This window comes from Xenopus laevis, chromosome 1L (genome assembly GCF_017654675.1).
Source record: "Xenopus laevis strain J_2021 chromosome 1L, Xenopus_laevis_v10.1, whole genome shotgun sequence".
NCBI lineage: Eukaryota > Metazoa > Chordata > Amphibia > Anura > Pipidae > Xenopus > Xenopus laevis.
Genome location: NC_054371.1, coordinates 62,751,823 through 62,823,911, shown reverse-complemented (window position 1 = coordinate 62,823,911; position 72,089 = coordinate 62,751,823). Strand labels below are relative to the sequence as shown.

Sequence of the window (72,089 nt, the reverse complement as noted above, 5' to 3'; positions counted from 1 at the left end):
GATTTCTTATGGTACAAACAAAGGAAAGAATTATACTGAGGAAGAGGATCGTTTTCTCATTTGCATGTTACATAAGTTGGGCTTTGATAAGGAAAATGTGTACGATGAGCTGCGCCAGTGTATACGGAACTCTCCCCAGTTTAGATTTGACTGGTTCTTAAAATCAAGAACTGCAATGGTGAGTTTTGTATTTTCTGAAGAAATTTGGGTCCAGTCTGTATTTTGAAAGTTAAATTTATACTTCCACTATTTTCCGTTTTTCTTAGTCCTAACTGCTTTTTTGGGTGTCTCTAAGGGGCACATTTACTTAGGGTCGAATATCGAGGGTTAATTAACCCTCAATATTCGACCATCAAAGTAAAATCCTTCGAATATCTAAGTCGAAGGATTTACCACATTTCCTGCGATCGAAGGAAAAATCAGATTTTAATCCATCAATCAAACGTTTTTCCTTCGATCAGAAATTTGACCTTCCCCATAGGCTAACATTGATGCTCGGTAAGTTTTAGGTGGCGAAGTAGGGGGTCGAAGTGTTTTTTTTTAAAGAGACAGTAATTCGACTATCGAATGGTCGAATAGTCAAACGATTTTTAGTTCGAATAGTTCGATTCGTAGTTAAAGGTCGAAGTAGCCAATTCGATGATTGAAGTAGCAAAAAAAACATTCGAAATTCGAAGTATTTTTTCTTCTATTCCTTCACTCGACCTAAGTAAATGTGCCCCTAAGTGTCCTCCTTCTGTTACACTAATGAGGTTCTCATTTGCCTGCCTCGCAGCTGGTTGTTACAGCTCTAGCAAAATCCTGTCTGGGTGTGAATCCGGAAGTGACAACATTGTTTCTGTAATTCTGTGACAAATGTTGCCCTTTAAAGTGCTGTTATCAATTTGCAGTTTAGTTAGAAGTTTGCTAAGAATAGGACATTCTGTAACTTAATAAAAGTTTCTAAGGGTCTTCAGACTTTCACGATCTGTGTGCATAAACCATTGTAAAGCTGCAGACTGAAGTTTAGCCATTGCTAAAATGTGATAGGAGTAGAATTGCCTTGACAAATATAATTTGTTTAATAGGAGCTCCAAAGAAGATGCAATACCTTGATCACTTTAATTGAAAGAGAGAACCTTGAACTTGAGGAAAAGGAGAAAGCTGAGAAGAAGAAACGTGGACCAAGGCCTTCATCGGTACGTGTGTTTCTCAAGTTGCTGTTGGCAAATATGTTTTCGTAGGACAGACGTTTGTTAGTACATTTAATAACTGTGTAATTCAAAGTTTGACTTCCGCATTAGAAAGAGAGAACTTTTAAAAGCTCATAATCATAGATGTTTAGGTAATGTACAATTTCAGCTGACTCAGGACAGTTAAGGACTTAACTATGGTCTTAATATTGCAGGCTCAAAAACGAAAGGTGGATGGAACACCTGATGGAAGAGGAAGAAAGAAGAAACTAAAGCTTTGAGACAACCTTCTATATTGTAATCACTAAATTTCGGAATTCTTTTTTTTTTTTTTTTTACGGGTCTTCATAAGATGTACTGTACACTTATCTACTAATTCAGAGACATTGGGTTCATCTATAATAGGAACATAGTACTTAGTTACCCTTTTTAAATAAAACAGCTGTGCTGGGGTTTTTTCTTAAAGCCATTAATAGTTGAAGTAATAAATAGGCTCAGCTAATTAATGTGCTTTTTCTTAATGTGTTTTTCCCCTTCCTTTGAACAGCTTTTTGAAACTTGTGTATATTTTTGTAAAGTATTATTTTTGTATCTTTGGATTAATATCAACATGCACGCTGTTCAGAAGAATACAACATTCTTGTCTTAGTAAAATCCCAAACGTTACCTTCGTTTTTTTGGGTTTTTTTCTCTTCATTTGATTGCAGATAAAGTACAAATGCATGTTTTATGGAGTATAGTATCTATCAGTAGGGGGGCAGGACACGAAGTACAGTGACAAGAGGGCCCTCCCTCCTTCTGCAATACCACCCCTCTTGGCTGTAGGTGGAAGTTAGTTTTTCTAGTGTTCTTCAAGGAGACAGGACCTGTATATACTCACACTGGAATTATACTCCTAATTTTACCAGGGGCTGTCCTTGAGAGCTCCGTACAGGAGTACTTTGGTTAGGCTCCTCCCTACATGGAACTGCCGTGCTGTTAAGGCTCCCTTGGAGCAGGCCATTCAGATACTGGGGTATTATCTAAAGTAGGGTTCCCAAAGGTAGATCGGGATCCAGGACCGCCATCAGAAATCACAGGGCCCCATACGACAAAATTTCCTGGGTCCCCTGGGCTGCGCCCACTGCAAGCCCCACCTACAGGTCCGCCCACCCCACAGGTCCGCCCCCCACCACACAGTAAAAAAAACAAAAAAAATATTGGTGGATTGGGTTCCCACATGTTAATAAAAAATAGCATTTGGTGGTCAGGGCCCCCCATAAAAAAACATTTGTGGCCAGAGCCCCCCCATTAAAAAATATTGGGGGCTAGGACCCCACATGAGAAAAAAAAATTGGTGGCTAGGGCCAGGGCCCCTTAAACGTCCATGCCTTCCTGAAGTCAGGAGCTCTCAGAAAGATGGGGGGCCCGGCTAATCAAGTAAGTGTGGCGTGGCCAGGCCCCCCTTACCCTCGGGCCCCTGCAGATCTCCCCCCTGTCCCCCCCCACCTGATGGCTGCCCTGTCGGGATCTACCAGTAGACCTTTAGCTGGCGATCAGTAGATCTCAAGACTCTGTCAACAAACAGCTTGTCTTCATCACCCTCCTATTTCATGCTTTTTATTCAGATATTTATTATAAGGTTACATAAGAAATAGTTTTGTTAAATATTCATTTTCTCGTAAACCATTTATATCAAAGGTATAGATCAATATTTAAGTACTATTTTAAATATAACAGAATGCTAGCAATGCTTTTATGGATGTAGATCATAATGGGACAACATCACTAAAAGTAAACCTTGCATTAATAAACTATGGGCACTCCTGCACTTGGGGATAAGGTTCACTATATTAAGTACTGATAAAAAATGGTAAGCAGCCATATTTTCTGGGCCTTACAATCAAAACTAAGTTCAACAATTCATGGACAGATAAATGTATAGGGTATAGACTCCGATAGCAACACCAGGGCACATTTATCAAATGGGCAAATTTGCACCGGGATAGTAACCCCTAACAACCAGTGATTATCAGTGATTAGTTTTATTTAGGAAGCTGCAGGTAGAACAATGAGCAAACATCTAATTGGTTGCTATTTTTTTAAAAAAATATATATTTTCACTAATTTCTGAAAACCACTCCGACCTAATCCGCAAGGACTTTTCCCTGCTATTTATCAATACATTTTAGGATGGATAAAGAATTGTAAAGGTTCCCATAGACACACATTTTTTTTTTATTTGACGAATGACCGATTTTAGTGCAATCCAAGCAATCTGTCAAATTATCGTGAGGTTAGTGGGAATCAATTGTGCATTTTGTCCAACATCGATCAGAAAATTGATTGGCCAGGTTAGAAAATTTTCATTGGTCACACTGAAATCTATCGTCCAATTGTTTGCAGGGCCAAGCAGGCAGCTATCCTGGCAGTTTTCCTGGCTACAACTAGACAAAATCGCTTGAAATGGTCTTTTTAGTTGATGGACAAATCGTACATGTAAACAATCGGTTCAAGATAAGCTTGGTCTAACGATAACGAAAAGATCTTAAAAATTGTTACATCTATGGCCAGCTTTAGAGTGAAGTTGTCCACTGAGAGGTCATCCAGAGATAATCAATGAGCAGTGGAGTGAAATATTGATCTGAAAATGTAGTGGCAGGATGATATGGGAATTTGACATATTGTGAGTGACGCGTTAGGGTCTGTACCTAACTAAGTATTCTACACCCTGGATTTACTGCTACATTGAGGGGACCTTTAGCTCCAGTGTTCCCCTGCACCAATGAACATCAGACAGACTGGAGCAAATACTTGGAAGTTAAAGAGCATGTTTGGACACAAGTACCTGTAAAAAAGTATAAATACAACAATTGCATTGATTTAAGTGCGACTGCACATGCAGCTACATTTGTAAATAAGCCCACACTGCCCTCCACTATCATAGACAAAAAAAAAACACAATTTCATTTCCAGTGATTCAAGGCTGAAAAGAAACTCAATTAGCTAGTTTGCAAAAAGGATTTCAAACCAAGCAATTGCCACCATCTCTCAATTCTCTTCAGCTTGGCTTTACACCACACGCATTTAGTCACAGCCACTTTCAAGTGCAGGTGCCCATGTCCCCGTGTCTCATCTGTATATATTTCAGATCACTTAACCTCATCTCGCTTGTACTAGGGTTGCCATCTTTTCAGTGGCTAAAACCGAACAAAGGGTGCGGGGTTGATGCCATCAGGGGGGGGGGACAGTTATGATGGAGGTGGGCATGATGATATCAGGGACAGTCACAATAATAGTTGGTGGGGTTATGACACCAGGGTTATTACATTACTTAGATGCAATTGAATAGATTTCTGTCTGGTTTTCTAAATGTTTTAAATCGGACAGAAAGTTTCATCAAGCCCATCATGGGTCTATAAGCTAAACAGGGAAGTTTAGCCTCAGATTTTCCAGAATGGGAGACAGGATTGGTCTCCCACTACTGCAGCCTCCATGTGGTAATGCCAATAGATTGGTTGTAATGTGTTATGTATGGACATGGTGTGCATAATTTGTTCTAATGAGGTGCACAGGGGAACGGGATTGGTAAGGGCAAATGGTGATATAATGGGTTTTGTGAAGGGGGTTATTGACACTGCACAAGTCATGGCACATATGAATGGGGACAGGAGAAAATGGCACTAACAAAAGGGGAAATAAGATAGTGGTAAAATGGGTTACATAGAAAGTTTAAAAAGGGTACTGTATATGGGGAAAGCAGAAGAGAATGGTATATTAGAAGGCTTTTAGAGTTCAGGGCACTGGTATTTTAAAGGACAATAATGCCAGCCATATATACTGTATTATATTTCCTGTTGGCTCTTTGATCTATGGCATATACTGATGTAACTGGTAACATAAAATGAGATGCTGATATTTTAGCTTGTTTGGTAACATGCAGTATGGTATATTACAGAGCCAACCAGAGCACAAACAATGCGCTAGGGAAAAAGTCCCATAGAACATCAAAAAGAATTTCAAATAAGTGTTGCAGGTCTTCCAAGGTCTTTTCACCACAAACACAAGGTTCAAGAACAAGAAAAGAAAACTCTTAGTTGTGTTAAAAATGCATGCAAATGTAATAGATGCACCTTTTCACATCAGCATGCATATGTAAGGGCTCTTCCTGACGAGCGTTTTTACCTGCGCTCCCCTGCGTTCCGTTTTTCTGCGTTTAGCCGCAGGGGAGCGCAGGAATAGACGTATTAAATTTTTTCCAATGGGGCTGTACTCACACAAAAGCGTGTAGGCGCCAAACGCAGGTTGAGACGCAACATGCTGCATTTTTCCTGCGTTTGGCGCCTACACGCGCCTGTGTGAGTACAGCCCCATTGGAAAAAATGTAATACGTCTATTCCTGCGCTCCCCTGCGGCTGAACGCAGAAAAAAAACGGAACGCAGGGGAGCTCAGGTAAAAACGCTCGTCAGTAAGAGCCCTAAATGCATTGAAAACACCCATGTTTAGTGCACGTAAATCAAAGCAGAGAAAAAGAAATCAAACTCAGGTGTCCTCTATATACACTGGAAGCTGCTGAGATTAACTGGGATCCATAAGCTCATGGCCGATACCTTTGCAAGAGGACTAATAGGCTGCTCGGCCCTAACCTAATGTATCCTGATTCAGTTAAAGAGTTCTTCAGCATCTGTTAATTACATGAGTGTAATCATTTTCATTGCAATCCCACCAATAATTCATTCAAGAATTCACTAGCACGAGGGCAGCAGTAGATTCTCTCCCAAAAAATGAAAGGCTCTACTTTTAGGGGCAGATTTATCAAAGGTCAGGGTGAATTTTTTTTTTAAATTTTTTTTTTTAAAAAATTTTTGTGCATCCGGCGCAACACATCTGTCGGATGCAGATGCAGCGTCCAGCGTCTGCATCCGACAGTCATGTCGCATCGGATCAACGTTGCGACTTCATCCGACATTTCTATCTCTCACCTTATTTCTGTTGCCTGCGTTTTGTCACAGCGAGCCGGAACGCACCTGAAAACGTCCATGTAGTCCTACCCTTAATCACCAAAATGCATATTGATGTTCTTCCTTAGAAGATGGAGCCCCTGTTCTCAACCAACGTGCTATCAATACCTATTTTATCTAGCTGATTATTCTTTCCCTTCCCTGATTCTAATGAGGAAATAGAAACATATGAGGTTGGGATGAAAGGTTCCCTTCTTGCTGCTAATGAGCAACTATGACTATGGACTGTTTTTAACATTGAAAATAGCATCTGAATTTAGCTGAATACATTTGTACACATGAATATTTTTAGGAATCACAGGCTGACAAAAAAGAAAAAGGTTCTCTTTAGATTTTTTTTATTTTATTTTTTATAATTATTTACATTGAGTTTTCATTGGTTTTACAAGTGCCTGATGCAGGCAAAGAAAATACAATTTAGATGTTTGATGTCAAAGATTTCATAAAGTCATTCTATAAAAGTGAGTTTTCCTTCTAAGTCTTCTGAAATTTGTATTATTTCTCTAAAGGTTTAGACCTTCCTTCTCTTTGTTGAAGGACCGTCTTCAGCTCCTGAAATTTTAATAAATTCTCCTCCACATTTCCGCTTGTGTGCCTTGGTAGCAGGAGGACGGTTCATAATCCTTGTTACTAATTCTCCACAGGGGCCATTGCACTCCCACCAATGGCGCTTCAGTAGGTCATATTCATCCTTAAAATCAGGGTAGGCCTATAGAAAAATAAGAAAAGTGCAAGGGGAATCATATTTAATAAAGTAATAGAATACACAGATTGCTTCTAATATATAAATAAATACAATATGTTTAACCACTTACCATAATATTTGCACCAGTCAGTTTATTAATACGCCTCTTATGGTAGTGAAAGGTTGGTCCATGGCTTCTATCCTTTGATTTACTTGAAAACTGATGTATATGTATCATTTCATGCAGGAGGATCTGTAGAGTACAGAAAGATTCGGTTAAATCAATATAATTACAAGTTTCTAATGTAAATAAATTGCTTAAAGTTGGTGTCACTAGAATTATATATTGCAAATATACCCTAGAGAATAAAGGAATAAGAAGCAAAAGACTTACTTCCACTGTAGTACTCCTTGGCCTTAAATCAAGAAGAGGCTTATTTAGGCGAATTTTCATTTTTCCAGTACTGGTCTGTAGGGCAAATCCAGACATTCTGCAAAAAAAATTTGAATATTTAATACTCAGAATTAGTTTTTACCTTTCCTGTGTCAAATTACTATGTGATTTTTTCTATTGTTCAATTATACTTGTTTTCTTGCGTTATATTACTTTATAAATACTTTTTTCATTAAATGCACCATAAACAACATCAGTGAAAATATCTGTAATGGTGAAGTACAAACTAGAAGTTTAATTCAAGACTTACTCAGAAATTCTGTTGCTCCATTTCAGGTCAGGTTCAGGCAACTTTCCCCTAAAGAATTTAACATTAAATTCCTTATATAGGGCATGGATGTCTGGTTTGGGGTCCAAATTCTCCCATTGTGGATCTATAACTGAAAGTGCCTCAGGAATTGGATTGGGCATTCGATTAGAGTGATCTCGAAATCTTGTATTCATTTGATGTCTTGAAAATTTAGTAGATATAGATGAGTCAATATCAATGATATTGTCTCTTCAAAACTCTGATGAATAGTGATGTTTCTTCAGCTACTGCTGAAGATGACATCACAATGCAACAGGAAGCAAATTCATTGTTGCTTCTCCACAAATGATGCACCTGAATCTATATTCAGGTGCATCATTTGTGGAGAAGCAACAATGAATTTGCTTCCTGTTGCATTGTGATGTCATCACTTTGTGGAGCAGCAACAATGAATGCATTCCCTGCTACATTGTGATGTCTTACGTTTGTTTAGCGAGAGCAGTAATTTTCTTTACTGCAGCATTCTGTAGGTTTGAAAATGAAGTTCATTAAAGAGATCCTGATACCAGAACCTTTTTTACATCTATCATAACATACAGTTTCCATGCTATTTATAATGTACCATAGAAAGTTTTACCTGATGCTTTTATATTACCTGTCTGATCCCTCATGTTTCTCAATGGGGGGGGGGGCACCATATTTGTGCAGCAATAGTTCGTTAGCATCAGACACTGTAACAGATTAAAAAGGGACAGTCAGGTTGGAAAAACAGTTTGGTTTAGGAATTTTAAGAACCAATTACTTACAAAAGTGGACCTATCAGCAAAAAACAATCAACATGACCTATAGGCAAAGTGTAATGTACATTCATAAAATGCTTTCTTTTTATCACGTCCATAAAACTCCATTATATCCTTATAAAATGGGGTATTAATATACAGTAAAACCTCGCTTTTAAGTACCCTGATTTTAAGTTTCCCCGCATTTTTTATTTGTGGTCCCACCAATTCATAATGCATTTCAATGGGTGCATTTCCCTGATTTTAAGTAATGTTTTCCCGGATTTTACATCAAAATTTTGTGCTGATGTACCCAAAAACTGCTTTTTTTCCTCTATGAATGTTATTATTTGTGAAATAAAGAGGTTTCAAATACTAACCAAATATTTATTTTGCCATAGTTCTATTTTGCCATGTTCTGCCTTGGTCAATTGCAATTAATCTGCACAGTGTCGGACTGGCCCACCGGGATACCAGGAAAACTCCCGGGGGGCCAGGTGTAAGTGGGCCCTCATGCTGCTAAACATTTAGCCTATTTCATGGCCATTCCCTATTTCTATGAGAACAAAGAGGCCAAACAGATGGAATAATAGATTATAGTATATAAAGAAAAGAGATTAGGAGAATAGAGGTTGAGTGAGGAGAGGAAGAATAATAGTTCTGAGAGTGGGCACCTGGTCTAAGGTTTTTGGGTGGGCCCCTGGTCTAAGGTTTTTTGGTGGGCCCCTGGTGTCCCAGTCTGACACTGAATCTGCCTCTTATACAGTCCTGCACAAATCACTTGTTGCTTTGGGTTGTGTATGTGACTGACAGAGAGGGGGTCCCATAGTGTAACATTTATGCTGCAATGCTTAACCCTTGTTATTAACACAGTAAATATTGCATCTGAGGGTCTAAAATTTTAATAAACTCTCCTCTACATTTCCAGCATTAGCATTAGACACTGTAACTGACAGATTGTAAAAGGGACAATCAGGTTGGCCAAAAAGTCAGGCTTTGGAATTTCAAGTAACAATTAATTACAAAAGCAGACCTATTAGCACTGACCTTTTAATGTATTTTAGTGAAACACACCCATTGACAGCATTGTATTTTGTGCTAAAAATCGCCACAAATAAATGCCCATTGAATTTAATAAGCTTTGCAATTTTTTTGTCATTTAGCACGTTTCTCCCACGGTTTATTGAATTTTTTGGCAAACAGATTCCCTCATCCCTGAGTCACAGAGGAGGTCAATGACTGTAAAAAGGCATGAAGCCGGATACTGAGTGATTTCTACATGTATAGTTGGTATCCAGGGCTGGTACACTTCCAGAATGGGCACAGTATAGGCCTTTACTGTAAGAAGTAGGCACACCCACGTCAATGTGATAAACCAAATTAGACATGCCACAGACATGGGTGTCTTCATAAATTACCCTAGGGCAGGGGTGTCCAAAATGTAGATTGGGATCTACCAGTAGACCTTTGGTGATCAGTAGATCTCAAGACACTGTCAACAAACAGTTTTTCTAAATCACCCTGTTTAATTATTTTCATTCAGATATTAATTATGTTAAGGTTACATAAGAATTAGTTGTTTGTTAAATATAGCAATATACATTTTCTCATGAATCAACATTTAAGTAATATCTTCCATGGAACAGAATGCTTACAATGCTTTTATGGATGTAGATCCTTATGGGATGACATCACTAAAAGTAGACCTTGCATTAATAAAGTATGGGCACTCCTGACCTAAAGACACTCGGGGTTGCCTGAAGATAACTGCACAGTCCAAAGTTAGCAACCTGTCTAGATAAACTATTGAACCAGCATGACCCAGGAACAAAGACCAAAATCCCACAAACGACCAATCCCTCTATCCTTTGACAACTAAACAATTACGAATCTCTTCCTGCTCTACCTCTGGGGCAGGACTGTTCCCTTAGTGAAGGGAAACTCTCTTCTGGCCACCCAGACGAGACAGAGGACATTCCTATGAAGTCCTCTGAAGCTATTGAAAATTTAATTGCAGCTGCTCTTCAGTGCCTGGATCTCAAAAGTCCAGACGCCCCATAGGACTCTTCACAGTCACTCTTTAAGAGAAATAAATGGTGCTCTACTATCTTTCCATCTTATTCTCAGCTTAATTGTATCATTCAATCCTTGTACGAACATCTTGAGAGGAAATTCCAGGCTAACCGGTGATTTAAAAGATTTTATCCACTCGCCCAAAATTTCTTTTACAATCGGCTGATCCCATGGTTGATGCATCGGTCTCACTCCTTTTATAAGAACACAGCCATTCCTGTCCCTGATGTCTCATTGCTCGGGGATCCTATGAACAATAAAATGAAGAGTTTCCTGCAATATGTCTTTGCGACTTTAGGCAAATCTGCAAAACCAGTGTTGGTTTCTGCATGGATCAGCACGGCAATTCAAACATGGACCAATTCGCTGGTGGATGGCATCAGCTCAGGAACTCCCAGACAAGAACTACCAAATATGGTGCTTCAGATCAAGTAAGGCGAATGACTACATTTGCAAAGCTTCACTGGATGCAACGCAGGTCATTAGCAGATCATCAGCTCTTGCTGTAGCTACCTGATTTGGTCAGCAGATCTTTCTTCAAAGAAATCTCTCACCACTATCCCCTATAATGGAAAGCTTCTTTCTGGTCTGCACCTAGACAAGATCATTAGCCAAGCAGCAGGGGGAAAAGCCCCATTTTTCCACAGACAAAACCAAGATCTACCTTTCCACAGGGGTTTGTTTTTTGTTCCTCCAGAAACTCCAATTCTTCCAGGGAATCCCCAACCCAGACTTTAGGTAACAAACTGCATTACCAGGAAAAATTAAAGTCCACATGACTAGCAACCATTTCTTCCGAAAGGACCAGATTTGGAGGGCATCTACTGCACTTTTCGGGAGGCTTGGCTTCAGTGTCCATGGGGACAGAATATCCCTCCTACTAGTTCTTCATGTCCAGGATACCAAGAGAACCACGCAAACATGCAGCCTTTCACTTGGTCATTCAATCCATGCCTTGCGAAGTTATCTCTACAGTTCCATGGCTAAAGCGCTTCCGAGGGTTCTATTCCAATCTTTTCATCGTCCTCAAAAAGATGGGTCTTACCACCCAGTCTCGGATTTCAAATTACTCAACACATTCTTTCACCCATCCAAATTCAGGATGGAGTTTCTGTGTACAGTAATCACAGGTCTTCACAGCGGCCTTAAGGTGGCCATACACGGGCCGATAAAAGCTGCCGACAGACCGAGTCGGCAGCTTATTGGCCCGTGTATGGGGGCCCCCGACGGGCTTCCCCGATCGAGATCTGGCCGAAAGTCGGCCAGATCTCGATCGGATGGGGTTAAAAATCCCGTCGGATCACGGCCGCATCTGTTCGTTGATGCGGTCCCGCGATCCGACCGCCCGTTTGCGAATGTGAAGGATCCGATCGTTGGGCCCTAGGGCCCACGATCGGATCAGCCCGATATTGCCCACCTTACTCAGAGTCCAGGGCTTGTCCATAACAACATACCTGGACAACATTCTGATCACAGCCCCCTCTCATCTGGAAGCATTCAGGAGCCTCATGCAGATGACAGACTCTAGGATGGGATCTAACCAAATCCAAACTGATCTCCAGCAAGAGACTGTACTTTCTGGTCATGATATTCGATACACAATAGCAAAAGGTCTTCCTACCTTCAGCAAAAATCTCCATCCAATCACTGGTGTGCCTCCTTCTGACAAATCACCACCCTCAAGCAAGATTCACCATGAGAGACCTGGGACCCATGGTTGCCCCAATCGAAGTGGTTCCCTTTGCTCAATTCCACCTCAGAGAACAACAGTGGAACATTCTTCCTCAGTGCAATTGCCACAGTGGTTCCCACCAAATCCATCTTCAGCCAGCCACTAGAGTGTCACTTTTGTGGTGGCTCCAGATGTTGCACCTGACCAAGGGCAAATTATTACAACCAATGCCAGCCTCAAGAGATAGGGAGCAGTACTGCAGGCTCAGTGGGTCAGGGCACCTGGTCCCCGACAGTCTTGACTCCCCATAAACATACTGGAAATTTGGGCAGTACACCTGGCCCTAAAGCACTGGGAACCGCAAGTGAGGGAATTGGCAATCAATATTAAGTCAGACAGTTCAACCATGTTGGCCTACCTAAACCACCAAGGGAGCATGCAAAGCAGACAAGCACTCAAGGAGGTCAGTCTAATTCTTTTCTGAGACAGAGTGAAGTGACCCTGTCCACAGTGTACATACCAGGAATAGACAATTGGAAAGCAGATTTCCTAAATCGCCAGAAGCTGGACTCAGAATGGTCCCTGCATCAGGACATATTCCAAGAAATCACAGAAAGAAGTCGATCTCATGGCCTCAAGATCCAACCTGCACTTCAGTCTGGCCTGTTTTCCCCCCCTTGCCACTTTTTCTCAGGGTACTCAGAAAAATCAAGAGAGAACAGGGCAGGCTAATCCTCATAGCGCCCCACTGGTCTCATCTCACCTGGACCAAACCATGGATGCTGCCACTATGTCCAGATGTACTGTCTCAGGGCCCGGTATATAATCTGAATCTCAGGATGCTCAGTCAGATGGACTGGCTATTGTATTCCTGACACTTATTTGCAAGGGGTTGTCCCCAGGAGTGGTCCACACCATGATTGCAGCCAGAAAACTAGTGTATTCTAAATCCTGGATTTGGAAATGCTTCAGAGATTGATATCAGCTTAACAGCCAACCATTCAACACCAAAATGTGTTTTCAATAGTCGCCCAAAGTTGCCTCAGTGAGGCAACTTCAGGCGACTATAGAAACGAATCGCCGCGTGTGCATTAGCGCAGGCCACTTTTCATTCTAGCCTATGGGGAAAAACGCAGAGGCAGTTCGGGGAGATAGTCGCCCAAAAGACGAGGTGATTAGTCGCCAGGCGACAAAATCTCCCCGAATCTCCTCATGTGGCCTTACCCTAAAGGCACTGTACCACTTCATTAAAACTGTGTACGGTATTACCATATAGACACTTTTATGTACACACAGTAGATATAATTTTGGTAGGGACGGCATTACTTTTCACTGGTTGTTAGTCTATTGATGTCCCTTGTTTATTTTTAGATATTGTGGTATGGTGACAAAAAGGTCCCCAGTTTCCTGGGGAAAAGTGATTGATGGTATGTATGTTGGGCCACGGATTCTCAGATATTGTTATTGAGGTGAGACCAGTAGTGCTCTTAGCAGAGAAAACAATATGTCTCTCTGCAAGGTTTTTGTAATTGATGATCCGGGACTGGTCTTACTGGGAACCCGCAAGAGTAGGGTGGGGCGGATTCCCAAATCCGTAGGCCAGGTTTTCAAGAGGCCCTAGGCCTATTTAGTACACCTGATGCTAAGCAGCAGTGCTGAATGTGTGTGAGACAAACTGCTGGTATTGCTCAGCTTCAGGAGAGAAAGCAAAGCATTTATTTTGTGTTAGCCAGGAGGCTGGATATTTCTGTTAAACTGCTGTTTTTTGGTTACCTTCCCCCTGAGAGGGGAAACTTCTGCAGCCGCTGGAAAATAAACGCGGGCACGAAGCCCTTAAACCGTTCCTGGTGTGTGAAGTCGCCTCTTTTGCAGCCTACCAGCGAGTGAACCCCCACAATATAAAAAAGATTACTGCATTAATATCGTGTGTTATATTATTACCCTAGTGGGTACAGCTGCTGATGTGACCTTACAAGTGGAGGCACGGTCACATTTGATCAGCCATTGCTAGACTGTTATCAGCGTCAGTACAATATTATGCCCCTCTCTGAAATAATGGAGCTGGTTAATAGCTAGATATACAGCACAGTGGCACAGTCTGTCTTGTCTAACAATGTCTGCAAAGCACCTATAAAGCTGTCTATACACAGGTACATTGGCTAATGATCCGTTGGTAGCCCCACTGGTAGGCCATAAGAGACTTTTCTGATCATATGAAGACCAGTTGCAAAGTTACTAGGAACAGGGCATTCTATAACATTCTAAAAGTAAACTTAAAGGTGAACAACTCTTTAATGTCTTCCAGGGGACAGTGATATTTATTTTTGGGGACAGTGACATTTATGTTTGGGGACACCACCAATACAAGGCTTTTCACATAAGAACTCCAGTTATGTTTGGTTGGTTGCTAGCTTGTTCTTCTCCTACCAGTTTGATCCTGGACACCACAGATAAACATTTCTACCTGCAGATTTGGAAAGAAAACACATCCACAAAGGAAAAAAAGTCATAAGACAAAATGTCAGCATTTATTTATACATTAAAAACTGTTTTTAACATTCAAAAAAACAGGCAGGGGTATAAAACAAAAAGATATGCTACAAAAATTCGGTTACCCTAAGAAGCATTTTTCCCCCAGTACTAATCTGTTAACTGTGCAGATAAGATTGGGTGAGAATGAGTGGCATTAATAATAAAGTGGGTGCAGTTTATAGATATACACATTAAGGCATCATGCACATTTGCATTTAATCTGTGACAAATCAATGCAACTGTTTGTGCATATTCCCCATCAGTGGCAAACTGCACCCCCCCCCAATCACAGACTATATTGCTTATTTTGTGCACTGCTGCGTTTTAGCACCCATAATAAAAATAAGCAGGAGAATTCCCCCCGGTATTGAAACATTCTCTGCTGATTGTGTTTATTATATAGCAGCATATAGAAGGAAATAGAACAGTACATGTTTAAGTGCATCATATTTATGAATAATGTCTTTTGCAGATCACAAACCCAGTCTTAATCCCATATAACAGAAAACAGAAAAATGTACATACAGTAAATCCCTTCAAAAAGATGTAAGGCACAAAATTGTTCCATAAACAGTGTTCTTGACTATAATAAAATCATATTTTTGTTGCAGAGCTTTTTATCAGTGCACATCAGTGCGTTTTATTAATGCAATACCGACACATTCCTATAAAAATCATAGGAACGTGTCAGTATCAAGCAGTTGCTGCACCAGAAATAATTTCCCTGAAAGCCCCCCTCAAAGCTGCCCCCAGCCCCGCGAACCTGCTTTGATCAACCTTCTGTGTTGTTTCAGTGATGCTGGGCTGGGGGCAGCACTATCCTTCCATAGGCATACGAATGAAAACAGGACTTCAGCCTATGGAAGGATCGCTCCGCCCCCAGTCCACGTCATGGCAGCAAGGCAGAAGATCCGTTAGTAGTGTGAGCGGGTCGGCTGCGCAAAGGTTCGCAGGGCTGGGGAGCAGCTTTGAGGGGGACTTTCAAGGAAAATATTCCGGGTGCAGCAACTACTTGATACTAACACGTCCCTATGATTATTACGGGAATGTGTCAGTATCGCTTTAAGGAAAGCAGTGTACATGCGACTTTTCATTGGTCACAAGAGGTGTTCGAAGTCATACATGCCCAGTGTGCATTATCAGCTAGAGCATGTGGTCACTACGCAGAAGGCGCTTCCTACGTATTCAGTTGGAGCTGAAGGTATTCCTGGATGGAGGGCAGAGGTAGAAAGGGCTGTCCAGCACTGAAATGTTTCACCAAAGTAAATTTTGGCATGTTGAGTATGAGACATCGTAACTATTCTACACTTCTGAGCTGTCGCTGCTGCTGTGCCGTGTACTCATGGTTTCAGGAGTTTTGTGATAACTGTCAGTTGGAGACTTCTTCTCAGAGTTCTGCTGCCTCCTGTGTTTCATTAGTAGACCAATGATAACCACGGTGCACATTACAAGTATTAAAGCACCAACCCCTCCAATAACAGGCACTAACGTTCCTTCTGAGTTATAGCCTGTTACTTCCAAGACTGGCTTTTGATATTGGTCGCCACCAGGCAATTTGTCCTTATTGTAACCTGAGGCCTTTCTGCTACGTTCCAAGGCAATGTGCTGAATGTTGGTCCCTCTGTTATTATCAGCACCAATGTCCTGTACAAATGCGGAAACTTCTGGATTTGCTCTTCGGCTTCTCTTTAATCCGTGCTCATCACTAGAGCCATTAGCGCTAGTCAAGACATGATGGTAATCCACACTGCGCTTTCCAATCCCTCGGTTTGCGTTCGCCTTAGAGCGGACGGTATAAATAGTATGAATGAACCACTCACGTCCAGAAGCCACCTAAGGCAAATAAATTGGAGAGCAAATTTCCTTTTAATAACTGAATGGTTACAAATATTAAATGCACATCCTATATTGATCAATATTATATGGTAAGTCACTAAACACATACATTTCCATGCATACTCCTTTTACCTAAAAGAGATCTTGACTTCTTAACCCCCCTTCAATATTCTTCTAATCAATATTTTTTTTCAGTTCAATCAATGGATGCTTAATACTCATGATAAGGAATAGGATTGTTGTTTCTGACTTCAGCAACCAGGGCCGCCATTAGGGGGAGATAGGGGAAGGTGTTGTCCCGGGCTTGGAGGGTTTTAGTGCTTAAGGGGGGCCTGGCCGTGTTGCACTTACTTGATTAGCCAGGCCCCCCTGCTGTCACAGAGCTGCGACTTGTGGGGTTCCTAGCTACCAATATTTTTTAATGGGGGCCCTGACCACCAATATTACTTTTATGGGTTGCCCTGACCACCAATGTTTTTATTTTTTATTAATGTATGGGGGGCCCTGACCACCATTGTTTTTATTTTGTATTAACGTATGGGGGGCCCTGACCACCATTGTTTTTATTTTTTATTAATGTATGGAGGACCCTGACCACCAATGTTCTTTTTAATTAACATGTAGGGTACCCTAGCCACCAATGTTTTTTTTATCACTGTGGGGGGGGCTGACCTGAGGGTGGGGCTTGTGGTGGGGTCGGTGCGACCCAGGGGGCCCGGGAAATTTTGTCGTGTGGGGCCCCGTGATTTCTGATAACAGCCCTTTCAGCAACAACTGGACAAGGTTGCAGGCCATTGAGTGGGGGCAGAACAGTGACATATGAGGTTGGGGTCATGACATGTGAGGATGTGGCTGTGACAATGGAGGTGGATATTGGCCAAATTTTCAGGATTGCAAAGCTCAAACAGAGAGTTGTGAACTGAACAGCCCCAGGAAGAGCAGAACTATTCAGGGTTAGAACTTGATAGATGGCAGCCCTACAGAGGGACATTTGTCTGTCTTTCTCATGTCTTATATTCCCACTGCCGTACCCCCATATGTAATAAAAGGCAATAAGTTTGCTCTGGAGCAGTAACCCATAGCAACCAATAAAATGTTTGCTTTTAATCAGGTGACCAGTAAATGCTACCTGCTAATTGGTTGCTATGGGTTACTGCTATCAACCACATACCGTTGAAGTGTTCAAAGTATGCTTAGTCCTTATAAATATATTTCTACAAAAGTTCTTCTAACAGGAGCACTTTCACAGATAAATTCACAAGTTATGAGCACCGACACTGCTAAGCAAATTGGCCTACTATGACATTGCAACACCAGGCTTGATTCAGTGCATGCACTTGATTGTCCTCAGCCACAACTACTTGATCTTTCACATTCATCTTAAGAAACACGAGGTCATTAGGGTTTTTGTTCTTCTTAGACTCACCTGAAACATTGGTGCAGAAGAGAGGCTGAAACCATCTGAACCTGGTTGTTTTGCCAACGCCAGAGCACTGGGGTTATCAATAGCTAATGTGGCTTCAAATGGAACATCTCCAAATGACCTGGCCTGTGTTTCTGGCTGTGCTTTGTCCTGTGTAAAGACAAATAAACAGTAAAGATAATTATAATATATAATATTTTAGAATATACTTTAGGCATGTGAGCCTACAATTTCCAGCAATCCACTGTCAGCCAGTACTGCACAATATCTATATAAATAAAATAACTGTTGGCTCATGTTGGACATATTATACAATGCTCAGTGCTAGTGATGGGCGAATTTATTCAACAGGCACAAAGTCACTGCGAATTTCCACGTTTCGCCGCCAGCGAATACATTTTTGAGTTTCCCCCGAAAATTAAAAACGGATGCCTATTGACTTTAATGTGCATCGGAACTGTTGCTGGTGTCGAAATTGTTGCGGCGTAATTTTTGCTAATTTTTCGTCCATTTCGTTTCAAATTTCATTGCGAATCGAAACAAATTCGCCCATCACTACTCAGTGCATGACTGCACCGCAATATTCTTCCTTATTGATTGTGTCAGTACTTTGCTATATTTATCTACTAGAATATTGTGATTTTCTGATATATAATATGACCACACATTTTCTGTTGTAACACATACTAGGTTATTATAGGGAAACATATGACTTGCTTACTCTACATTGCTTGAAGTGCACAAACAATACATTTGAGGAAACTGGCATCTGGCTATGTTAGCTTATTTCTTGCCCTGTGCTGAAAGTGAGCCAAACATGAATAAATAATACTTCCTTTGTGACATACCAGTATTTTAAATCTGTACAATAAGGTTGGTGAGTCTGCAAGACATCCATACTCCTTGTTTTCTGGGCTGTATTTGGGAACATAACCATCATCCCCAGTGCACAAAAACACTTTCTCAATGTTGCAGATGAAAGAGTCTCCAAGGTTCTGAACTGGATCCACCATTACTCGCCCATATATCGTAGAGCCTTGGAAATAGCAAAATGTGATTATACATAGGAAAAACTACCAAAAATCAATTAGGATTGTTTTTTTTTTCAGGAGAAATGAGGGTACATTTGCCTACACTATGAACCCTAAACCAGGACTCTGGCAAAGTTTACGTTTGAGGTCAGGGGCCCACATAAATCACATGCAATTTGGCCATAGTGACTAAAGCTGGCCACAAAGCCAGGGGGGAGAGTTGTAGGGGGCCTGGTCGTGACGCACTTACTTCATTAGCCAGGCCCCCCTGCTTTCTGAGAGCTGCCAACTTCGGGAAGGCAGGGCGGGAGCACATGGGGAGGTAGCTTCTGTCCATTCCTTTCCCTTATTGGTCACAGAGTTTAAGTCCTGGTTGAGCTGCTCAGGGATTGTATAGCTGAGGTTTGAACTTCCCCTCCAGCTCATCCAATCAACATGCAGCTTTACCGGGACTTAAAATTCTGTGACCAATGAGGGAAGAAAAAGCTGTCACTAGAAGAAGATGCAGATACCTGTGCTCCCCGCCTCCCTTCTGTAGTTGGCAGCTCGCTGACAGCAGGTGGGCCACACTAATGAAGTAAGTGCAACATGGCAGGTAACCCTTTGTGGTCCCTGTTGTGGGGGGGGGGCCCTGGGCACCATTTTTCTGGGGGGCAATTTTTTTTACATGGACGTTTAAGGGGGGCCCTGGCCACCAATGTTTTTATAACGTGGGGGGGCCTGGACACAAATTTCTTTTTTTTTTAACCGTGTGGGGTCTTAGCCGCCAATATTTTTTAATGGGGGGCCCTGACCACAAATGTTTTTTTCATGGGGGGCCCTGACCACCAATATTTTTTTATTAACATGTGGGGACCCTAGCCACCAATGTTTTTTTTTTTACTGTGTGGTAGGGGGTGGACAAGGTGGACTTGTGTATGTGATCCTGGCCCCTCCGCCACCTGAGGCAGCAGCAGTGGCTGCTGCCGACCCCTCCCCCATGTGCTTACCTTTTTGCGCCTGAGGGGGTCCACAAGGGCGTCAGAGAGGGCCAGGACGCTAGCACAGAGAGCTTAACTGCGCTCTCTGCGCTAGAAGAGCTGAATTTCTGGTTTGAAAACTGGAAATTCAGCTCTTAAAGTACCAGGAGCGGCATTTTTGCCGCCCTGGTACATAGTGGGGTGCTTCTGCCTGAGGCGACAGCCTCAACTCGCCTCATTGGCGAAGTGCCCCTGGCCCTGTGATTTCTGATGGCGGCCCTGGCTGTCCATATATTATTAGATCTTTCACCAATATACCCACCAGGTAGAAAATATGGAAGTATGCTTTGGCTCTTAGGCAAACATCAGATCATAATGCTGTAATGTCGACAGACCTCGATACAACAAGAAACTCAAAAGTGCCCAATCGACATGTTGCAATGCTCATATATATATAGGGAACAGGCCACATTAAGAATGCTGGCACATACTAAAGCCAACAACTCTGACAGCGAGACCAATTGTTAGGTAAACAAGTTAATGTCAGTAGCCATATTACTACACTTGGATGTCCTATAAGGGAGAACAAAAGCCTGCTGACAATTTTAGTCCCAGGGCCAGGCCCGGAACTAGGGGTAGGCACAAGAGGCACGTGCCTAGGACGCAAAGCTTGGGGGCGCCAGACACTTACCCTAGATGCAGCCTACCCCTAGTCCAGCAAATATTACCACATTGAAAATTGGGTGGGCTCTGTGAAGTCGAAGTGCTTTGCGCACGACCATGCACGCGCGCTATCGGCTGCGCGCCCTCGGTTGCGCACGGTTACGCACGATTACGCACACGCGCCCTCGGTTACGCACGATTACGCATGCGCGTCCTCGGTTACGCACGATTACGCACACGCGCCCTCGGTTACGCACGATTACGCACACGCGCGCTCGGTTACGCATGCGAGTCCTCGGTTGCGCGCCCTTGCGCACAGCTGTGGCGGGGACCTAATTTGCCAATGGCCAGCTGGGTTGCCTGGGGCAACTGACAGACCTGGCCCGTCACTGCTTAGGCCCCATCCAAAGGCCTCCATTCCCCCTCCCAAACTGCATCACTGGGGTCTCACAATTGCACTTCCAACTGTCTATAAAATGCAGAGTTGTTCTATTAGGCACCTCTCTGGCTCATCAAAGGAGCAGGCCCAGTTAAAACTGATCTGGACCTGGCTTCAACTGCTCCCAAAGCAGGGCACGATGGCTGACAACCCTCGCTGAGCTACTTTGCATTTGTTTTAACCAGGCTTATCATATCCCTGAACCTCTTTCTAATTACTGGCCAGGCATCCCCCACCCTGACTCTTAACATTCCCCCTTGGGTGCCAGGCCACATACCTCACTAGATACTTGTATACAACTGAACCTCTACGGGGAGTGTTTGGAGTGGAATTCTAAAAAGTTTATCAGTCTAGAGAGCTCAACTACAGAGCATACCTACAGGAAGAATAAAGCAACTTTTTTTTCTCACCTTCAGTAAATGCAACATCAGTTCCTTGGCCAAATCCCATTGAGCCATCTGATAACCACAATTCCTTTTTAGACAGTAAATACATTTGGGTGTTAAGACTGAATTCTGCTGCCACTGGGTCACTAACCTATAAAGAAGAGGACAGTACGTCAGATCCCTTTTATATCATCATACACAATGTGCCTGTATGGCCATGTTGTGTGTTTATTTAATAGAATAATGTTCCTTACCTGCTGGAACCTAATGTCAATATTAAAGGAGATAGGTTCACGGGGATTGCAGATAACAGGTAAAGTATATTCCTGGTTTGGGGTGGTGCTACATGGGATAAGCTTCACTGTATATGTGCCAGAATAATCACGAACCTGGGAAAAGGCAAACCAATGGTATTAGAGGAATGTTTTTATTATATTTGAGCTGGTTGCAAGTTGCAAAAATATTTTACAATAACATAACAAACAAGATGAAAATGAAACAAGAGGCTGACTAACAGGCATTGCAATATAAAGACTGAATTAAAGAGGGGAACTATAAACTCATTTTCACCAAAGCGAGGTGATTTAAAAGACTCAGCACACAACAGATTTCATCCATCAGATGGCACTACAGTACTAAATAGCATATAGGCACACTGTACAGCTATGATATACTGTGCAGCAGTACTCAGGATATGGGTAGGTAAATATAGAAATATATGTGCATCATGGGTTATACAATGCCTGTACACTATTGATCCCAGATGGAACATTTGTTTTTTAAATATCGCTATAGACTAAAGATTAAACTCATGCCCCTCCAAGCTAGAAAATGAACCTTGTTGGTTAGGGAACTTTAAGTGTGGTGAAGAGATGGCATTTACCCCTGGCCCCAAACATAACATGGGCCCCTGATTGGAGAATGTTAGATAAGTCCAGCCTGTGTCCTACAGCTGTTGTTGAGCAGCAACTAGGATGGGGAAAGCTGTTCACCAGTTGGAGGGCAGAAGATAGTATATCCCTAGTTTAAGTCCCTCGCCTCTATAATTTAGGCCTCTCACTACATTGCAATGGAGCACACTTTTGCTAATGATGGCCCTGTCTATACATACAGCAAAGTCTGAGATGAAGCTCCACTGCTGAACTGGTTGATTGAAGCTTGGCTCACTGCGCAAAAGACTCAGTGTAAAGGTGAGTTCAGGGTGGTCAGCAGACATCACCATGGATGAAAGAGATGAACCTAGAACACAAAGGAGATCATTACTTTTCATTGGCAGAAAAGCTTTCATTCCAAAGAGCAAAACAAGCTAGCAGGTTTTAAACTATTATTTCATTGCAGAATATTTATTTAGTTAATGACTATAGCACTAGAGATATTCTGTCGTCAGGTACATTTGCTGTGGAATTTGGTTAGTGGGGTCTTTCACCTTCTACACGTTCCCTTCATCTGTCTTTCATACCTTGGCTCTGAGTATTAGCATCTATCATTACACTGAGGGACAGGCTTCTCATCTTTCAGAAGTCATTGGGATGGAAAAGGACACATTTCAACACAGAATATGAACATTTTGTCTTGGTTAACAGATGTTATTAACAAACCATTTTTTTTACTTGTTGGCTGAGGAATATTACCTGTATGAGAAACCACAAACTGTCCCCGAAAACGAATTTCTGTCTTAAAATTGACCACCAAGCGTCCTTCATCGTTAATGCGCATACTCGTTGGATAGAGGGATCCTGAAAAGTATCAAAAAGAAATTGGCATTGTAAACTAGACCTGTGTAGGTATAGGTTTGCACCTTTCTAACATCAATATTTGATGCAGATAATTTAAGCTAATGAATCTCTGACCTTGTAGCTCTGATTCTGGTGGGCTGCCTATTCCTTCATTCCATAAGATGGCCGTATCATACACAAAGGTCAGTCTTAACTCTGACTGCAGGTCAAAGTGCTGCCAACCACCAACTGCTGCTGGTGAATGAAACACGTAGGAAACATAGAGGGGAACCCGCAAAGTGACATAGGACTGGACCAGATTCAGCACCTGCAAAACAAAAATAGGATTTTTATATACATTACATATGGATAGCATCCAAATTGGTACCAAGCACATAGCTGACAATGAATATGCAGCAGCTCCCATCACATATTTTCCATTCAACATCTATTTGTAGCATGCTTTCCTAAAAATAGCCCTCTGCTGAATGTATCTTAAAGAGCAGCTATCTATGATCAGAATCCTATAATCAGCAATAGAAATTTCCAAATGTCCACTGGTCTGCGACAAATTGAAAATAAATCCAATTAAAACACTAAGCGGTTCTGCCTTATTTTTCTTCCCCTATCACCAATGAGCAGAGATACAATAAAGCCTTGCACTTACCTGCCATTGGGCAGACATAAAATACAAAGGCTCCCTATACAACTGCGCCCATGTATTCAATTATCGGACTCCAATAACCAACCACTTGCAATAGAAGGGTATTTAAATATATGCCCATGTACAGCCTGTGTCACACCCATGCTTTTTAACACTATGTTTAAATGAGTCCTACTGAATTCTCCTTATGTTTACACCAAATTTACTGGTAAATCTCAGCCCTGCCTGTTATCATATCATCTTAAAGTGACTTCCGAACAGACTGGGAAATCCTGTTACAAGTGCAGGATGTTATGATTTTTTTTTAAAAACCACAACAGAGAAGATAACCCCCATCCGCATGCTATGATAGCTGCCTGTCTTTTGTGCTCTTTTCACAGAAACACTGTGTTATACATTTGAACACCTACACGCCTATAATGACAAGATCAAGGGCCTCTACTATATTTTATTTTCTCTTACAAGAACAGTATCATGTTTAAAAATGAGAGCAAAAAAAATCAGAAGAGCAGTGTTATTCTATTTTCAATAGTAAACCCTCTTCAAAAACCTTCCATTGGTTGCCCTCCTGCATCCTGAATATGCCAACCAGATTTGTGGTATATGGGAGAGGTTTGTGTATATCAGGCTTGTCTGCACTAGAATTCAAATATGATTAAAAAACTGCTTGACTCACTGGGGCTCATTTATCAACACTGGGCAAATTTGCCCATGGGCAGTTACCTATAGCAACCAATCAGTGATTAGCTTTTTAAAGGCAGCTGCAAGTAGAACAATGTATGCAACAATCTGATTGGTTGCCATGGGTTACAGCCCATGGGCAAATTTGCCCAGTGTTTATAAATGACCCCCACTAAGTACAGGGCAAAGTGCAAAAAAAGGTGCAAAGCACCACATTTCTTTACCCAGTGCCCATAGGTTGTGCCAGAAGCTGCACCTTACTATGAATACAATGCATTTTACAGCACTGTACTGCTTAATATATAAGGGGCCGGCTGTGGGTGGCATATGGGCATCTCCTAGGACTCAACCTAGCTTGTGTGCCACTAAGGCACAAAGCTAGGGAACACCCACAGGCACAAGGAACAGGTGAGCTTCGTACAGGGGTGCACAGGACAGGACTATCCATGGAGTGTCTTGTTATGAACTTTCTAGTACTAAATTGTGACACCTACTTGTCCATCTGTCCCAATACTGCCGCCACAATCTGTCAGAAGTTCAGACATGTCATAGTAACTGTTGAATTCCCACAGACAGGCCTCCAAATTGAGGTTGCGATAGAAGCGTAGAGTTCTAGCAGATCGCAGAGCAGCACTGTACTGGTAGGGGGAAGTTTCTCCAATCACTTCAGAGTTCTTTGTATTGTCTGTAATAAAGCTGTGCTTGGTTGGAATCTCATTGTAATCTAGAAGGTTGGAGCACTTGTGGTTTCCAACTCTTGTGCCATCTGGACTAATTGTCAGCTCAAAGTTGGACATGTGTCTGGTTGAGATGACTGGAAGCATTCCTGAAAAAAAATTAAAACATGTTTAGAAAAGAATTCTAAATTTGTCTAATTCCAAATGAGAAGCATCCACTTAAATCTAAGGTCTTGGACATTTTGAGGTATAGCATTGGACACTAAGGTATAGCATTTGGTCAGGGTCCACTTAGCTCCTAATATTGCAGTCAATCTGCTTTAATGTCCATTAGTACCCAGGACAGCAAATTACAATTCACATCATATTTTATCTACCTAGCATTTCAGGCTGCAACCACCTGTCCTTGTCTATGACTCTCCTGGTAGGGCAAGCCGTAAAGTTTGGGAGTCACTTCTTAAACTGTCAGGCAAACATACTGTATGCTCTGGTTTCACCACCAAATCTTTCTGTATCACTATTTGTTATTTGCAAACATTTATTTTCCTTAAACAGGAAATGATGCTGCTAGAATTTATGATGTAACAGTTTACCATAATAAATAATACTATTATAGCATTCTCCATACCATCCATATGTGGCATTGTTATTGTCAGTTTTATCAGATTTGGGTAGTCAAGATCCTCAGGGCCTGTGTAACGAATTTTTGCTGAGAATGGTTCAGCACCCACTGTTCCAGGTATACGAGGCTGACAAAGACCTACAAAAAAAAGTAGAGTTAGAAATAATACTAGAAATAACAAATTACAGTGTTGTGTGAACCTAGAACCCTACCAGTGTGCCTAACTAAATGGGTCAATGAACCGCTCATTAGGCCATTGCCTGTACTTTAAATTATTATGTATTTTCTTGTCCTTAATTATTGTGGAAGTACTGTAAGATATACATAAAGGATCGTTCTTGTGAACTATAATAACAATACACAGTTATTTGTCATTGTAATTCCTAAGTTTTATTCTGAAACTAAAGTCATATAAAAACTAACCTTCCTCTTTGCTAACAGTAAATATAGGACTTTGCAATTCCAGACCAGAATCTCCATTTGCATTGACTGCCCTTGCTGCACACTGGATTCTTGATCCGGCATGGAAGTAGATGGAGTCCAACGTGATCGACTTAGTGTCAGTGAAGAAAGTATTGGAGTCAACTTCACGCATGGGGCTGGTGACCCCATCACTTCCACTTGGAGCGCTAACGAGCCAGCGATACTGGGTCAGTGTATCATTAATGTTTTCAGCAGAACAGATTGATCCAGTTTTGTCATAGTCATAGTATTTTGGATTACATGCCTAAAATAGAGAAATTTACAATAAGAATAGCCCTCAACTAAACAGAGATTCTGTAGTGAGAAAAGAACCAAGGCAAAACCATGTTTCACATTTTCTTGTATTTAAGGGTAACATTTATATGGACAAACTATTACATTAGATAAGGTGTATCATATGTGTAGACATTATGTTAAAATACACCGAAAAATCCAGAACCTACCGTTACACAGACAACTGGGTAACCAGTGGGGGGACTGGAATTTTCCTTGATTTTGAAGGTATCATCATACAGCAAAAGTGAAACAACCTGTGGCACAGCTGGGAAAGTCACATCAGCAACACTGTCCATCTCTTCAATATACACTATGGCTTTGTTCATCTGTAAATACAGAATAATGGATGTTTTGAAATCATCCAATTTTGGATGCAACAACCTTGCATGCCTACAACTGTTCAGTCTAGATATCACTGCCAAACAGTGAGCACAAGCATAGTAACACATGATAGCAATATATAATAATCAGGAAGTATAAGTGGTTCAATACCAAATACTGTGCTCAAAACTTAAATAAATATGTAAGCCTCTATGGCATGGGTCCCCAACCTTTTTTACCTATGAGCCACATTCAAATGTTAAGAAAGTTGGAGAGCAACATAAGCAAGTAAAGGAGTTCCTGGGGTTCCAAATATGGGATGTGGTTGACTGTTGGTAGCATCTATGTGCAGTGACAGCCTACAAGAGGCTCTGTTTGACAGTATACATGGTTTTATGCAACTAAAGTTTTACTTCAAACCAGGAATTAAAAAACAAGCTCCTGCTTTTTGGCTAATGGTTGCTCATGAGCCACTTGTGGGGAATCAATGCTCTATGGAGACTTGCCTCTATCAAAATGCTCTACTACATTATCCCTTAAAATGTTGTTTTCAAATTAATATTAACATTGAAAATATAGTTATTTTCAAAATGCCTTCAGTGGTTAAACAAGTCTAATTGCTGATGATACCTGGATTTCAGCTACCATGTTCTCATCAGACTTCAGGTGAACAGTAAAAGCTTCACGCATTTCTCTTATGCCATCGTATAATATCTCCACTTCGACAAAGTGTTCAGTTTCTCCTTCTTTAAATTCAATATCTGTGGAGACACAACTGCGGTTTTAGAGTCTACATAAATAACATTTACCAAGTATTTGTTAAAGTTGTCTAAAGGAAGAACAACAGCAATTCCAAAGCTCAACAGTCAACAATGGTTGCCTCTTCCACCATAATTTAAAAGATCACATTTTCCCTGTTCAGAAATAGTTTTAAGGAGGAGAAGCCTGTGACAATCCACAAATTAGCAGATATACATGTAGCATATGAATCAATGGTGTCCAACAGTACCTTCAGACAACGGGTTATAGTCTTCTCCTGATGTCGCTGAGCCATCTTTGGTGTGAATTCTAACAATGGACACCTTGGAGTTGTCTCCAATTCGCAGTACAGGGATTTTAACAACAACTATTTCTCCAGATTCTTGGGGTTCCTGGATACTGTACTTGATTTCCGAAAACCTGATAATTGGTTCTGGAAGAAAGAAAAGGATGTTACCAAGTGACAGTGGCCTTATTTATCTATATATCCAGATTACAGGGAAGTGTTTCTTCTGGAAATAAACATATTACCCATTGTATGCAGTCTAACAAGAAAAGTAGTTTCCTTGGGTGAACTTGCTGTATTTTTTCTCTTGAAAAGTATTGATAGAATTCCAACTGGCGTTCTCAATTCAGAAAGCCAGTCGGATGACTACCAAAACATCTTCAAGTGAAAAAATACAGCAAGTCCAATTGATTTACTATCTATTTTTATAGATTTATCATGACCTGGATGAATGAGAACCTTCAAAGACAGTTTTCAGTAAAGCAACAATAATAGGTTTAGGCATAAAATTATTTGGATAAACAACCTTCTTCTTTTGCCTATTTTAGTTTATTATCATTTACTGACTCATTATTTAGTGGTAGAAAACCTTCCTAAAATGACACATTATGATCATTATGCATGGAAATTTTCCAGAAAGAGAATAAATCGATTCAGGGGCCTATATACTAACCTTCTCCTTTCCTTTTTTTAATCGACTTGTAATTTATCTCTAAAAATTAAAATTTCTCTAAAACTCAAAAAATTGGAGATTTATTAAGTTTAAAAACCACAAAAAGCTCTAATATATAACTTCTCTAAGTGAAAGCAGTCAAGGTCTCATAGAAGTCATTGGGAGCTGTGCTGATCCTATTGGGCTTTTTTTTTTAGCCATTTAGATTTTTAGAGGTTTTTGGATTTTTTTTGCTGGTAATTATCTAAAAAACTGGAGGTTTTAATGGGAAACGGTACCCCCCCTTTATGTTTTGTCTCCTATGTGCTTGTTATCACATACTGTGCTGTAATTTTAAGTACAATCTCACTGTTGATGTATGTGATTGTTTGTATGAAAATAATAAAAATTATTTTGGGGGAAAAAAAAAACTGGAGGTTTTAGATATTTGTATTTTCTTCTGCTCTTTTTTCTGTATGTTTTTTTCTATAATTCTTTACTTTAATCTTTATTTTAATTCTTTATTTGGATCTTTTAATAACTTTCATGGTATTTGTGATTTTAGAGAAATAGAGTTTAACTGTGGTTTCAAAAAAGCTCTAATACCACTAAAATTTGATCTTTAATAAACGGCCTCCCTGTGTCAGACTTACTGTCCTCCAAATCTTTAATCTTCATGAGTGCTTCTTTATGCTCTCCAACTAAAGCTCCAAAGGGTGAGTCACTTTTTGGTGTTCCGAGTAGCAGTCGGAACTCTTCTTCTTCTTCATATAATTTATCATCTTCTAGAGTTACCACACATGCCTTCTCAGTTTCACCTATATTAAATCAATTATATCAATCTTGTTATAAAGCATGGACTTTCATTGTTATTTGTGTTCATTTGCTTTCCACATTAGTTTAAGTAGAGTGTGCAATTCTTTAATATAGTGTTTTTTATCAATATAAAAGCCATAATGGGTGGCCTAGGAACAAAATATATCTTGTTCTGACATTTAACATCGTATGTTTAAAACTATTAAACTATAAAAGGGGATGTAAACCCTTCATACAACTGTCCAACTTAGCCAACTAGTTCTCTAGTTGACTTATAACTTAATTACAGATGAGAACAACATGGATTATTTGCATGTGTTTTATGCATTTTTGATATATAAAATTAGGAGTGAACACAACACTAAAATGATTATAAATAAAAATATTTACCAGGCAAGAAAACAACAGCAGAATCATCAGTATTTGGCCTTTCGTTATAATCTAGTGTAACTTGTGCAGAACCTTGGCGAGTGAAGCAACGCACTGAGGATTTATGGCTGACATCACCACTGCGGTAAATAAGAGCAGAGACGTGCCCATCTTTCTCGTTAACATAATAAGTGGACTCCTTAAACTGAACCTTGGGTACTAGAAGAGAAAACAGTTACAAATATAACACTATGATCAATCACTAGAATTATACACAAGGCCCAGAGAATTATAATTATAAATACAGTTTCATCGTATGATTCAGCAGAAAACAAAATATGAATTAATTAATTTTATTATGAATTCACAGATAATAGAAATGACTTTGCACTAATTAAAATTGATCACATTTTATCCATTGTTAATACTGATATATTTTAGAGGTTGACTTTTGTATATCCTTAAAATATAAAGATATTAGAAGCCTCGGAGGAGATCCACAGTCATGATTGAAGGCCTAGAGCTTTTATTCAGTTCATAGAACTCTGAGTTGACATCTTATGTCCTCATATTTAAATGGGGGTACATTATTTGTTATATGAGTTCCACAATCATATTAGTGAAAGATTCAGTATTGAGCCAAATCCATAAAAAGTAAATTCAATGCATCTCTATTTTATAACACAAGAGCCATGAATATCCTGTAATTTATATATTTATAAAAGTGCTTAGTGATGTCACCGGTTATAATCCGTGCTTGTCACATGACTTACTTTACATGACTTACATGTACACATTCTGTCACATGACTTACTGTAACTCGTTTATTATAATAAATTAAGTACTCCCTGTTGCAAAATATAAGGATATTAGAAGTCATCTCGGAGTTCCATGACCTGTATAAAAACACTCACCTTTTGGCCTCATGCAGTGTCAGACTGGGATGCCAGGGGCCCACCAGAAAACCTTAGACCGTGGGCCCAATTTCCAAACTATTATTCCTCCTCTCCTCACTCAACCTCTTTATTCTCCTAGTCTTTTATCTCTACATACTATAGTCTATTCTTCCATTATTAAGCCTTTTTTTCCCCATAAATAAATAGAGAATGACCATGAAATAGACCAAATAGTTAGAGGCAAGAGGGCAAGAGTTTTCCTGGTATCCCGGTGGGCCAGTCCGACACTGGCCTCATGTTTTTATATGCTCCTGGACTTCCTTGGTAACTTATAATATCCTTATATTTTACAATTTATTCACTATAAAATGTATTTTACATTTTTACTCTGCATAGTTGGTCTCACTTTAGCTTAGTTAAATAATTAGTTAAATAACTGAATAGTTGGGACTGTAAAAAAAAAGAAAAATCCCACTATTCCTTACAGTCAGAGATGGTATCATTGATGGTCACAGTTGTTTTGCTGGGCTCCCCCAATACCGCTCCCATGGGCATTTGAAGAACCAGTTCAAATTTCTCAAGTCCCTCCAGAGCCGGCTGCCCCAAATCATCAAGAATTACCACTCGGAAGCTCTGCATGGTTACACCAGGGGCGAAATCAAGGTTTCTGCTAATACCCACATAGTCTGTTCCAGCTGGGCACAAAGAAAGAAAGTACAATTATTTTTGAAGAATTATAGGTTTACAGAAGTACATTTTCCATAATGCAACATTTGTCAATATTTATATATTTATATATATATATTTATCAATATTTATATATCTTGTTGTGTTGTAGCAAAGGGCTCACCTTCGGCAGACAGGGGCTCGCTTTTCCTGGAACGCACAGTGACCGTGGCTGCTTTGGTCAGATCCGTCCCAGTTCTCCAAACACGAACTTCAACATAGCCAGCACTCTCATCAACATGATAATCTGTATCTGCAAAGTAGAAGGCTGGCTCTGCGTACAAGGAGAAATAAATGGGTGTATTTCATTTACTTGTTACTTATTATATTTTTGCACATTTGCTGTGCTCCTGGGCACAAAGGGCAAGCTCAGTTTTGTTCATGCAATTTTCCCCACAGTTAGTTGCACATTCATTCATTACAGTAACGTCATTACAGTTGCATCAAAACGTTGCTTTTGCAGCTGCTGCCTTCCTATTCCAAATCAAGCACCTATTGTCGAAGTGCACAATCAGGGTCAGACTGGGACACCGGGAAAAAACCCGGTGGGTCCCAGCTCTAGTGGGCCCCACCGGCCCAGACCCAAACCCTGCGGTGCTCCCCTCTCCTGACGTGCTGAAGGTAGGTAGTGCTTGGGGGAGTGGTTGTGAGGGCCCCTGTAGGGGGGTGGGGTGGGGGGGCTCGGCAGGGGCCCCTTGGTGGCCCTGCACCCACCAGTCCGACTCTGTGCACAATGGCATCAATTTTGACTTATCAACCACAATTACATTAGGCACATCTCACCTTGGTGAGTACAACATTGCTGGAATTCTAAAATGTATTTTATATGTTAAGGCTTCCATAAAAGACCCAAAGCATTATCACTGCTTTCTTGGGATGACCCCACTTTACAGTGTGAGCGGGGGCTACTATTATAAAAACAATACAAACAGACATATATGTATATATTGAATTCTAGTAAGATCATTGTATGTTATTCAGATTCCAATGTATATCTAATCTATTGTGCCGTAAATCTCTCTCTTGTGACTTTTATGCTCTATACATATCTACTCTTAACAGTTTTAATCATAAAAGTATATATACACACAAACATACTGTGTGTATATATATATATATATATATATATTTATATATATTCTGATAAAAATAATTATTGTGAAACAATATAAAAGTAACATTTTCAAAATGAAAGTCAATCCCTCTTTTACAACACAACCCCCTTATTACACACGGTCCTGAGGTACATACAGTAAGAAGACAATATTTTTATATTACGGCTTCTATCAAATGTAGTCAGCAATTACTTTTGTAAGGATCTAAAAAAAGATCTGCTTTTGAACTCATTCCAGTGCTGCCGTTTAACAACAATCAGCCATATTTAACTCTTACCTTGTGTTCATAAAAGATGCAGTTTGTTTCAGAAAGTTGTACAGTGAAGGGGACTGTATTACAGACAGATTAACATTGGGTAATGGGAGTGTTGCATACATAGATTTAGAATATAGATGTTATACAGATTAAAGAGCGAAACATGAGCCGTACAGCTCTCATGTGTGTACATGGGGCTCTAAACATCAATAATCATGAATATTTACAAGCCACAAATCTCAGTCTCAAACTGTCCTAGAGGACTAAGAGATATTCTGACACAGTCCTTATTATAAAGACAATTAACACAACACTTCATATAACATATCATATGATAAGATACATCTACATTGTATATTTAAGCAGAAATCCTTTTTCACTTAATCAGGTGGAGGGTCTACACCTATTACAAGACCAAGATAGCATTGAAAAAATATATGGATCACTTCCTCTCTAATTCATGGCACTGAATTCATGTCAATATTGTCATTAAAATGCCTTGAAATACTAAAGCTTTGCAGGAAAAAGCACCAGCACCACCATGTACTATTTCATGTTGTATAGACTGTACTATATACAAGCATGTCTATTATCTAAAATATTTACAAGGACTATTGCAGGTGAAGATGTTCTTGACTGTAAAGGCAGTGGTGCTCATTTATAACAAAGGGCATTTATTGTCATAATTATATGTAAGTCGTTAATCATTTGTAACAGAATCAGTAAAAACTGACCTAGTCATTAGGAAACATTCTGGGGTCATTTAGCGTGTACTTACAGTATATAAGTATATAAGGCAGAGGAGCACAAGCTGAACAAGATGAATTTATTGGATTGTTCTGAGCAGATATAGATTTAGAGGAAAATAGGGGTTTTAACAAATGTGAGTGATTTGTCAGTTAAATGGTAAAGTACAAAGCAAGTATTTTAGCATTTCATTAGTATTTGTCTATTGAAGGCCACTGTTTCTTTAGTGTCTACTGATGTGATCAGGGTTACAGCCAGGCAGGCCTATGGGGCAAATCATTTAGATAATCCCTTCATTAGTTATGCAGTAGTACTTTTCTTATTTCTGGAAAATGCATCTCTGGCATGTAGAAGAGTTATATTTTTCTGCTTAAGAGATCTATCTATATATAACGATAGAAGTTCTCGTTCTTTTGCAAATAATGACTTTGTCTCCCATTAGTTGTATTCTGTTTGAATTCAAATCACCTGCATTCTCCCCTGCACTCTGGCTTTCCTTGGACTCAAGAGTTTTCATTTGCACTCATGAGCTAGGCTCTTAAAAGATTAAAGCCTTGTTTAATGGGGAAGGTTCTCAGGCCAATAACAAAGATGGCACTTATGCCATCTTTGCATTTATTTCCTTTATTATCCTTTATTTATATGGCTTCTGCACGTTTACACAGTACTTTAAGATATTGACTAATATTCACAGCCACAGTGGAGCTTACAATCTAAGTTTCCTATCATTTATTTAGCAATGAACCTGCCTGCATGTTTTTGCAGAGTGTTTTTACTCACAATGCAGACACAGGGACACCAGAAAAACTCCTTGCAGATAGGGCCCATGTCAGGATCAAACTCACAACCCCAGCACTTCAGGATAGTACTTCTAACTGCTCAGAAGCACCTAGTATCTCTGACCCCACAAAAAATGTAATTTTCAATTGATATTTTTATCATTTATATTTGTTTTCAAGTCTTCTAATTATATTCTAGTCTGACATATAAATCTAGGGTTACTAGGCAATAGCAATTTAAATTCTAAACCGTAGAGTGTAGAACAAAAGATATTTAAAAAACATAAAGAAGCAACTGCATATTGCATATTGCAACACTGCCGATATCATATTCAAAATTCATAAGCCAATTCCTGAACTGCCCCTTTAGGGTAAAGGCACACAATGCTATTTGGGGGAGATTAGTCGCCCATCGACAAATCGCCTCTTCTTTGGGCGACTAATCTCCCTGCAATGCCTTCCCACTGGCTAGAATCTAAATTACAGGCAGGATGGCACAAGAGCTCTTTGTTTTCGGAAATCACCCGATTTCTTTGTGAGGCAACTTTGGGCGACTTCGGACAACACGGTGCTTGAGTACCATTCCACTGGCGACTTACATTCTAGGCAGCGGGAAGGCATTGCGGGGAAATTAGCAGCCTGAAGAAGAGGTGATTTGTTGCTGGGTGACTCATCGCCCCAAAATAGCATTGTGTGCCTCTACCCTTAATAAACATGCATAGCAACAAACAGTATATCAGGGCATCCATCAATCTTTTCCCAAAGCATTTGTTTACCGTCAACTCAAAGCCTAAAGATTGAATTGATATAAATATCAATAAATATAATTTGTATTTTGCCTCTAAATTTTAAAATCACCTAAGGCAGGAATTTCTGTTTTGCAGCTCCGAGTCTCCGTTAGGGTTGCCACCTTTTCTGGAAAAAAATACCGGCCTTCCTATATATTCATCTTTTTTCCCTATTAATAACATTGGGACCAACCATCATTTTTACGGGCTATGTGGCAACCCTAGTCTCTGTTAATCTATTGCAGGACTGTTAGACGATGCTTTTCATCTGGAGCTGCGGGGCTGATAGTTTCTTTAAAATTTGTATATTTATACATATTGGTGTCATTAAGATGAGTAAAGGTGGCAGAGGAAAGCCAAGCAAATTGACATTGTGTAATAGAAAGTGTGTTTACTTTGGAGACAACCCATTCACCTCTTTATGTTTCATTGAGACAATACAGTCATTCAGGCTTAGTATAAACTATGGAACAGTCACTCACAGAACTAAGCTGAAGCTTTCACTAAAGAATCTTGATATCTAAATACACAGTGATTGTCAGCAAGAAAGGCTTTGCCCCCCAACCTGCATACTCTACATTGGATCAATTCTGATTTATTGTCTGTAAGAACAGATACTGCCATTGAAGGATTAGGCTAGTGCCACACGGGGGCTGAATTTGACCTGCCTGTACCAAAATACCTTTGTGTCAGATCAGTAGCAGGCACATGCGGCTGATTTCAGTGAAGAAAAACAAGACTTTGCATTCTGCCTTGCCAAAATCAGCCGCATGTGCAGCACCCAAGCCAACACAACAGTTCCGGTACAGGCAGAACAGGAGGCTAATGCCCATGTAAAGGATGGTTTTTGGTATTTCAGCAGGATAATTTCACCCCCCTATGTGGCATCTTAAAGCATTGAACTGACCTAACTCAACAGAGCTATAGGGTAAATAGCAGCCCTCAACAAATATATATACATGTACATAGTCACATAATTCCTAAGAACAAAGTAAAAAATTACAAAAAAGTTAATTTACAGGGGTTGTTCACTGTTAATAATAACTTTTAGTATAATATAGAGAGTGATATTCTGAGACAACTTGTAATTCATTTTAATTTTTAATCATTTGTGCATTTTGAGTTATTTATCTTTTTATTCAGTTTGCACTTTTCGGGTCTCTGTGTTCTCTGGTCTCTGCCAGGACCTATTTTGAATCCCAGTCCAGGCCTGTCACAGGTCCCGGGTCAGAATAGAAATAAACAACTGGCAGGTTGGAGATGGGCCTTATGGGTTAGTGGGTCCGAGTCATGATGTGGGTCAGCAGGTGGGCTTCAAACATGGGTCTGCCCAACTGGACCTGTGCAGAGCTTTATTCTAAGCAACTTTGTACAAGGTATTGTGGGAACTGGAGTTTTTGCTGGAGGAGAGTGATTTCAGACACATTGTTCCTGTATTTTGGCAAACTAGGAGGGTAACAGCACTGGACAGACAGAAACTGTTTTCCTTTGTAATTTTATTAATTACTTGCATTGCATTACATTTTATTTATTATGCAAAATAAAAGATAATTTTGGGTGGACATCAAAGTACTAAATTCAATCTAAAGCCCTTCTAAAAAGCCGCCGTTCAGCATATTGTAAAATGAAGGATGTAATTTGTCTATCCTCATGTAACCTGGCAGATGTAATGTGTGGCCCTGGGATATCACTCATCTACACATGCTCTCATTTTACCTTGTCATCGGTGAAAGAGAGTCTTTTACACTAATCCTCAAAGGAGTCTCTGAAAGGGGCCTTGGGAACCGTGCTTCCTTTGTTTGCCTACAGGATGTGTAAACCTCTTTTGCCTTGCCCTTTAAATGAGTCTTTTGTACAGATGTGTGCTGTCCATTCAGGGGATTAAGCAGAGGTAGAAGACCTGGGCAGCTTATTTCTTAAGGTATTCTGGGGTTATGTTGCTAACAAGAAATAATATGTGTCATGATACCCAGCTAAAGGAATTGAAGCTCAACTCTAAGGGGGTTATTTATTAAAGGTCGAGTTGTGTTTTCCTGAAACATTTTAGTTTAATTAAAGCACTAGAATTTTTTGGAGGAAAAAAACAGATTTATTGTGCCCTGAAGCTGCTAAAAGTCCAAATCTGAAAATACTCCAGCTAAAACCTGTGCAATTCATGTATAAGGCAATGGCATAGGTCCCTTTAACCATGTTTACCTTCATGATTTTCAGGGTTTTATGTTGGTTTGCATTTGAAAACTCGATTTTAAGGTAGTCAAGGTTTTTTTTAGCCTATAAACTCGAGTTTTTTACATTAAGATTTTTTCACAAATAACCACAAATTTAAATTTAAAAAAACCTCACAATCTCTACCTTAGATAAATAACCCCCTGAATGCAAACGAAAGGGACAAAAATGAAAAGGATTATCATTGTATCAATTTAACGAGTGAATGTTTCTCTTAATTGCTTAACAGATAATTCCACTCTTAAAAAAATGTGATCACCCAAGCAGCCAATCATTTCTACTCGAATCGAATGCTTTGTTGTATGGAAGAAATATGTGTTAGGATGATTCAATATATAAGGAAAGGAATAAACACAGGGAAGGGGGTTCATCCCCCAATGATTATTCTCACTAACATGATACCCTGTTCCAGTGCTCCTGTTTGCTGAAAACTGCACCTGCCTGGGGTACTACACTAAGGGGCAGATTTATCAGGGGTCAAAGTGAAAATTCGAATTTTGAAATTTGAATTATCAAGTTTTTTTTGTGGAATTCAACTAGGGAATAGTTAAAACTCCATTCGAGTTTATAAAAAAAATTGAATTCGAGTTTTTACAAACTCCCATGAACTCTAAATTCAACCCTTGATAAATCTGCCCCTAGGAGTGCCATGTTGCCATCTTCTTTCTCCCAGAGATCCCTTTTCACTCTACAGTCAGGGGCAATCCTGGCTCCTCTGTCACCTGAGGCAGCTTGCTACTGCCGCCCCCTGTCACCTTTTTGCACCTGAGTGGGTCCACAATGTTGGCGGGGGGGTTCACGGGGGCTCTCTGTGCTAGAAGAGACTAATTTCCGGTTTGAAAACTGGAAATGTGGCTCTTAAAATGACTAGGAGCAACATTTTTGCCGCCCCCGCGGTAACTAGCGGGGCGCTGCTGCCTGAGGCAAGTTTCTCAACTCGCCTCACTGGTGCAGCTCCCCGTCTACAGTGCATGTGCTCCATCCCAGGGCCACAGAGAGGATCTAAGAACAGAAGGACAATTGCTTTGTGGTGCTCCTAGCACAGGTGCAGTTTCAGGGAACAAGAACATAGGCCCAGGGTCTCAGGTAAGATATAATGATCACGGGAAGTGCCTAGCATTTTGGCTTACCCAGTGATTGTCTTTTCTTCTTGCTTAAAGCAAGTTCTAATTGGCAAAGAGGTTAAGGGCCTTTGATGTTGGATGTCATGGTAGAGACCCTGTTTTGATTCCCTGTGGCACTCCTTGTGACCCTAGACAAGTCACTTAATCCTGTGGTGTCTTAGCATGCCTATCATACCTTGCTTTCTGTAAAAAGCACTTTGAGTCCCACAGGATAGAAACACTATATAAAATCATTTTCTTTAATTATCCATTATAATTGAGTTCATCAAGAGGTTCTCACCAGGTGTATTCACCAAACCCAGGCCGGGAAATACAGTATAAATAAATTGTTAAATTGGGGAAATGTAAAATCAGGGAAATGTATTATGCATAATATATAGATGGCACCACAAAAAAAGAAAACATTTAAAATGATGGAAAAATTTAAATCAGGGAATGTAACATTGAGGATTAACATTAATTAGAATTAATTAGTATTTTAAAACTACACCTAAAACCCCCCAAAAGATGTGTTTTAGTGAATAGACGTAAAATCTAACATTCAATAGAGTACAGAGTGATACAAGATACACGGTGATGCCAGCCCCCCCCCCCCCCAAAAAAAATGCTTAATAAAAGGAAACATAATTCTAAGCAACTTTCCGACATACAGTAATTAGAAACTTTCAAAGATTTTAAAGTTATTGGTAAAATATAATTGCTAGCTACTGTAGTAGTAGCTCTCTGCCACTGTTGATTCTATTGTAATATTAATATATTGTAGCAGAAGGCAGTTGATTAACAGACTTGTTTTTGCTCAAGGACAATTGATTTTTTTTTCATTATTTCCAAAGTCAGAACCAGGAGCGCAGAAACGAATAGGTCACTTCTGATTTCAGTTCTGATTTTTTTTTCATTATTTCCAAAGTCAGAACCAGGAGCGCAGAAACGAATAGGTCACTTCTGATTTCAGTTGTAGTTACATGTCCAAATCCTTTTAAAACCTTTGAAAAATATTTAATCAATGCATATTGAAAAGTTGCTCAGAATAACTTTTTCTTTCATTAGACACAATTGCATTTTTGGGCTTACATCCATTTATTAGGACTGATACACTAGATGGATTTTGAAGCAAATATTCTGATTACAGGTAAGTAACTGCCAGCCCCCCCCCCCAAAAAAAAATGCTTAATAAAAGGAAACATAATTCTAAGCAACTTTCCGACATACAGTAATTAGAAACTTTCAAAGATTTTAAAGTTATTGGTAAAATATAATTGCTAGCTACTGTAGTAGTAGCTCTCTGCCACTGTTGATTCTATTGTAATATTAATATTAATATATTGTAGCAGAAGGCAGTTGATTAACAGACTTGTTTTTGCTCAAGGACAATTGATTTTTTTTTCATTATTTCCAAAGTCAGAACCAGGAGCGCAGAAACGAATAGGTCACTTCTGATTTCAGTTGTAGTTACATGTCCAAATCCTTTTAAAACCTTTGAAAAATATTTAATCAATGCATATTGAAAAGTTGCTCAGAATAACTTTTTCTTTCATTAGACACAATTGCATTTTTGGGCTTACATCCATTTATTAGGACTGATACACTAGATGGATTTTGAAGCAAATATTCTGATTACAGGTAAGTAACTGCCTGCGGAAATCAATTCCCTCGCCATTTAAGAGAGTGTAAATGTAGCTGTAGCTGATTAAGGAGAGTGTTTCGCAGTAATCCTTGCTGTTGACAGGACTAATCTGATGCCGACCTTAAAGAAGTGTTACAGGGCTGCAGCCTTCTCTGCTGTATGATCCTGTTTCTGCACCTTTAATACCATTAATGCTTGAGACATGAACCTGCCATGGGCAGCTGGCTCCGTCTCAATGAGATCCTGATCAGCTAAGTGAATTCTTCCAATATACTGGTGTAGTACTAAATAAGCTCTGTAGTTCAGGTGGAATACAATTATTTTCTTTGTGTGCCTAAGTTCTCTTTCATCCACTGTCCGATTATATAGAGAGGGAACTGCATTTGCTTCCCTTTGATAATCTTAATGATTGTCCAACACTGCTCTTTCTTTACATGGCATACCATTTTGCAAGTCATTTGCAGTGTATAATATGATATCCAGCTCAACCAAATTAAATTGCTGTTTGCTTATATTCATTTTAGCTCTGTTAGTTAAAGGGGCGATATCCAATATGGTAAACAGATATCATGGTTATTTGTTTTGTTTAATTTATGCATATGACTGGGAGACAGTGTTTTTCCATTCCTTTCTTATGGAGAAATTAAGGGGCATGTTTACTAACATTGGAGATGGTTGCCATGGGCAACATCTTAAGATATTTCCGGAGATATTTATCTCCAATGTTAGTAAACATGCCCCTTAGAATGCTAGCCAGTGGCAGACTAATGACATGTGGAGCCCATAGGCTACATCCACACAGGCCCTCCTTTAGGCTTCTCTTGGCTCCAGATGCATGCAGATCCAGGCACGTGTGCACCCAAGCTCTTTAAGCGGGATCAGGTTCAGTGCACACCTTACCTGCCTTCTTCTCCCAGCTGGTGCGCCCAACTAAACCCAGCAGCTCAAATAAAAATTAATATTGAAATAAAATATAAATAGTAATTTAAAAAAGCTAGATGGAAATCATAGTTTTTGTGCAGTACATTGTAGGTAGTATTGCTGAAGCCTGGTAAGCCTATGTCTTCCAAGCAGGTTCCCCCAAGGTGAGATCTCAAAATCAGACCAAACCAGGTACCAGGGAATGTTCCATCAATGACAGCAGGCACTGATATATTTTGTGGACATGTGGTGGCCATTGTGATTTTACTTTTTGGTAGGGTAAAACGCTCTTAGAACTTCATTACAACACCTTTATTCTACATGGCAGAGAATAAGGCATTGTAAAGAAGTTCCAGGGTTGTTGTCTTCTACAAAAAAGTGTGAATTTGGATGGAGTGGACAATCCATGGATGGCGGTCCTTTAAAGGAAAAATGGGCGTTTAGTAGTGTTGTAGATTCTGTTGTTGCTGTTCTTTAAAATAGGGTATCCTTTACAGACAGACACACATATACAAAGTTCTAGTTCCATTGTTGATTAATGTATTGCATTCAACTCTTTATGGATAAATCCATTAAGGTTTACTTACCATCATCTGTATCAGCAAGGATAACCACCTTAGTACTCGGAAATTCTCCCAACTGTCCTCCCATGGGCATACTGAGGCTGACATTAAATGTCTCGTCTTCTTCATAAAGGGAGTCATCAATGATAATAATGCGGCAGTTTTTTTCCGTCTCATCTTTGTCAAAGCGAATAATACTCGTGTGTCCATCTGGCCGTGTGATGTAATCAGAGTAGGACAATACAGAGGAGGGAATGGTGCCTGTAGCTGTACCTATTTGGGAGACAACTATTGCAGTTATGATAGGCTTCTTTAGGCGATGCTCTATTAGTTGACCAACATGTAGTATTTTTCAGAAACCAAAGCCACCAAATGCTCTTCCATAGCTCTAATTTTATTTACACAACTTGATGGTAATTGGTGGTCATTGCAACATTTTCCCATAAACATAAGTGGTAATGTGACCAGGGAATTTTGGAAAATGGATTATTTCTGTACTAGATATTTTAAAACTATAGCATGGCCACGTATACAACATGTTATATTTGTAAACTTGACATAAAAGTTTCACTGTAAAGTTTTGTGCAACTTTTTGGTCATTTTTCTTCCTACTCTATGAACAAAAATGAAAGCTGATGTTTTGAGAAGAAAATGTAACATTTCTGCCACAACAGCAATGACTCAATGAAAATATTTCATTTCTATCTATTCATAATGGCCCTCATCTATTGAGTAAACAGTACTAGGTGACTTTAATGATGCTCTTCAAATTAGCACAAAAGAAAATAAAAGTTATTATCTGCAACAACTGCAGGAATAATGAGGCACAGGTGACCTTTCAGTCTCTTTAACAAGAGCTCAGACCTTTCCCAGTGCATTGGCCACAGAAAAGTAAGAAATTGGCTCTGAAAACTTAAAAGGGACAATGAATATAACATTTTAAGTTAGGTTAAAAAAAGACAGACTTTCATCAACGTCAACCTTTTAAGTCTATATATATATACAACCTGTCTAAATGCTAGTTGATCCAGAAAAAGTAAAAAAAAAAAAAGCCTCTCCAATTTGCTTCATAAAGAGTAAGAGCTCCTATTTTTCCTGCTCATAGAGCATGTAGAATGTTGCTATCACAAGCCACTATTAGCGAAGAGATGTCTAAACTCTTCAACATGAAACAAAATCCTCTACATTGTCTCTGCACATCACTGCCCTGGGCTCAATGCCAAACCCTGCATTTTGTTTTCAAAATGTTAATATACTTCCATGTTGTTATAATGCACTTCCTATATATATATTTAAATATTATTGAATTTTATGCAAATCTTTTTTATACAGAGAGGAAATTCTGTCTTACAGTAAACAACTAAAAGATAAGGGTAAAACAGCTCACTTTCATAAAGTTCTTTATTAAAGGCATATTTTCTTGCTCGTTGAATATAAAGTATCTCCTCTTTCATTCAGCTACATTGACATTAAATATACAGGTATTTGAACCCTTATCTAGGAACCTGTTATCCAGAAAACTCCTAAATACAGAAAGGTCATTTCCCATAGACTCCATTCTATCCAAATAATCCAAATATATAAAAATGATTTCCTTTTCCTCTGTGATAATAAAACAATACCTTGTACTTGATCCAAACTAAGATATAATTAATTCTTATTGGAGGCAAAACAAGCCAACTGAGTTTATATAAGGTTTACATGATTTTCTAGTAGACTTAAGGTATGAAGATCCAAATTACTGAAAGAACTGTTACCCGGAAAACCCCAAGTCCCAAGCATTCTGGATAACAAGTCCCATACTTGTATTAAGGACATGACAGTGTCAGTTTAGGGGCAGATTTATCAAAGGTCGAATTTCGAAGTAATGGGAGTTTTTTGAACTCCCATAACTTAGAAATTTGAATAAAAAAAAGACCAACCGAAATTTATTAATGTATTCGATGATTCGAATGGAAGTAAGATCGAGTTCAATTTGAAGTATTTTAAAAAAAAAACTTTGATTTTTCAAAGTCCACCAATTGACTCTAAATAGGTTCTAGGAGGTCCCCATAGGCTAAAATAGCAATTTGGCTGGTTTTAGATGGTGAACGGTTGAAGTTGAATTTTTACAGTACATGTTAAATTTCAATATTCGCAATTTAGATTTTTTTTTTCGAATTCAAATCGAATTTGGACTATTCCCTAGTCGAAGTACATAAAAATAGCTTGAAATTCGATTTTTTTTTTTTTACCCTTGATAAATCTGCCCCTTAAAGAGAAGGAAACCCAGTCGGCGCAAAAACCCTCCCCCCCTGTGTTGTTTCCCCTCCCTCCTCCCCCCTGGCCTACCTGTCTCGCTGGGCAAATGCCCCTAACTTGTTACTTACCCTTCTGTGCAGGTCCAGTCTACGGAGTTCACCGACGCCATCTTCTTCCAAGCGATCTTCTTCCTGCTTTGACCGGCATTTTGGCGCATGCGCAGTAGGATCATTTCGCCTGTACGGATCTACTGCGCATGCGCCAAAAGTCACGAAGTTTTCCGATTTCACTTCGTGACAGTAGATCCGTACCGGCGAAATGCTCCTACTGCGCATGCGCCAAAATGCCGGTCAAAGCAGGAAGAAGATCGCTTGGAAGAAGTTGGCGTCGGTGAACTCCGTAGACTGGACCTGCACAGAAGGGTAAGTAACAAGTTAGGGGCATTTGCCCAGCGAGACAGGTAGGCCAGGGGGGAGGAGGGAGGGGAAGCAACACAGGGGAGGGGGGAGGGTTTTTGCGCCGACTGGGTTTCCTTCTCCTTTAGGGTAAGGCCACACTAAGCGATAGCGCGGCGATTTGACTCGCCGCGACTTTTCGCCGCGACTTTTAAACGGCAATCGCTGGCGAAACTTTGGCGCTGGCGTCTATGGGGAATCGCTGCGTAAAAACACACGCGGCGATCTTTTTTCTATTGTCGCTCGAAATCGCCTCGCTAGGCGATTTCGAGCGACAATAGAAAAAAGATCGCCGCGTGTGTTTTTACGCTGGCGATTTTGCGCGATTCCCCATAGACGCCAGCGCCAAAGTTTCGCCAGCGATTGCGGATTAAAAGTCGCGGCGAAAAGTCGCCGCGAGTCAAATCGCCGCGCTATCGCTTAGTGTGGCCTTACCCTTAATGTACTACAGAATATTCCTTATCAGGTGAAGATCTGTTTAAGTGGTATTACCTTGATGTGTTGAACAAACAACCATAAGTTCTTGACTCACATCCCCTGATCTTTTAATAGGGATGATCAGTTCTCCAATATCTTCCTCAATCTTGTATTCAGCTTGCGGTATGTAAACAGTGGACTCTGCAAAATAAAGGGATTTGTCACTATAGAAAATGAAATCGTTTATAGATCTGACATGATATATCACAATTACATGATACTATTTAGCAGGCACACAAAAGACCCATAAGGAGACATCAATCCTTTGTTCCTAGGACACAGATATAAAAATCTGTCTGTATGCACTGGGTCTATTTAAAAGCATATAAACCCAATCCCCCAATTGTTTCCTACGCAGCATCATCATACTTCTTTGGGTATTCACACAGGTATAAAGAGACTGAAGCAAGGTTCATACCCTGCAGGTGAGAATTAGCTGTTCTGTCCTTGTAGATGGAGAGGAACTGAGTGGCTGCATTTATTTGTAAGAGGTACTGCTTGCAATGATAAATAAATACTCCAGACTGGCAATTTGTGGATTCTGGCAAATGCCAGAGGGACTGCAGTAAAATGCCATTAAGCACTTCTTGACATACAAAGATTTAGTCATTATCAGTGGAAATCTGGTTACATTTTCACCCCTCCATAAAATAATTATTTATTTGTAAATATTTATTTATTTGTAAATAATTCATTCTGAACACAGAATAAATCCGAGGAATACTTACCATCACCTGGATCTACAATTTCAACTGTCGCTTCTATTGGAAACTCAAGGGCAGCCATGACAGGTTCTGATAAGATAATATGAAATGTCTCTGAATTCTCGTATTCATTATCTGCAAGTATTCTGACTTTCCATGCGGCTGTAGTCTGACCGGGGTTGAACTGAACCTGCTTCTGGGCTTTTCCTTTAAAGTCTTTATCCTTGGTCGCTGTGCCATCTTTTGTAGTGATGCCTGGATGAGAGGAAGGAGCCTTTAGAAAAATATGCATATACTGCTTTTCAGATGCCATATTATTTGCACTACTTTGCTTCTTCCCTATATGAGGTTCATAACTCACATTTCAGGTGCTTTATTAAATGTTGCAATTTAAAATAAACTGTTCGAGCACCAGTAGCGGATTAATGCACAGGCTACGTTAGGCTATTGACTAGGGACCCAGTATGATCTGGGGCCCATTTCTATTTTTTTCAATATTTATTTTTATTTGTGCTGCTGGGTCAGGTACACCTACTGAAAGAAGAAGGCAAGCAAGGCACATTGTTGCATATAAAGGGGCACAAGACTCCAATGCACATTGGCTTGTCACATATGTCTGCTGCTTTGTATTACACAAATACCACCTAGTGCCTTTCTTTTATCAAGCTTCTACAATAGTCCACCCTTTGTCTCCTGCATTGTAAGGCAATCAACAGATAACTATTGTAATAAATGTTCCTTGTGCTTTCCTTATAATATAGAATTACTCCCAATTGTCTGGAAAATAAACCTGAGTATTTTAAAGTCATGGGATCCTCTCCTCTAAGATAATATAACAGGTTAAATCTCCCGTGGTAAAGAAAAGAACTAGTCATATTTTAGTCCTTGCTTCCGACTAATGGGAACATTTGATACCTGAGAGACGCTTTCTGCTGAGAGATGGGAAATCCGCTCATATTAAAGACAAAAATTAACATTGATAAAAAAAAAAAAAATACATATGTGTGTATTGAGATGTGTTGTGATACACTTCAATTTTATGTAGGGTTTATTATTCACTCTCTTTAACATTCCTTAATTGTGGTCATGTGACTAAGTGTAGTAGGTTTGCGTCTGTTTATGACTACTGCTCAAAATCCCTGCCACTTCTTTTGCTTGCTCATGCATCAATTGGTTTAAAATCTCAAAGGAAATACAGATTAGCATTTCATGCAGGAAAGAGCGATCTGAATCCTACTGGCAATTCCCAAATGCAAAGGCTTTAGGTCTCCCTCATGTGTATCTACTAAGGTTATATTAGAAAAAAAAACTGAATTAGGTTTCAGAGAAGTTATCAATAGCGATGAGCGGATTTTTTTTCACCAGCCATGGATTTGGGGTCGAATACAAAAAAGTCGCTGAGACAAAAAAAGTCGCCATAGGAAAAAAACACCCATTGACTAATGCATTTGGACAAAAAAGTTGCAATTGGAAAAACCGCTCATTGGGGCTCATTTATCAACACGGGCAAATTCGCCCCATGGGCAGTTACCTGTAGTGATTAGCTTTTTAAAAGCCAGCTGCAAGTAGAACAATGAATGCAGCAATCTGATTGGTCGCCATGGGTTACTGCCCATGGGCAAATTTGGCCAGTGTTGATAAATGACCCCCATTGACTTTAATGCATTTGGACAAAAAAGTCGCAATAAGAAAAACGCCCATTGACTTTAATGCGTTTCGACAAAAAAAGTCACAGAGACAAAAAAATTGGCACAAGAAAAAAACTCCCATTGGCCTTAATGAATTTGGAGAGAGAAAAATTGACACGTGTAAAAAAAAAAATTCTCAGTTTCCCTAATTTTTTCTCCGTTTCCCTAATTTTTGGGCAAAGCAAACGACTTAGCAAGTTAAAAGATACAGTTAAGAGTTAAATATAATGTTAAGAGTTAAAGATAACATTATCCCACTCAGGTCAAATGTAGATACTTACTGACAAAAGATGTCTCTCCAAGGTATCCTCTTCGTTTCAGTGTCACTTCCAGAAACTTGGAATCTTCATCTACAATGTAGTGGCTTTTTTCCAATGAAATCCAAGCCCAGTTCAGGCGGAATAGCTGGCTCCTGAGTTTATTGCCCCCTGGAGTGTAATGACAGAAAACGGATTGGTATTTGAGGTTGCACATAATCATGCATGTATAATGCAGCGTGCATCAGTTTGAATAAAAGTTTGAAACTGTAAACAAGCAGGTATACAGTATGTTAGAGTGTAACATACCAATATCATATATTTTTTCTAATGTTTTTAAATTCTTAGATTAAAAAAGACTTTTCCAATAAGTGAAAATCCCCCAAATATTTTAGGCAATAATTAATAATATATGGTGCTGGTTTTACATTGGGCTAAAAATGTATATTATCCTCGAAAATGGCCCCTTTATTAGAGCTCCCTATAGATCTGCTACAGTTCCTGTCCATGTTTCAAATGAGGGGTGGGCATGTCCTATCCCTGTCAGAAGCACAGTAGGAGGGGGACAGCCAATCACATCCCTGCAGTCACAAAAGCAAAGACAGACTTCAGTTCCCTATCAGGTCAGTCTAGCTGCTGATTGGTTCCTGTCCTACAGTGCAGTCTGCTGAGTGTTGCCAGCTGTCCTGCACAGCTTTGATAAGGAGGCAGCATGAAGAGGAACAGATGAGCGGTAGTAGTAGGGTTTTTGCAGAAATTTTCAAAAAATCAACCTAAAACACACTTTTTTCAGTATATTCTTATTTATTATCCTTCTATGTTTGAAAAAGCATAATGCTCTGGCACATTCTTGTTCTTCACATAATATGTCTCCTTTAAAAATATTATATTCTGATGGTGTATTGTACTGCTCTCCTGTTCCATTAGGTACTCACAGGACATCCAGGTCTTCTAAATCCAACCTCTTCATTGAAGCCTATAACCAAACCCCAGCAACTTAACCCCCTTCCTATCCCCTCCCCCTCTTTTTTTAATGGTCTGTTTTCACTATGCACTTATTACTCATATGTTCCCCAACCTCTACAATCATACTGGTCACCCTGACCTCATGTCTCAACTCCTGTCCCTTTTCTATGCAGTTGTAATTATGTTTATCTACTCTGGTCAATGTTTCTGTTCCTATGTGTAAACTATTATGTAGCGTTGTATACTCCCTGCAGGAGATGAAAGCTAAACATATGAACATAAAATCCATCAAGGCAGAAGCATTGTTGAGTAGAAATGTTCAACAATGAGTGGAAATGTACACAATGTCCGGGGACTTGTGTGCACAAAAAACACAGACTTGGGCAAACTGAATTGTTTCATTAAAATGAAAAAAATATATTTATAGATAAGGTTCTACAGTGGGTCTTGATCACAAAATGAGTAAAAACACTTATCTTACTGCATCCTAAGGATCTACCATATCCCACCTGTGACTGTAAGGTAACAAGAGGATGAGGACTGAGTGATATATTGTTTTCTATTAGTGACACAGAAAGTCCTGGTGTACCAAACATAGCTAGAATTGTGACATTCAATAAGCACATTCACTTTGTTCTTTTATAATACTTAAACACCACGCTAGAACAAACAGCAAGCATTGCAGTCTTGCCAGTACAAGCCTTTTATTAGGTGCAGCTGATGGATGTATATGATTAATGGGAGACACTTGACCAGGTTGTTAAGCTCACTGAATGGTGACTTGCTTTATCTGCTGAGCCCTTCTTCCCTGGCTTCACCTAATGGGGGCAGCTAATGGCAAACTAAACAACATTTGCTTGTTTCTCAGCACCAACATTGAAGCTCATTTATGTGTCATTTAAACTGCATTATTCAAAACTTACCAATATTCTTCTAAAGAAAGAAATCAAAATACCTATCTAAAATAGTTCCACCAGACTCACTACCAATAATAATACTAATTCTACACAATATATTGTACATGTACTGATGGAAATCTGCTATCATATATGGCAAAGTAACAAGCTAACTCTATAACTCTTGCCAAGCTGAGTCAATGAATTATATGCCACTAAAAGGGACACTTTTAATCACAAGAAAAAATATTTTTCAAACTTGGGTTCAAATGAGAGACAGAGAGCCAGAGATTATTCTGGGCCCAAACATTGTCTAGGAAGTCTACACAGCATTTGTGAATTACATGGACTTCTTATAGATAAACTTATACACAGTGTATTTTTTATTTGGCCTCTGATACCCTTTGTTTCATATAATACTATTTGGAACATAAAATAATTGTTATACTGTTACGTTTCTCTCATAACCACACCTTTGCGCAAAAGAACACTGGAAATTTCACATGGGAATTAATTGCTTTCATAATAGAGGAGCTTATATTGTTGGATTGAAACAGCAACTTACTCACTCCAGCACTTCAGAGCTCATTAAATCTATGCCTAATTATGCTTTGTTAGTCTGTGCTGGGTGGTCCCCGGCAAAATAATCTTCTTTAATTCCTGAAAAGTCTTTACACAACTTTGATGGGGGGTACAAAATCAATATAAAATGTTAATGAGATGGCAGTCAAGCATAATTGATTCACAGTACTAGAAGTAATTACGTCTAACTGAGACATTCCTCTTATTTGTTAACTAAATATATGCCTGGATCTTTAGAAATCTACTGGTGAGTTTTGAATTAAGCATATTAGATATCAAACACTCATTCTGTGGCTTTGACTGCATTCTTTTTGAAGGAAGGTCCTAAATCAGAAATGCGTTTTTTATCATTAATGGTGCTCACATGATCAGTTCATTACAGGACAAATACATCTAGGGGCTGATTCACTAAGCTCGAGTAAAGGATTCGAATGAAAAATACTTCGAATTTCGAAGTATTTTTTGGGTACTTCGACCATCGAATTGGTTAAATTCGTTCGAATTCGAACGAAATCGAACGAATCGAACGAACAATCGTTCGACTATTCGACCATTCGATAGTCGAAGTACTTCCCCTTTAAAAAAAACTTCGACCCCCTACTTCGGCAGCTAAAAGCTACCGAAGTCAATGTTAGCCTATGGGGAAGGTCCCCATAGGCTTGCCTGTGATTTTTTGATCGAAGGATTTTCCTTCGATCGTTGGATTAAAATCCTTCGAATCGTTCGATTCGAAGGATTTAATCGTTCGATCGAACGGAAAATCCTTCGATCGATCGATCGCAGGATTAGCGCTAAATCCTTCGACTTCGATATTCGAAGTCGAAGGATTTCAATCCGAGGGTCGAATTTCGAAGTATTTTTAACTTCGAAATTCGACCCTTAGTGAATCGGCCCCCTAGTGTAAATTTTAACCCACACATTATTGTATAGAGTTGGAATCACAACTTTTTCTGGGAAGAAAGCTCTTCCCTGCCAGAATTAAGATTACAAATTTAATAATGATAAAAAGAAAACAATGATCCCTAAGTGCTTTATAACAAAACAATAAATATGTTTTTTTTATTAAAAAAGGCAAAATACTATCAATAAGTCCTATTTAGTCTGTATAGGTATATATAGACGTATATATAGGAGATGTTACTTGGTACCTGTGTTGAAAGAGAAACCGCCAAAACCTAAATAAAAAATGGTCAGTCTAGTTCAAACAGAAAGTAATCAGGGGATTAATCCACAGGGAGAAGGCAAGTAAGGTGCAAAGAATTCAAGCAATAGTAATCAAAAAAACAAACCAAATACGAATGTACAATGAAACCTCAATTTTACATCCCCGATTTTTAAGTTTCCCCTCATTTTATTCAATTTTTGTGGTCCCATTAATACAGTATATGATGCATGATGCATTTTCCTGGATTTCACAAAATTTTTCTGGTCCCCTTAAAAACATCAAATGGGGGTTCTACTGTATTTGAAGTTGGTAATTTGTGGTACACAGGTAAAAACACAAGGGGAACAAGCTACACTTTCAGGTATCCAAGTCACGGCTGGGGAGAACTTGAGTACAGCTCAACTCTGACACCATCTTTTTAAAATATATTTCTCCGCTACAGCAATAGTGAGATGATAATACTGGGTGTAATAGCTAATAATCAACACAATTGAATACAAGTATCTATACTGTAATGTTGGCAGTGATATGGAGTGTCTTGGTTCTTCTGGATCACTAATGACTAATTGTTTATTTGAATGTGTAACCTGAACTTATTTAGGCCAATATTGACCCATGCTGCAGAATGGGGATGTTTGCATCACTATCCAATCTTATTTCTTCAGGTTATAGCCACAATACTGTGCTTAGTGTGTCTGGCAGTTATATTTTAGTTGGTTATATTGTTTATTTCAATGGTATGACTTAAGCATTTGGTTGTGTGGAGCAGTGAAATGTATAGATGCCTGGCCTTTAGCCGTTCCTTTTCAAAATTACATCGTCATAGAGACTTACTAAAGCATAATTGCAGTGGGGTTACTTTTCAAAAGGAGGAACAATGAATGCATTAATGTAAAAACTAATAAATATTTACTCCCAGACAGCCAGTCTGCCTGCAGAAACTGAGCCACGATGATTAAATCTAATGGCCGGGAATGTGTCCATAACTTCTCTGGAAACAATAAATTCGAAAGACTTGGGAACTCACACTGAGTTATCATGGGCACAAAAGGGGTGCTTTAATGTTTTTCTTTGTTTATACTTGGGGATTTTAACAGATTGAAAACCTAATAGGAAGGAAATGTTGCCATTTTTCTGGCAATCCAGGTGGCACATAGTTCAGGTGAAGCTAGTCAAAGCTATAACTCCCAGACTCCCCAGATGTGAGAGTTGGCCTTATAGATGTCAACAAATCTCTCTGTTTTACGTAGTTCCATGGGTAAGGAGGAGGATCCTACATTGCAGTTTTGTGTTTCCTTGAGGTAAGGATAGTAAAGGAAGCCACCACGCACAGGCAGATAAGCTGCTGAATCGGTCTAAAGATAAAGATGTGGTCAAGGCTTCAAGAAGGGGGCATATTTATATGAACGTTTGAACTTTCATGTCTCCTCTGTTCCCCTAAGGCAGTGGCGTAACTATAGAGGAAGCAGACCCTGCGGCTGCAGGGGGGCCCAGGAGGTATAGGGGCCCCACAAGGCCCTAATTCATATACAATTTCAATAAATAGTGGAGAAACAAGTCAACTTCTAAACATTTTGGGGGCCTGAAAAATAATTTGCTGTGGGGCCCAGTAATATCTAGTTACGCCACTGCCCTAAGGACAACTCTGAAATCCTATATAAATAAAAGAGTTGTTGAGTTCTATTCTGAATAATTGTCAGTTCCATGGTTGTATGGAGTATGGGTTGCGTTTAAAGTCAGCAACAGATGCAGCCTCTGTATGTCACTGTGGGGGGTGCACAGATGTGGTCAGGTGGTTTGGATGATTTTGACTTCTCAGTAGAGATTTTGACTTCAGTAGACTGTCCTAAAATTTTATTTGATTACAGTTGATCTCTGCAGACTATAAGGGCTATAAATCAATGCCCCAAAGGTATTTGGCAATCTGCATGGATGTCCCAATAATGCAATATCTGACCATTCAACCCATTACAGGTATGGGACCTGTTGTCCAGAATGCTCTGGACCTGGGGTTTTCCAGATAAAGGATTTTTTCATAATTTGATAATCTTCATACTTTAAATCTACTAAAAAAATGTAAATATTAAATAAACCCAATAGGCCGGTTCTGAATTAATTATATATGAATTTGGATCAAGTACATGGTACTGTGTAATTGTTATTAAGAAAAAAATGTCTATCAGTAATTCAGAGCTTTCTGGATAAAGGGTTTCTGAATAACAGATCCCATACCTGTACTGTGAAAATAGAATTAAGGGGAGCCTCAGTTAGTTTATTTAAGTGGACATTTTAACCTAAGGAGGGGTGGCCTGTGGACATTTTCCTTTAGGCTTCTGCATTTCACCACATTTCACCAATGCAAATATTTGCTGTTTTGTGCCCAACTTATTGCTCCCATTGGTTTCTTGAGACAAATGTAGATTTAAATAGGATTAAAATCATGAATGACATACACTTTCCTGTTCAAACACAGAGATGAAAAGACTTTTGTGGTTCATTTTTAAAGAAACAAAACGTACATGTGCTTCAAGTATGATTGCATTTGTGGAAGAATGGCAGCTCTGCTCACATTGTAAACACAATGCTGGTTCTGCCAGTTAGAGGGGTTTAGCATTATAATCCCATGTGAGTGACAGGTTGCCATCCCTATGATCCAATATGTTTCAGCAAGAAAACTGTGATTTATTTGCTGCAAATTAGTGTTTGGTCTATTGAAATACCTGCAAAATATTAAGGATTAATCCTGTAAATTAAACAAAATTAAACCTTAATTACACGTAATTTGTCTAGACTCTTTAGTGTGACAATGTCCTCAGGCTTAGCAATGCTTGCTGCAGTGTTGAACCATTAAACTTGTAAGAGACATCAGGGCTCATTTACTATTCAGAGATACAGTATTATGTGCTAAAATGTCTGCAGAATTTTGCCTATTAAAGGGGTGGTTCACCTTTCAGTTAACTTTTAGTATGTTATAAAATAGCCTTCATATTTTCTTTTTTATAGTTTTTTAATTATTTTCCTTCTTCTTCTGACTCTTTCCAGCTTTAAAATGGGGTCAATGACCCCATCAAAAAAAATGCTCTGTAAGGCTATACATTTATTGTTATTTCCATTTTTTATTACTCATTTTTCTATTGAGGCCCATTGTTTTATTTAAATCAATGCATGGTTGGTAGAGTAACATGGACCCAAGCAACCAGATTGCTGAAATTTCAGACTGGAGAGCTGCTAAATAACTCAAAAACCACAAGTAATATGTAAATGTCTCAGAAAATCACTCTCTATATCATACTTAAAGGAGAACTAAACCCCCCAATAAGAAAAGCCCCATCTTCTACCCTAGATAGTCACCCCTCCCTGCTTCCTACCGTCATAGTGCATTATTCCAGAAAGTGCCCCTGGACAGCATGCTCACTTATTTAAGCAGAGTAGCACAGTGGAGCTCATGGGCACCATCTTAGTCTTCGGTCTTCTTTGGGAAGGAAACTTCCGTATTTGGAGCATGTGCAGTTGGAGCAGTCTGGTATTCATATCAACTGCACATGCACCGACAAGTTCTGAAAATTGCAGAAGGGAAGAGGACCCGAAGAAGACAGAAGACCTGGAAGATGGCGCCCATAAGCTCCTACATGTGGCTTTTTTTTATTGAGGGGAAGTTAGTTCTCCTTTAAAGGTGATGAACCCCTTTAAAGCAACAATAATAATTTGCCGTATTCATATTTTTGTATTGTATTGTGTTGCACCTTGTACTGTAAATGTAAGGACAGAAGACCAGGCAGTAAGTACAGGCCTCTCCTTGTATATTGCACCCGTCAACTCTCTATTTTGCACCATTAACTTTGCATGCTATTGAAAAGGTCATCCTTCAGTCTCAGCTGAGTAAAAATGGGACTTCTGCCTGGCAAATTGGATACAACTGCTCAAAAGAAGACCCAGGCATAGTGTTCATTGAATCTATCACACCAAGTTTTCCCCATGCTGGTATAACCTCATAGTATGGTGATTTGAAATGTTTTCCAGCATCTTGTAAGTATAAAGTGCCCCTAAACTAAGTTTATAAGCAGTGGCGTAACTTCCAGGGGTGCGGGAGGTGGAATCGTAACCAGGCCGGCCGGAGCTGAGATAAAAGTTATCGCGGGTAGCTGGGCAGGGAAGAATTTGCAGCGCGCACGCCAGCAGCACTCTGGGACTATTCATAGGGGTGAGGGCCCGATAGGGGGGCCCGGGTACCCATCCTGAACCAGGCCCGCCGGCAAGTAGTTACGTCACTGTTTATAAGGATATAATACACAAAAGCCATGAATATCCTGTAAATTATATCCTTATAAACGGTGAGTTCTGATGTCATCAGTTATAAACGGTGAGTAGTGATGTAATTTCTGTCACATGACTCACTAAAATTTGTGTATTATAATAAATAAAGTACCCCCAGTTGTAAAATATGAGGATATTAGAAGTTACCTCGGAGTTCCATGACCTGTATAAAAACACTCGGCCTTCGGCCTCATGTTTTTATATGGTCATGAAACTCCTCGGTAACTTATAATATCCTTATATTTTACAAGAGGGGGTACTTTATTCACTATATTATGCAGAGATGCCCAACCTATGGTCTCCCAGAAAATGTTGATTTGCAATTTCCAATATCTCCTGTCAGTCTGCTGTAAGGGGATTTTGGAAGCTGTATTTATTGAATGAGTAGGAGGTACATAAAAATTGCAGGTCAGTGCTCATGGAGATAAGACAAAGATGGACGGACAGAAAAGTTAAAATATTTTTATAGCCCCACCTTAAGTGTCCAGTGTTAAATTGTCAGATTTTCCTTAAATGACAAATTACTTCACACACATATTTGACAGCAATTTGCATAAATAATATCAGGCAATAAATAAGATAGAGATCTGAAACCAACAGAGAACTCCCAACATCTCCTGATCTGGAAGCTCTGAACATGTGTGGATTAGCCTGACCTGAAAACAGGACATTGCAGATGTCCTTTAACCTCCCTTAAAGGATAAAACATGTGACATTTCTGAAATGTTTAGATCAAGGAAAGCAAAGCTCTCCGGGGCAAGGATTGTTCAGAAGGGCAAAGGTTCTCTAAACTGTTAAGGATATGTGTTGCCTGAAGGTACTGAACTATTTACTATAGCAGAGCAAATAGATTTTACTTTTTAAAAGGCATAAAAAGGAGACAGTTGAAGTTAAACCTGCCTTCCCATTCAGATTGAATATTGTAGCAAGAAGGCACATTACTTAATAATGGCAGTATATGAATAATAGAAATAATACAGAAAATCAACAGAAGAAGGTGCTGAAACTGATGAATAAGCAATTAGGATTATTAATTTATCCTATAAACGAATGTTTTGTTTCCCGTGTGACATACAGTATATTTCTAGTTGTGCTCTATTTAATATCGTTTTCTTATGGTTTTAGATAGAGATTATAAAACAACATGATATTTTCTCTCAGTAACTAACTGTATAATGTTTTTAAGGAAGAGTATAAATCCTAAAGCGTTTCTGGGCAATGAGTTGGTGATTCATATAAAATGTCAAAATTAAATACTCATTGATTAACAGATTAGCTAAATAGTTGAAATTCAAGGCAAAATCCTGAGCAGCGCTATTAAATCTATTTTCCTGTATCACTTACAGTATATAACCGTAAAGCACGTTACAGAGAAGTGAGCATAACCAACTGAATCCGTTTCATGCCAACCCTGTCCAGCTGGCTTGGGCTAAGCTCTATTTTTAATTGCTGTCATAAAGTTTCTGGCCAGAGGCCATCTACATCGCACCATGGATTTGCAGATTGATTATTGGCTCCTTCTAGAGATCTTTCCAGCTGTACTGTAGCCACGGTTACCAAATGGCACCTCCGTGGCATGTGCAGTGTATTTCTGGCCTAGTCTGTTCCTTTGTATTAACTGCTGATGGCTGAAATATTTAATTGTACCAAATTCTTAACATTTTCACAGGGCATTTGGGAGGGGCATGTACTAATCAGAGCTAAGTGAGATCTCAATTTCTAAGCCTCATCTTACATGCAGCACCAATCTGTATTTAGCCCTAGCTTAGCACTGTGTACACAGGTTATTGGGCTTAAAGTGATACTGAAACTAAAAACTACTTTTTAAAATATAAATGTACATATTGTTGGGCCAAATCAGACTGATCCAATAATTGGCTCTGGGGCCTACAGATGTTGTGCTAGTACTGAAGGATTTTCAAACTTGCCCAAGTGACATCTGGACTATTTTCGGACAGATATTGGTTGAGCAGACTCTCACACCTACTAAGAAAAAGCCTCATGCCACCAAATAAAAAGAAATAATCATATGAGTTTGTATCAGTAAAATGTAAAAAATGCAAGGACAGTAAACCGCAAATTTAGCCTGACACATTTTGTACCCCTCTAGTACAAAATCACATATACTATCTAGGAGGTGCCACCTTATATATATATGCACCCCCAAAAGCTACCACCCTATGTCTCACTAGACTTTTTTAAAAGTAAAAGAAGACCCCATATTAACCTCAAGTTAAAAGCAAAATACATGTAAATTGCACCCATTGCAGGGCGAATTCAGTTTATTTCATTTAATATTTAAAGTTAAATGAATATTTAAAGTTAAATGACTGAGGGCAGCTGAGAAACTGACATGTCTAGCCCCATGTCAGATTTCAAAATTGAATATAAAAAAATCTGTTTGCTCTTTTGAAAAATGGATTTCAGTGCAGAATTCTGCTGGAGCAGCACTATTAACTGATGCGTTTTGAAAAAAAACACATTTTCCCATGACATCCCTTTAAAATTTCTGTTATCTTTTATCTTTTAAAGTTAAAATATTTTTCAGCAGCTCTCCAGTTTAGAATTTCAGCAGCTATCATGATGCTATGATCAAATTTACCTTAGGAATTGGGAAATAGTTTGAATAAGAGACTAGGTGATAAATAGGAGATAGAAAGATATGTGTAAAAAAAAAAACAGCAGCAGGTCAGGATGCCAGGGTCACTGACCCCTACTAGTGAGCTGGAAAGGTGCAGAATAGGAAGGCAAATAATTCATATACATAAAAAATGAAGACCAATTTTAAAGTTACTAAATACTGTATAAGCCATTGTATATTACACTAAGGGGCAGATGTATGAAGGGTCGAATATCGAGGGTTAATTAACCCTCGATATTCGACTAGGAACTAAAATCGTTCGACTTCGAATATCGAAGTCGAACGATTTAGCGCAAATCCTGCGATCGAACGATCGAAGGATTATTCGTTCGATCGAACGATTAAATCCTTCGAATCGAACGATTCGAAGGATTTTAATACAACGATCGAAGGAATATCCTTCGATCAAAAAATCTCAGGCAAGCCTATGGGGACCTTCCCCATAGGCTAACATTGACTTCGGTAGCTTTTAGCTGCCGAAGTAGGGGTCGAAGTTTTTCTTAAAGAGACAGTACTTCGACTTCGAATGGTCGAATAGTCGAACGATTTTTAGTTCGAATCGTTCGATTCGAAGTCGAAGTAGTAGTCGAAGGTCGAAGTAGCCCATTCGATGGTCGAAGTAGCCCAAAAAACACTTCGAAATTCGAAGTTTTTTTAATTCGAATCCTTCACTCGAGCTTTGTAAATGTGCCCCTAAAAGTTAACCTGAATGTGAACTACTCTTTTAAGAAGCAAAATAATTTGTTATAAATAAATATTTTCTCCTGACTACAAAAACATTCAGACATGCTTGTCTAGTCTGTTCCACTAACTGCCCCTAAATTAAGATACAGATCTTTCAGTCCGGATACTTTAGGAGTTGTGTGAATGTGTGCCTCTAGGCTTGTTCAGACAGGTCCATGAAAATGTAGCAAATAACAATACATCACTACCTGTCTCCTTAGTCATTTGGGATTTGAGGTTTACGGCACAAGTAGCACTAGGAACATACATATTTAAATGTTACATTAAAATAGACCATTGCTATAGGACAAATGTAAATAAAACCACAAGAAATATAAGGAATACATTGTAATAATAATGCAAAAATACTAGTAACTGTACCTGTATCCTCTACTGAGAAATGGAAAATATCTCCTGTGGCATTGTCACCATCCTTCAGAATATAACAGATTTTCATGTCATCAATGTCGCCTATTTAGCAAACAGAAACCACAGGTAAACAAATCAATGAATGGAATGAGGAGAAAAATACAATCACAGCTGTTTTACATTGAGATTCAAATAAAATACATCATATGAGCATTACACAAGACCTTACTATTATTTTATGTTCAGTACTACAGGTATAGGATCCGTTATCGGGAAACCTGTTATCCAGAAAGCTCCGAATTACGGAAATTCTGTCTCCCATAGACTGTATTTTATCCGAATGATCCACTTTTTCACTGTAATAATAAAACAGTATCTTGCATATGATGCAAACTAAGATATAACTAATCCTTACTTAAGCAAAACCAGCCTATTGGGTTTATTTAATGTTTACATGATTTTCTAGTAGACTTAAGGTATGAAGTTGTAAATTGCAGAAAGATCTGTTATCCGGAAAGCCCCAGGTCCCGAGCATTCTGGATAACAGGTCCTATACCTGTACTACTAGTAATAATACTGTTTAGAATATGCATAATGTAGCTTTCATTGCTTGTTCTGAGCACATTTAAAAATCATCACAACTATTATTATCATTGTTATTAACATTATTTTGAAACTAAATTGAAAAAATCAGCTAAGAAGATGGTATTTTTCTCAATGAAACTCACCCTGTGTAAATGTTCTGATGCTGCCATTGCCATGGTCCATATTGACTAAAAACCCATGTTTAGGTCCATCTAGGATTCTGTATTTGAGCATCTTGTGAGGGCTGTCTCGATCTTCTGCCTTTAAGGATTTGCTGGTGATGGTGAACCCAAGTTGGGCAGAATGCATGTTTCTAAGAGTATGACCCCCTTTGTTGACAATAATTTGGGGTACACCATTGTCCAAAGAATGTATTTTGATCTTCATCATCTGGGGTTTCTTGCTCTCAAAGGTTATGTCTGGGAGTACAAAAAACGCTGCGTGGGTGCCATCGGTGACTGTGAAGGAAAAGCTATCTTCTATGGACTCGCTGCCATCATGCTTGTAACTAATGAGGTTCTCATTCAGGTCTTGCTTGGTGAAAGTGGTAACTGTGTGGCTGTTGTTGAATACAATCTGACCATGAACAGGTACTTGAGTGATTGTAAATTGCAGCAAATTGTCTGGGGTGTCCCTGTCTTCCACACTTAGCTCAAAGGGAGTGATAAGTTTATTTTCTCCTTCATTGACCACTAGTCCATTTATCATTAAAACTGGCTTTTTGTTATCTACATCAGTAATAGAGATCCTAAAAGTACGGAACACTGGGTTATAACCATCTGTCACTTCAAACTCAAAACTGTCTATCTTCATCTCATCCTCTGCAGTGTGAATGTAATAGACCTTATTCCCAGCAAGTTGAAGCTGAGTAAAAGATGTGATGGGAACACCAGGGGCATCAGTGCTCTCCAAGTGACCGCGGCTTGGGGCCCTTGTAATACTGAACTGCAGGTTTTCATCTGGACTGTTAATGTCACTTGTACTGAGAAGGTCTGTAGTGAGAGTCACCTTTCCTCCTTCTTTGAGTGTGACTCCTTTGTTAATGACATCTGGGAAAACAATATCAATGCTGCCAATGCTAATATAAAAGTATCTGTCTATGAATGGGTTGGTTCCGTCTGTTATATCAAATTTAAAGAGGTCCCGTATGCCTTCCTGACCAGCATGGGTATAACGAATTAAACCTCTGTCAATGTCATCCTGAGTAAAATTCATTCCCAAGGTAATATTACCAACCACTGACCCATACTTGTCCAAGCGCTGCAGAAAACCTTGGCTGGGACCAAACCGAATAACATAAGCCAATGACTTGTCATCAGAATCTAAATCTGTAGCCTTTAAAACCCTGTTTGTGATAACTTTTGACTCTCCAATATCAATTTCAAGTCCATCATTGATGGCCATTCTTGGAGTCTCATCATCCATGGGAATAACCATAATAAGGATTTTCTTTTCTACACTGTGTTCTCCATCAGTTAAAATAATGTCAAAGCTGTCCTCTTTAGTTTCTGAATCATCATGTTCATACACAATGCTTGAGCTCTCTTTGATTTCTTCTAAGGTAAAATTCAGAATGGGGACAGTGCCTGTTGCTTGTTGTTGGACCACCCTACCGTGTAGTGGTGGCTTGGATATTATAAAAGTAAGCTCATCTCGTGGCTGGTCTCCATCGGCAGCATTAAGGATTGGGGTGTCAATCACCAGGCTCATGCCTTCCATGACAACAAACTCTCTCATGAAAATTTCAGGTTTCTCATCATTGGTTGGGATGATCACTATGGGGAAGAAAAGGCGCTGGGAAGAGCTAATGCCATCAGAGCAGTAGAAAGTGAATCTATCTTCCTGAGGTTCTACACCTTGATGGATGCTTTGAACATAGTGAATGTGACCCAGTCGGATATCTCTTAATGTGAATGCACTGACTGGAATCCCAGCCCTAGACTTCTCAGAACCAGGGGCAGGTGAAATGTTCTCTACATAGCCAGAATTAGGCTGGACAATAATAGTGCACAAGATGTCATCTTTATGGGTGTCCTTGTCCTCTGCGTCCAGGTAGTCATAGGTGATGACATTTTTCTCACCTTCCAAAACAGAGAACTTTTCTTTTAATGTCACAACTGGGGCTTCACTGTCCACTGGTAAGATAGTGACTTGAACCCTCACTCCCTGCACCTTGTTTCCTCCCACAACCCACTCATCAGAGAGGTCAGAGAGGGTGAGATTGAAGGAGTCTTGTTGCTTCTGAAGCCCTAACTCTCCATCTGTATGTTTGTAGGTGACAGCCCCATTAAGAAGATCTTGCTGAGAGAACCTCTCGGTGGTAACTCCATTGACTAATATATCACCTTTTCTGGGAGGCTCCTCCACAATGAATGTGAGCATCAAGTCATCAGTGTCTGGGTCTGTGCCCTGAACTACACTACTGGTAATCTCAGTCTCTCCTCCTTCCAAGACTTCAATGGATGACCCCAACAGACCTGAAGAAAGCATCAAGGTGGGCGCCTCGTCATCCACTGGTTTAACTTTAATCCGGATTGTGATAGGAACTTCATGCACTCCATCACTTACTACCAGGGAGCAGGTGTCGCTGGTGGTCTCCTCTCCACTATGAACATATGATACCCAACCCAGTGAAATGTCATTTAAGGCAAAGGACTCTCCCAAGGACATGGGCACCCCTTGATACTGTAACTCCCCATGCTGAGAGGCTTGAGACAAGCTAAAAATAATGTTGCTGTTGTCTGTGTCTTGGTCTGTAGCATCCAATTCATTTTTGGTGAGAGTGAAGGAGCCCCTCTCTGGGACAGTGAAACCAGTATTTGTAATAACAGGAGGTTTGTTGTCTACTGGCTGTAACAATATAGTAAATGTCCCTTGCACTGAATTACCCTCAGCATCCTCCACGGTGTAGTTAAACTGCAGTTCCCTGGGAGCTATCCCCAGTTCTTTTTCTGGGGGCTTGTATGAGATCTTCAGATGGTTAATCTGGGCCTGTGTGAATTGGCTCACCTCGACCTCCTGGCTGTCGCTCAGCACGATGTGTCCAGTGAGGGTGGGGTGGTTGGGGTCGGTGTCCCTGGGGTCGCTGTGCAACGTGTATTTGAGCTCTCGGTCATCTGTGTCCAGATCTGTGTAGCGCAGGTGCTTCTTCTTGAAGGGGGTCAGCTCGTATTCCTTGACAGTCATGTGTAGGGTGGTGCCAGGGTACAGCTCGGGAGGGATGTCATCAACTGGCTCAATCCGAACCAGAAACACCTGCTCCTCCGACTGGTTCGGTGGGTCATGGTCATCCAGCACCACGAACAGCAGCCGGTGCACAAGTGAAGTGGGACTATGCGCCCCCACGTGTCTGTAGTGCAGGTTCCCGTCCAGAATATCCTTCTGGTACCACTCGATCACCGGCCTCTCGTACAAGCCTTCCCTGGGCAGGTATTTCCAGCCTTCCTCTCCCGCGGGCTCATCGGCTTGTCTCAGCACCATCTCCCCCAGTCGGCCGAGCGGCTCCTGCAGCACAAAGTGTATGGTGGAATCTTCCGAGTCGATGTCGGTGGCGCTGAGCATGAAAGGGGAGATGAGCGCCAGACCCTTCTCGCGTAAGTTCAGGCCGGTGTTGGCATTCACAACCGGCGGTTCATCGTCAGTAGGAGCCACTGAGATGGGATAGAGCAGTTCCACGCGGTGCTGGCCGTCGTCCAGTCTCAGGATGATATTGTCGCTGTACGTGTCGCTGCCGTCGTGTTGATAAATGACCAGTCCCGAGTGCAGCTCGTTTGCGCTGAACGAGAAGTCTTTGTGGCTGTGAGTGTGACCGAGGAGCAGCTGCCCGTGTCGGAGCCCATTCACCACACTCACCCTCACCTCTTCCAGGTTGTCCTCGTCGCTTATAAGCAGGTTGTTGAGGCCGGGGCCGGACAGGGGGCGAGACTGACCCTCCAGGAGTCTGAGTCCGGCGTTGCGAGTGGCCAGTGGTGCGAGCGAGTTCATGGGCTTTACTACAATCATAAAGGCGAAGTGATCGGACGATGCCCCCTCGGTGTCAATGACATTCATCTCCAGCTGGATGATCCGCTCCTGCCACGACTCACTGGCCGGGGGTTGATAAGCGATTCTCAGCTCCATCAGGTCCCGCTGGTAGAAAGAAGTCACGGGCAAGTTGCGATCGTCTGTGCTGATCAGAAAACCCGACGTGTCCGGATCCAGAGAACTCGTCACGTTAAAGATCAACTCGGCCGGTTCCGACTCCGCGTCCTCAGCCGCCAACATGTCGGGAGTGAGAGCCGTGAGCACGAACTGATCCACCTCCATCATCATCATGGACACGAAGCTGGGCCGGGGCGCCGTGTTCTCCGCTGCCCCTTTAATCATAACCGTGAGCTGGAAGTGCTCCTGTCTGGCCGCCCCGGGCCCGTCACTCAGCTGCACCAGCAGCGGCACGTGGTCTCTATTGGGGGAGTTGTGGGGAGCCGTGTGCTGGTAGCGGAGGCCGGAGTTGATGAAAGTGGCGCAGTCAGTAGTGCGCTGGGGGGCCGCGGTGCCATTGACAAGTAGTCCGTACCTGGGCAGCCCCCCTGTGCCAATCAGCGCAGTGATCTTACACGACTCCCGGCTGGGATCATAGGAGAAGCCCAGCACCTTCTTATCCACAGGGAGGCTGGTCCCGCGCGGAGAATCCACCACTAGCGGCAGGTTGCGGGTCACTATCTCCAGTTGCTGGAACATCAGCTCCACCTCAAGCACGAATGGTACGATCCACGTGTGTGTGGGGGAGTCGTACTTGAGCTGCAGCCTCACCTTGTCCGAGGAAGGACTGCGGGAGCCCAGGTGTGTGTATTCCACCTCCCCAGCGCCGAAATCGCACGGAAATCGCTTGGGAGTTAAGAAGCCGGGTCTCTGGGACAGGGGGTCATTGGCCAAAACAGTGAGGACACAGCTGTCTCCGGGCTGCACCTGGATCACCAAGTCTTCCACTGGGTCTACGAACACAGATCTGCCCAAGGGCACCCGGATCCTACGGTTGGTTACTATGATGTTATCCGGGCCGGACAAACTGGACTGTTCCTCCGCAGCTGCACCGCTGACAGCGACTAAGAGCATCAGGCAGAGGTAGCGCGAGCTTGTGGGTAGGAGAGTGTGAGGGGCCCGCGTCTGACTCTCCATTCTCTGGCTTCTCACTGCACCGGGGTGTCCGCTTATGCCTCGAGCATGGAATATTGCTGCTCTCCTACTGCGTCCTGTCTGCAGTCACTGCCAACGACTGTCTGTAAGAGACCCACACGGGCACAAGGTGAGACTAAATGGGCAGGTATCAGTGGGAGGGGAGGGGCTGGGTGGTACCAACATCTCCTCTGTTCTGCCCTTATCCCTGTCTGGCGCCCACCAATGGTATTCAGACCCCTCTCTAATCCCACACACATGAACTGTCCTCTAGCTCAGCTCTGGGACACTGCTCTCTCTCATCTCATCTCTCTCTCATCTATATCTATCTATCTATCTATCTATCTATCTATCTATCTATCTATCTATCTATCTATCTATCATCTATCTATCTATCTATCTATCTATCTATCTATCTATCTATCTATATCTATCTATCTATCTATCTATCTATCTATCTATCTATCTATCATCTCTCTCTCTCACTCACTATCTATCTATCTATCTATCTATCTATCTATCTATCTATCTATCTATCTATCTATCTATCTATCTATCTATCTATCTATCATCTCTCTCTATTTATCTATCATCTATCTATCTATTATTTATTTATCTGTCTATCTATCCAGTTGCTAGCATAACTTTTAAATGGCCATTTATTATAAGTTAACACTAATAAATTTACGTCAGTTTTTAATTTACTTTTTATAATAGTATATTTCTTAGTACTGGTGATGGTTCCCTGGCCTTTAGGGCTAGTCCACACGGGGAGATAGCCCTGCGTTTGCGGTCGCGGCGACAAAGCGCCGCGCCAGTCGCCGCGACCGGCGCAGGCGACAGTTTTGTATGGGCGCCTATGTAAAAACGCCTGTGCTAACCACACGAGGCGATGCGCTTTTCAACAGTCGCCTGAAAAAGCCTGGCGAGGCATTTTCAGGCGACTGTTGAAAAGCGCATCGCCTCGTGTGGTTAGCACAGGCGTTTTTACATAGGCGCCCATACAAAACTGTCGCCTGCGCCGGTCGCGGCGACTGGCGCGGCGCTTTGTCGCCGCGACCGCAAACGCAAGGCTATCTCCCCGTGTGGAATAGCCCTTAAAGGACGTATAGCTACAAAAAGCAGCATTTTGTAAGAACAGTTTATGAAGCAGTTTTACTTCTGAGAATAAAGGGAACAATGGAATGTACTTAGCTTCTGTTCCGGATAGAAGAAGCTGATATATCAAACCTAAGTACCTGTGAGATTAGAGGAGTCTGGCTATGAAAGAATAATAACACTCTACATCAAAAGGCCCATAAGTGCAGGGGGATCTTACAGACGTGCATAGCACCTGAATGGCCTTATTGTACTGGCTAGCAAGCTGTGTGTGCAGACAAGCCTCTCCCAGCATGTGCCAGCACCTTGTGCCTCCATTCTTCAGTGGCAGTATACAAGCTAAAGCTTTCACAACCAGCACAATTTAACTGCAAATTCAAAAGAACAGTACAATGTTAAATATAAAATATATGCATGTATGTGTTTGTATAACTTGATGGGTGTAGTTGAAGCAAGATAGGTATGCAAATTGTGTATGACAGAGAGTTTCACATGGAGGCATATGGGAATAACATTGTAGTACAGGTACGGGACCTGTTATCCAGAATGTTTGGGACCTGGGGGTTTCTGGATATGGGATCTTTCAGTAATTAGGATCTCCATAACGTAAGTCTACTAAAAAAATCTTTAAAACATTAATTGAATTCAACTCAGGATTGTTTTGCCTCTATTAAGGATTAATTATATCTTAGTTTCGATCAAGTACAAGTTACTATTTTATTATTACAGAGAAAAAGGAAATCATTTTTAAGAATTAGAATTATTTATTTAAAATGGAGTCTATGGGAGACTGCCTTTCTGTAATTCAGAGCTTTCTGGATAATAGGTTACACTTAACAGATCCTATACTTGTAGTGTAAGTTGTAAGTAGTTAAAGGGAAACTATCCTTCCTCCTTTGATTTATTTGAAATGCAGTTAAAGTTCCCTGCTATTTTGAAGAATAACATTAGTGACATGAAACTGTCCTGAGGATGACACATGCATAGAAAAGTATCTTCACTTTACAGGTATGGGACCTGTTATCCAGAATGCTTGGGACCTGGGGTCTTCCAGATAAGGGAACATATAATCGAAAGAGTATATAAACCCAATAGGATTGTTTTGCCTCCACTAAAGATTAATTATATCTTAATTAGGATTAAGTACAAGGTACTGTTTTATTATTACAGACAAACAGTAAATACAATAATTAGAATTATTTGTTTAAAACGGATCCTATAGAAGATGGCGTTCCGGTAATGCAAGAACTTTTTGGATAGCAGGTTTCCGGATAACGGTTCCTATACCTGTACCATTACAGATGCCATTGTAAAGACCCCCATCCACATCTTGCAACTGTAGCTGAAACAAGTAAATTGTTCTGGCAAAAATGGTGATCATTGACTAAAATTGAACACTAGGGGTCCAAGTTGAGTACAGTTACACTGCATAGATACAAAATAACTGTAAGGGTTTAACATTGTTTTTTTTTTATTAAATGAAACAGTAATGAATAATGAATAATACATGTGTAGCCTCAAAGAGCATTTGTTTTTATATCGGGTCAGTGACCCTCATTTGAAAGGTTGAAAGAATCGGAAGAAGAAGGCAAATAATTCAAAAACTATAAAAAAAATAAAAAATGAAGACCAAATAAAAAGTTGCTTAGAACTGACCACTCTATAGCATACTAAAAATGTACTTAAAGGTGAAACACCCCTTTAACTGTATGTCACAAGAAGTACTGAGAAAGACAAAAAAAAATAGTATATTTGCATAAAAGATAAGAATCTAAATTGACAGGGAAAATGCCCAAGCACTAAATATGAAAGCAGCACGCACAAAAGAGTTGTTATTATTACAGAGACATAGAGCTCAGCCTAGAATGCAGTAAAGTTAATTTGGTTCATTAGACAGGCCTCTGAAGGAATACTCAAGAAGTAATCAACATTCTGCTATGGAAGGGAACGTTTTCGTTCTTTTTTGAGAATATCAGAAGATTTGATTAAAAATACAAATTTAAACAGATGAAGGGATTGCTCACTATAACAGTCTCATTTACTATTTCAAGTACAATATGCAAAGTACACAATATTGAGCATGCATTGACACTATTCAGAAAGGTACTTGTACCCATACAATGTGCATGCCGCCTGCACCTGACAGTATTTCCAAACTTGCAGCCGCTACTGATGTGCGACAAGTGAATGGTGTTAATGCCACATGCTGGAAATTATGGCAGTTGTATTGGATGCCACTTAGCATTGACATGCTAGGAAAAAACAATGCACTTTGGTTAGTAGGGATGCACCGAATCCAGGATTTGGTTCAGTATTTGGCCAGGATTCAGCCTTTTTCAGCAGGATTCAGATTCAGCCAAATCCTTGTGCCTGGCCGAACCGAAACCAAATCCTTAAAATCGTGACTTTTTTGTCACAAAATAAGGAAGTTGCGCAAAAGATGTTGATTTGGAACCAAAATATGCACACTGCACTGCATTCATTAGTGCCATACAGTTAGGAGCTGGGTCTCCCTCAAAAAAAGATTTCCAGCCCCCCCATGCACCATCAGCAACCTGCAGGTGGGGGGCAGTAGATAGTTGCAAGTGGAGCTGGAAACAAACTGCAGACTCTACTACAGCCTGCGGGGTCTGCTGTATGGTAGTTACACCACTGCCATTCCTTTGATTCCATAAAGCACTGGGTCCATGCTGAATATCATTAAAGGAGAACTATTCCCTAAAAATGAATATGGCTAAAAATGCCATATTTTATATACTGAACTTATTGCACCAGCCTAAAGTTTCAACTTCTCAATAGCAGCAATGATCCAGGACTTCAAACTTGTCACAGGGGTCACCATCTTGGAAAGTGTCTGCGACACTCACATGCTCACTGGGCTCTGGGCAGCTGTTGAGAAGCTAAGCTTAGGGGTCATTGCAAATTATCAAGCAGAAAATGAGGTTGGTCTGTAATATAAGCTGATGTTACAGGGCTGATTATTAAATTCTAATGCTAGTTGCACTGGTTTCTGTGTTGCCATGTAGTAATTATCTGTATTAATTACTAATCAGTCTTATATTGTGACATTTATATTCTATGTGTACTGAATATTGTGAGTCAGTCGCTAAGCTCAGTAGATAGGGAGCTACTGGGGCATCTTTGGAGACACAGATCTTTACTGCTAAAGGGCTGTGGTTCCCTTGGGTTCTTACAGAAGCCCAAAACATAATGTACAACATTTCTAGCTACTTCTATAGTTACACTTTCATTTTCCTTTAAAGGACCAGTAACATCAACATTTTTTTAAAAAAAAATTAGTTAGTATAGAACGAAAAATAAAAACCAAGACAAATTAAACTTTTAAATTGCAAAGGCTTTATTAAGAAATAGCTTACTGAAACTCCACTTCCTGTCCTCTTCAGAAAAGGCGATTTTTCTCCTCCCTGGCTGGATTCTGCATTGAAGAGAGAAGAGGATGCAGCGTGATGGGGCTGCTGCTCTTCTGCAAATAATCCTCACAGAATTGGCAGTAAGAGCGATAAAAGCGCCAATACAGCGATAGAAAAGTCTATTTTCGATGCCAGATATGATGGCCAATGCTGCGCTCTTTGCCACAATATCACTACGTGCTGTCTTTTGTGTATAAATCCCCAAAGGCTCCATTACTATCACAAACACCCCCCTCTGGCACATAGGGACAGGCCTGGAACAAGGATGAAGCAGAGCACACTCCTCACTTCTGTTAGAAGATAACCTGGTGCACAGAGTACAGGGTAAGGCAATCCCCAAACGAATACTTCCAGGAAAGATAAATAAGACATAGGGACAGGCGCCATTACAGAAGCGCATGGGAGAATCGCGTGGGTGTCAGGCTGGAGACGGGGGCAGGATGGCAGATCTCAATACCGGCACAAGTCAGGTGTCGCGCTCAGGCAATCCACAAATTTTACGGAGCTCCCCAGCCCCACTCTTCAACGCAGACTCGCTCAGTTGCGCCGAGATGCTAGGTACAGCGCAACTCAAATGCAAGGAACCTCTCCCCTTCCCCAGGGGACCCGTACAGCCAGCACGAACCCCACTACAAAAAAAACCCTAATACAGGAAAAGGAAGCAACGGAACTGAGCAATTCTGCATTGAAGAGATGGCGCCTGTCCCTATGTGCCAGAGTTAGTAATGGAGCCTTTGGGGATTTATACACAAAAGACAGGTTGTAGCGATATAGTGGCAAAGAGCACAGCAATGGCCATCATATCTGGCATAGAAAATAGACTTTCCATGTATCGCTGTTACTGCCAATGCTGTGAGGATTATTTGCAGAAGAGCAGCGGCCCTGTCACGCTCCATCCTCTTCTCTCTTCAATGCAGAATCCAGCCAGGGAGGAGAAATCGAGCACCGCTGGATGGATGGTCGCCCTATCACCTTTTCTGAAGAGGACAGGAAGCGGAGTTTCAGTAAGTTATTTCTTAATAAAGGCTTTGCAATCTAAACATTTTATTTGTCTTGATGTTTATTTTTCGTTGTATACTAACGAATTTTTAAAAAAATTATTTTGATGTTACTGGTCCTTTAAGGCTAATGCCAGACAGGGCTGAAAATCTGGCAGGTGAAATACGCAGGTCAAGAATTAGCACCTACCTAGCTTACTGTCCTGCCTGCACCCGGAACCATTGTGCAGGCACACACAGCTGATTTCATCAAAATTTTACTGTACTTACTCTACTACACATGAGGGTACCAGATCTTCTTTAGCATGAAGCATAATCACAATTACTAGGTGCAGGCTTGGGAGTCAAAGTAGGCCCTGCCATTCCAAGTACACAGCCCCCTACCAGCCCAAACACTCCCCGACCAGCCCACTATATGGTAACTTTCTATGGAACCATACAGCAGCCCATCTGGCATTTGCCAGAACCCACAGATTGCCAGTCGGGGTCTGAGTAGGTGTCACAGCAAAATCTTTTTAGTGTCCCTCTTGTGATCCCCAATATCTCAGAGATGGTAACTGCAGTAACAATAGTGTACCTGTGCCTAACATATCTGCAGGTGCATTTGGAACAGGTACCCTCGTTTTACATATTTTTACTGCATTTATCATGTTTTAATGGGGTGGTTCACTTTTAAGTTAACTTTTAGTATCTTATATAATGTGCAATTCTAAGCAAATTTTCAACTGGTCTTCATTATTTATGTTTTATAGTTTTTGAATTATTTGCCTTCTTCTTCTGACTCTTTCCAGCTTTCAAATGGGGGTCAGTGACCCCCTCTAAACTCAAATGCTCTGAAAGGCTACACATTTATTGTTATTGCTACTTTATATTACTCTTCTTTCTATTCAGGCCTCTCCTATTCATATTTCAGTCTTTTATTCAAATCAATGCATGGTTACTATGGTAATTAGACCCAGATTGGGGAAGTTGCAATCCAGAGAGCTGCTGAATAAAAGGCTAAATAACTCAAACACCACAAATAATAAAAAATGAAAACCAACAGCTAATTGTCTCACAATATCCCTCTCTATATCATACAAAAAGTTAACTTAAAGGTGAAAAAACCCCTTAAAGCTTCCATCCACAGTAAAAAGAATAGGCCTCATGTTGGGAATATGTCCAAGATAAATTCAACTGCAGCAACAAAAAGTTTCAAGAATGCTATATTGTGAGCCAGTCACCCTATTTTTATAGTCCAGTGGGTAGCTTGTGGGTGGTGCTGTAGGCAGAACAGTACATCAGACAATAAAGTAGTGACATGGATCTTAAATATAAAAACCTTTTGAGTAATCCAATAAAGACTATCTGCTTGCTCTGTGTTTGGGGGAGCCTTAGTTCCCTCCTGATCAGAACTGTGCTGTAAATGGTCAGATCTGGCCCTCGGAAGGGAACTCTCCAAATCTCTATCCAACAACTCTTTAATACATAAACTCTAATTCTTAGCTGCTGGATTGTTGCATGCTTTGCAAGACAGAGGTTCAAATTGCCTTAGCAATCAGGGAGTGGTTTGAATGAGAGACTGATATATTTATAGGAGAGGGCCTAAATAGAAAAATAAGTGATAAAAAGCAACAATAATATTGTAGCCTCACAGAAAATTTATTTTTTTTCTTTTAAAGGGGAACTAAAGTCTAAAATAGAATAATGCTAGAAAAAATGCTGTATTTTGTATGTATTTTGTATGTTAACATAAATATGAACTTACAGCCTAATTAAACAAATGATTTATATTTCAAAGTTAGGGGGGCTGTCATCTTGTAACTTTGTTAAATATCTTTGCAAGACCAAGACCATGAACATGCTCAGTGTGGTCTGGGCTTCTGGGAAGTAAGGTGGGGGGCTCCCTCAAAGTACGATTGTTT

General features: G+C 40.2%; 2 protein-coding genes across 2 annotated transcripts in view; one reads left to right on the top strand and one right to left on the bottom strand.

The window, feature by feature from the left end:
• The window catches only part of smarca5.L (SWI/SNF related, matrix associated, actin dependent regulator of chromatin, subfamily a, member 5 L homeolog), an 18,006-nt gene extending 16,168 nt beyond the window's left edge, over window positions 1-1,838 (top strand). The window contains exons 22-24 of the mRNA XM_018242331.2: window positions 1-178; window positions 1,068-1,178; window positions 1,388-1,838. The exon at window positions 1-178 is cut by the window's left edge and continues 35 nt beyond it. Of these exons, the coding sequence (XP_018097820.1) occupies window positions 1-178; window positions 1,068-1,178; window positions 1,388-1,453 (355 nt within the window). The 3' untranslated portion in view covers window positions 1,454-1,838. The remainder of the gene's footprint in view (window positions 179-1,067; window positions 1,179-1,387) is intronic.
• Window positions 1,839-14,587: 12,749 nt separating this feature from the next.
• On the bottom strand, window positions 14,588-64,879 carry frem3.L (FRAS1 related extracellular matrix 3 L homeolog). Its single transcript, XM_018242332.2, has 24 exons — window positions 59,648-64,879; window positions 58,932-59,021; window positions 47,288-47,434; window positions 45,343-45,573; window positions 44,630-44,755; window positions 41,466-41,714; window positions 31,423-31,572; window positions 31,058-31,267; window positions 29,698-29,895; window positions 29,145-29,309; window positions 27,804-27,986; window positions 27,425-27,555; window positions 26,641-26,799; window positions 26,138-26,441; window positions 25,721-25,852; window positions 24,910-25,241; window positions 23,206-23,398; window positions 22,987-23,091; window positions 22,467-22,594; window positions 21,610-21,744; window positions 21,380-21,506; window positions 18,726-18,913; window positions 17,881-18,027; window positions 14,588-16,451 (listed from the first exon to the last, which is right to left on the bottom strand). The coding sequence occupies exons 1-24, from the start codon at window positions 64,659-64,661 to the stop codon at window positions 15,921-15,923; spliced, it is 9,375 nt and encodes a 3,124-aa protein (XP_018097821.1). The 5' UTR covers window positions 64,662-64,879; the 3' UTR covers window positions 14,588-15,920.
• Between the last annotated feature and the right edge of the window lie 7,210 nt (window positions 64,880-72,089).

What these genes read in the sequence shown, in the direction of transcription:
- frem3.L (XM_018242332.2), bottom strand. Translation starts at nt 64,661, where the DNA reads ATGGAGAGTCAGACGCGGGCCCCTCACACTCTCCTACCCACAAGCTCG. An exon ending in TGGAGAGACATCTTTTGTCA is followed by an intron (nt 45,574 to 47,287) that starts GTAAGTATCTAC and finishes CCTCTCATCCAG; the next exon opens with GCATCACTACAAAAGATGGC. An exon ending in CTTCTGCACCAATGTTTCAG is followed by an intron (nt 16,452 to 17,880) that starts GTGAGTCTAAGA and finishes TATTTGCCTTAG; the next exon opens with GTGGCTTCTGGACGTGAGTG.